This window comes from Ammodytes marinus (genome assembly GCF_949987685.1).
Source record: "Ammodytes marinus genome assembly, chromosome: 10".
In the NCBI taxonomy this organism is placed as follows: domain Eukaryota; kingdom Metazoa; phylum Chordata; class Actinopteri; order Uranoscopiformes; family Ammodytidae; genus Ammodytes; species Ammodytes marinus.
In genome coordinates, this window is record NC_137214.1 from 25,682,154 (window position 1) to 25,754,242 (window position 72,089).

Consider the following 72,089-nt stretch of genomic DNA (forward strand, 5'->3'; position numbering starts at 1 on the left):
AAAAATAGCACATCTATTATTGCTGCAGCCGAATATGCTGATAAATCAGTTGTGTTCTTGCTTTTGAGACAAACTTCACAATTCCTGTCAACGGAAAAAGACAAAAAATCCACTTAATGGATAAATAATATGATATAATAAGAAACAACTATAGGATTCAATTATTACTAGCATAGCCAGTAAGCTCAAACAAGGAAGCACACACACACATAAACCTCACAGTGGACTGTAAACTCAGGATGTGGGGCTCAGTCTTGCTGACGTCTCTTGGACCAGATTATGTTTTGTAGTTCCAATGGCTCACTGCTTCTCTTCCTCTTCCCTTGGGGGGCAGCACTCATCCTAACCCCATTAATTACCACTCTTTAATTGTCATTGCCAAGTTAACCATGAACACAACCCTCTTCATTACCAAATCCACCACTAACACTAACTTAACCACTCTGAAATTAAAACCCCTTCCACCACCAGACACAGAGGGTTGTTCGGTTCCCTAGAGGACTCTCGCCTTAACTCCGTAAAGCCCCCCCGAGTTTAATCTTAATGAAATGAGCTGTGAGCTGTGATATCTCCCCCCTGGGTGAGCCAATCCAGGGCTTCATAGGGCAGGGGCCAGCCTCACCCTTCAGGTGCCATCAGTATCAGAGAGGCCTGAGGGCGGCCATCCAGCCTGAGACGCCAGGGTTGAGCCACTGTTTCCACCTCATTAACAGTCAGGTCACACCACGGCCGAGCTGGACTCTGGCCATTAGCCTGGCCGCGATTAATAGCTACTTAGCCAAGGCAATTGAACATAACGGGACAAGAAAGGAGGTGTTATGACTGCGGTGAATGAGTCTGTTATGTGGTCATTCCAGATATACTTTGTAATTATTTGTTGGGTGAGAGGCAAGCTACAGGGCAGATAAATATATCTCCATGTTCTCCGATGATGACTAATGCCACATCAGCATTCTCCACACGCCTTATTCCATTTATTATTTTTTTTTTCATTTAAGGCCCCACATATCTATCTATCCACGCTGAGTAGACATCTCAAAATCTCCAAACCAATTTGGCATTATCTCCATCACAGGCGACCCCTTAAGTTTGCATCAGTGGAGTGGGTTTGGCAAGCAATTACCCCGATGCAGGACATCGGTAATTTGACGAGAATCTGCTTTGACAAGTCTGGACGCAGCGGAGGAGGCGTCCCCACCGGAGTAGCAAGGGAGCGTGGGGTGGGGGAGCTGCAGAAAGCCGGCCTACAGCTCTACAGGAGAAAACATGAGAGGGATTAATGTAGCAGTGAGATAACAGAGAACGCCAGGGAGGACTTAAAAAAATTGCCCCGAGTCATAGATATATGCAAACATACAGCAGATATGTCAAAACATACATTGGAGATGCCAGCTGAGGTCTGCAAGGTCAGCTGCTCATATGAGATTCAGCTCATGTTCTACAACCACTGTCCTGCTGCCTGCCAATGTAAATCCACTGATGCAGAGAGCCTTTCACAGCATGCAAAGACAACTTATAGATAGCTTTACATATTATATCATTATGAGGGTGAATTGATTTAGAATCAGTGTTACATTGTTCTACTCCTGCTTTGGTCCCCGGCAGGCTTTAATGAAGGCCCTTCACACAGTGTAGCGTCTTCAAGAAAACAACATGGATTATATTTTGATTATCCAATTGTATTCATTCTTATTAACTGTATGGATGCATTTATAATCAAAGTTGATATGCTATTGTAAAATGTTTTGTTTATTTGGCCAACATTATGAATATGATATGAAACATCTCACATACCAACTTGAAAGACATTAGCCCCAGTATTTAGTGCTGATTATTGAACTCAGTTCAAGTAGCCCCACATTTCTACACACACGAGGAAATAGCAGGCACACATGTCAGACCATGTGTCATGTCATGCAATCCCCCCACACCCTGAATATCTAATGAACAACATTGAATACTTAAGGCTAATCTAGATTTAGGTAAAATTATACTAAAGATTTAATTTTTAAGAATCAATTAAGCCTGTAGAGTATGAAATTGAAAAAATAATTGTCCACCAGCAGCCAACACTTATATACAGTACAGTAGTTGGACCAGAAATCCAATGGCATTCAGTTTACAGTGATATAAAACAGCTCACGTTTGAACATTTTAGAAGTTGTGACTTTTACTGCATGACAAAAAAACAATTTAAACTGCAAGGTCAATGCCAAAAGATAAATCTAAACATTTTCAAACTGTCTACAGTGAGGGCTATGGATTCTAACATCATAACTGGGACGTTTTCTGACACGCTGCCATTAACTATTTAATATGTTTTTCAGTTTGAATGCAATACACCATTCAGCCTCCATTGTGTTATGGGGTTGATTCAGAAGTGGCTGATATTTAAAAACCTCTGCACATAAAACCGCACAAGTAGATCTCACTATGGGTAAGAGGCAAACTAGATGTTGTGTGATTTGAGTGAACTGACTAGGGTTGCAAAGGGGTGGAAAATGTGCGGTACATTTCCGGAAACATTCCACGGGAACTTTCGCTCTGGAATTTTGGGAATATTCAAAATTGGGAATTATAGAAATTGACTAAATGGCGGTCATTTAAATGATTTTTTTTTTCATATCCAAACATAAATCTCAACATATTAACATTATGTTTTGTCATAGGCAGACACCCATGCAAACTAATACAATACAATACATTACATTTGAACAGATTTGTTTGTAAGTAGCACTTTATCAAGTTTTGATTATTTAATGAACAATCAATAATTTCACTGAAAACAAAAAGATAAATGTGGAGTAAAATATGACTCATCTATCTCACCCCATCCATTCAATAATTTAAGTAAATACCCCCCCTCCCTCCATGTGATGGAGGAATGCACAGTGCATGTAGGGGGCGTGGCCTCAGTATCCCTGCAGTAAGCAGTGTGTGCAACCTGCCAACTGGTTGTTTTAAGTCAAGATTATGCTAAAATATATTTTCCAAAACTATATTTAAAATCACTGTTTAAGCCTCTGTAAACCTAGTCTAGTAAAAATCAATATATGATATCAAGTTGGGTTTCTCAATAGGCTTTAAAAAAATCTGATTTGAAATTAAATGTTCATAAATATTTTAATATTTAGTTGAAAAAACTGCTTTTTACTGTCTAGAACGTTTGCCAGGACTGAAATAACACAGTTAGAAAGATTTAGTGCATTTGGGTTGCTTTAAATTGAGTAAATTCCTGTTTATTCACGTTTATTCCCGTTAATTCCCAAAATTCCCGTTAATTCCCATACATTTCCGTTAATTCCCATGGAAAGTTTCCAACTTTGAAAATTCCCGGAATTTTGTAACCCTAGAACTGACCCTTTAAATGTAAATGTAATCATGATGGAAGTGTCCTTTAAAGGCATGACGGCAGCTTTACCTTCATCAGAGGTGAGGTCCATCAGAGCTGAATGGCTTTCTGTGAGCGGCTGCTGAGAGCTTTATGACTGAGCTGAGGAGCAGGCTCACCTGGGGAGGACAAGCTGAGGCAGAAATACATCAACCTAAACAACACAGTCCAGACAGAGACCATACGGACAATCAAGATACTTAACTCTATCAGCATGTATATCAGTGTAGATATTTATGGATTATATGATATATAACAGTACCTATAGATCATCATGAAGACTGCCAATTTGTATACAGTAAAAACTTGAAGATAAACTGACATTTTCTTTTCCCTGTCCCAGTCAAGTTGATAGCTGATATCTTTGAACATGGTGAAAATAAAGGCCAGGACACACCAGCCCGATAATCGCCGTCGTCAAAAAAAATGGAGTCGGCCGTTTCAGGAAGCTCCAGCTTCCCGTCGCTGCTAAAGAACACACCGAGACGACTGTTTATTTTCCGTACGCTCGCGGGACGTAATGTCTCCACAACAGCAGGCGGCGCTAATCTGTATTGTGGCCCGAAAAAATACGAAAGCCGGAAATGATTGGACATCTCTCTAGAGCAGGGGTGTCCAAACTTTTTTCACTGAGGGCCACATACAGAAAAATCTAAGAAGGGCCGGGCCACTTTGCAAAAATAACACATTTATCAAGACATGTAGCTGCTCTGATGTTTAGTTTCATAGTGTCTTCGTAAATTGTAATCCTTCTTCACGGCAACACTTTCCTTGCACATTAAACAGACACATTTTCCCTCTAGTTTATATGCCAATGATACACCCAGTGTTTTCTGCCTTTACATCCAATGTCCAGCAGGGTGAAAATAGTATCCAGCCGAGGTCCCGACCCTCCTAGGGGGGTCCGGGGGTATGCCCCCCCGGGAGATTTTTTAAAGTTTTTAAAGTGAAATGCATGAATCTGGTGCACTTTGAGAGGGAAATTAAGAGGCTAAGGCTGAAGAATTTTGTATGAAAAAAAATGGAGACACTGTCAGATGAATTAGAAGCTATTGGAGAAGGACACATAGATGTTCCATAATAATATTAATTTAAAATAAAATATTATGCAGGGTCCTCTGGGATGGGCTTGTTGCTCTTTTTCTTATATGGGACATATTTCTCTGTAATATGATGAGTGCATTTAAATTATTTAAAAATTAAAAGCGCCATATTACATTATACTTTTAAAATGTGCCACGGGCCAATCAATCAGTGTTTGACACCCCTGCACTAGTGGGTTAACTAAGAAATGCAAAAAAAAAAAAAAAAAAAAAAAAAAAAAAAATTTCAAAGGGCCATATTACATCATATTTTTAAAATCGGCCGCGGGCCAATAAAAAGCGGGCCGCAGTTGGCCCGCGGGCCGTAGTTTGGACACCCCTGCTCTAGAGCATAATAGAAATACGTATTTATATTTATGGACCATAAGAGCACAATTTTTAGCAGAGAGTGTCGTGCATGGTGTCGAGCAGTCAACAAGGGTTGATGCATGTGAGTACTCTCAAAACGAAACGAACAAACACATTAAAACGATGGCTAGCTGTTGTTAGCTGTTTGTGCTACCCGCCTCACTTCCGGGCTTCACTGATTCGCTAGCCCTCCACCAATCAAATTGCTCCAAATGAAAGACGGTCGGCCGCCGATTGAACATGTTCAATCGGCGGCCGACAGGCTCAAAACAAGCCCGACGACCTCTACGTCGGCCGACGTCACGGCACACACCAAACAGATTCGTCTTTTTTTTTGACGACGGCGATTATCGGGCTGGTGTGTCCTGGCCTTTAGTCAAATAGCTCACAAAACATCAACAGTGTTCACTGTTAACTCTCTGAAAAAAAAAAACCTAAGCAAAAAATGTACATCTTAAGTGCAAGAAAGGATCCAACTAAGTTCATATGCAGTCCCATAATGACACACCTCCGCCAACACAGTCCCATGTGTTGGGAGCTTAAAGTGCCTTTGTTTGGTCCTAACTGCTGCTATCTGCATCTGTCAGATGAATGAAGAGGAATATGAAGTAAAGCATTTTCTTTGAAATGTAGTGGGGGGAAAAGTCTGCCATAATGGAAATACCAAGGTAACTTGGCAGAACTTCTAAGATGTATACTGAGGTACATAATTGGAGCGGGTGCAGCTGACAGAGGAGCAAAAGTTGAGCTCTTTTTAGGAATTTAGGAATCCTGAATTGACAGTTTGGACAACATGAAGATATTTATTCTGAGATTCTTCCAAGTTGACATATACATTAAAGAATCCCCTCTGTCAACCTGCAGCTCAAATAAAGGCCTGAGGAAAAAAAAAAGGATCCCAGCTTGTTTTTATTTTTTGAGAGCTTCTCTTTTCCAACAAGCCTCACTGTTACAGCAGGTTATCAGGCACTCTGTTTCCGGCTAACTGTTTTTCTCTGCAGTTCAGTTCAGATGCTCAGACAGGTAGCGAGTTGGATTCCTGCTGATAGCGGGTGCTGCTGTCCTCTCCTCTCCGTTAAGTGCCTCCTCTTTTGCTCTTCCATTTTCATATTTCCACGCATGGCTGCCTTGACATTTAGTACAGAGGAATTGACTGTTTTCAGGGACTCTCGGGGGAACGCTGTATTACTTTGTCCTGTCAGAAAAAGATGTCATGAAAAGAAGGTGATGTCAGCTTCGCCGGGTTGTTTATTGAATTTACTGCGCCATTATTACGCCACTCAGCATGATTGTATTCATATTATACCCCATCCCACCAAGGTCGCTGGCACACTACTCGCCTAGTGACCTTGCACTTGGGTCCCCCGGGGGCCTGCTTTTACCAGAGAGACAGGGACCCTTCGGCTTTCAACTTTTGATGGACAGTCAAATAAAGCTTGAGGCTCAATGACACACCAATCAGCCTGTGTCAGAGCTGGAGGAGAGCATCGGTGGGCGGCTTTACTGCAGTGTTGGTGACAAGGTGAAAACAGTCACTTTAGACTGCCGACTCAACAAAGGCTGACTTATGCCCTCATGACGATGGCCCTCGCTGAGGTCACGGGCCCTAGAATGGCATCATTGAATCATTGATCAGCTGCGAGGACGACAACGGGTGTGTGTTGTTGTTGTTGTCTGACCACCAATCACAAGTGTGGGAAGCTCAGTCCTGCAGAGAGATGGAGGTCTCATCAGGGTAAGGTCAGGGTTCCTGTTTGACCCTGCAGCCGTGACACTTGTGTCAGTGTCATGATTATGAGTCTCAGCTAGTAGTCAAGCTTTTATGGTGGAAGAAACAAACTAGGGCAGTTACTTACTGTAACCTTGCAACTGAGTTTCCTCAGTTTTAAGCGCATAAACAGCACACACTGCCAGTGTACATAGAAGATTAGGTATTTTACATTGTTTGCTAACTAAAGGGGGATCAATATTTAATGACATGCAAAACAAAAATTGGTTTTATAATGGCATGATGAAAACATGGAACACAGCACATTGTGGTTCTAATGAGAGGATAGATGTAACTAATCCTGGTGCATGACATTTTAATGACATTGATGTGCATGTCTTTGTTCATTGCCACCAAAGGGATCAGGTCCCGCCAACGAGGTCAAACTTTAATAAATAAAAATAAACATAAACATCTCACAACTTGCGAGTTTCTCTCTGGAAGAAGTTATTGAGAATCTACAGAGTTGGGTTTGACGTTTCCATTGTATGGCACACAAGGACGTAAGCGTGGGCATGGGCGTAAAATTGCGTATGGACGGTGTGGACGTGTCCATAACAATATTCAAATATGCTGAAATTGTCCACACCAATATGAGAAGGATATGACAACGATGAGAAAGGGTTAATGCATTGCCTCTGTATAGTCCCGCCTTATGTATTTTGTGATAGGCTTTGCCTCCTGTTGGTTGTCGTGGTTTGTGTTTCGGTTAGCGGTGATTGGTTGCTTAATTTGAGAGCGGTAAAACAGCTTCTGCTGTCATTTCGGAATCTATCAGCTCAGCTGCTGCGCTATGAATGCGGCTGAAGTTTGACGTCAACTAAGGAAGAATGTCGGGGAAATAAAGGAAAGGAGAAAGCAGAACAAAAGCGCTGTGCAAATTTCGCACCATATATGCCTATTGATTCTGCTCTGCTATGTGCTGTAGTAAAGATAGGTCGCCTTGGAAACAATTAAGCCCCCGTAGACCGCGAGCATCTTGTCTTTTTTACTCGCGCAAATCACCATTCTCTGCAGCCGTCACCGGCTCTGTGTTGTTTCTCTCTCACCGGCTCGCCGAGGCTCGGGCTTCAGCTGCGCTCCAACTCCCCGGTTCACTCGTAAACTGAAATTCCGAGTTGGGGACAGCCCTACTGTGAAACATAAGCAGCCAAGGATGTATGAATACAATACATTTTTTAGGGCAAAACAATTGATAGCCGCTCAACTGTTGACTAAACGGTACATAGATACATGATAAAACTTGTTTGGTTAATAAACTAGTGAGCGGTTGGATGCTGGGTCTGGGGCGAGGGCGTTACGCCACATTGTGTGACGTTTCGCCAAAATGTGTCCCCACCAATATGAACCTCAAAGTTACGCCACTGAGCGTGGGGGTGACACAATACAATCAAGTCCTGTGTTCGGTCTTCTTCACAGCCCCAACCAAAACCAATAAGGAAATGACATCTGTATGTACTCTGAGAGGCAAAACACAAGCCATAAATGCCCAAAAAAGCTCTCCAGTTGTTAAGTTTGAGAAACAAAAACTCCTTCAAGATGCACTTTTTCAAATTGTGTTATTATTACAATTCGGGACTTTTTTGACCATTGCTGTCTCTTATGTGTCCATTACTTTAGAGAAATAAAATACTGAAATGCCAGAGTGCTCTTTGAGAAAAGAGAACCAATTACAAAACAACCACATTGGAGTGATATGTTTGCAGTGAACAATGTGCCTCTCCAGCTGATCCCAAAACATGAAAATTACCAAATTTGTAGATAAATTGTTTCCACCTTGCTGCAGATATATGAAGTATTCTCTCCAGCCCTAATGGTGTATTTTGTTTCCGCCAAACTGCTGTGATGAAATACAGTACTGCTCTGATGTAGCCTCAAAGGCTCTTGGCTGCATTCTCCCTCACCAACAGGCAAAGACATATCATCAAATGGCAGCTATAGGCTGCAGTTAGTTAAATGTTCCAATGTAATTACTGCTCAGTGGCAGCCCTCATCGGAAGCCCTGGATGCATTCAGGGTCAATGTGAAAAAAAAAACGATAGCTGATTTTCCCAGGATACTCTTGGTCTTCTGTCACATACAGAAGCTAATGGGTTTTATGGAAGAGGCCTCATGCACTGCAAAACAGCCACAACGCTTCAAAGAGTTCCCAATCTAATGCTATTATCCACAGTAAAGTGGTAAAATGCAATTATTGATGCCAACATGGCACCTCCATCCAAGTCCATTTGTGGGTTACATCTCACAGAGGATAACATCTATTTTTTGTAATTAGTATAATTAGCATGTATCCTTGGCAGGTTGCATTGGGTTGTGTTCAAAGTTGTGTTGGTAATGAAAACGGTTCATGTTTCATCAATCACACGGACTTAGAAAAAAATAAATAAAATGTCCTTCCAAGACTAGAGTATGTCAGTGAAAAACAAGCCCTTCACTGCCAGAAATCTACATTATAGCACACTTTAAAGCTATGTTATGCTCCAAATAATATACACTATAATAAAGCACACACTATTATGGTAGGTTCACTGTGCTGCGTTAAGTTTAGGTTAGTAGGTTTGTTATGTGGGAGTTTTGTAAATTAGAACAAGTGTTCATATTTGCATTTTGTTTTGTGTTTGAAAATATCGGCAGAGTGAGCCCTCTTGAATAGAGGATCTTCACGCGTAATCTCCGGTCTTTGCTCGGACATTCTTTGATCTCAGTTTATGCAGACACAGTGGCGGCTCCTGACAATAATCTCAGGGGGAGCGGGGGGGATTGTTGCCATGATGAGTAAAATGACCCAAAATGAACCTAAATCAGATAGCTAATATGACAATGTCATATTGCATTTAACAGTTTGTTTTTCCTGTTCATCTGGCATAACCACTCTGGCAACATTAGACAAGCATTGTACTGTTCAGTATTTTTGGACATAAAGTTAGTTAATTTCTTGAATAAAATTATTTTAGCTCTAAAATGATTTAATTATACGGCTGTGGCCATCACAGATAACTTGTCATCTACCAGTGTGCTCCTCAGATAGGCTTCCTTTAAAAGTTAAGAGACCTGCTCTACAATTAATCACAATAATCTGATTGACTTGACAGTTGTGTTCTGATTAAACAAAAATGGATGCTGGCATAGCATATGTGCAATCATCACATTGGTTTGCGTTACTACTGTCTACCTTTCTTTATATGTCCAAGCTGTCTACAGCACCGTTACTTGGTAGGCGGGTTTATTCCGCGGACGGACAGCAGCTGTCAGAGTAAACAAACATTCTATGGATCAGCTGTTGAACGGCGCAGGCTCGTCCATATGCAGATTGATGTTTAATGTTTGTTTTACCTTTTCTGAGAGATGATGCATAGGGGTGACACCCGAAGTTATCCATGCGGTGTCTGTGCTGCCATCAGGATGGATTAAAAGCCATTATATAGTCCATAATCATCATGCAGCGGCAGCAGGACAGAGCGTTAGCTCCTTAGCATCCTGCTGTTAGCCGTTCAAACGAGCCCCGTGAAAATCCGCGTTTATACGATCCATCTTGGTAGATACTTGCTTGATGGTTATATTTTGTCTGGAAAGGACCTAGTCCTTTTAATGACATGATCAAATAGCTTGCCAGCCTAGCCTGAGTTGATATTAGTTATGTTGGTCTTGACTCTTGAATATGACCGCTTTGGGCAGCAGACCGAACATGTGACTGCATCAGTCACTGTAATTGGTTCATTGTTTACTGTACGTATGACGACAACACGTTAGGGCGAGCATCCCAGGAACCCATAGAGATTGCATTGCGAAGCCTGCAGTTTAAAAAAATTAAGTTTTGCATTTAAGTCTAACCAGCCCGAAATCGCCCCAGAGTGACGGTACAGAGCACAGACGCTGATTGTACAATGATATTCAGACTTAGATGCAGGTAAAAACTGTATTGAAATAATAAATTGTGATTATAAATACAAAAAATATATATTTTTCATCATTATTATTATCCTTATTATATTTTTGTTTTTTGCTGGTATGGCTCAAGGAGGGCGTCGCCCTATCGCCCTCTATGGGCGAGCCGTCGCTGTGCAGACACAACAAGTAGGAAAAGCATAGAGATAAATGCTGCTGAGTATTTCTGTTAAATCGCCGTGCCTGGGAGACTATTTGTCTGTGAGTAGTGTGTGTGTTTAACTCTAGCTTGTTAATTTATAAATGTGAAGTTAGCTACTTAGGTTTGTTTGTTTAATTAACCATATGGCTTTGTTAGCTAGCTGCCTGCAACTATGTGTATTGCTAGCTAGCTCTCCTTCATTTTACATTTGTTAGCTAAGCTTTGTGTATTATTCATGTCATACTTACTGTCTATACTTACCATGTATTGTACTTAATGTCTGTATATTGATTTATGTTTTTATGTATGTTACAGTTTTACAAAATGATAAAGCAACCAGTGGAGATACACTGAAGTAAAAAGAAAAGCAAGCATTGGTTCTTCATTTCAATATTGGACTTTATCTGTGTTAGCTGGCTGTCAAGCCGTGCTCCAGGATACGCGCTGCCAGGGCAGTACATTCACTGTGAATTAGCATGCCCTCTGAGTCAACATTGATTGATGTTAGAGTTTACCTTTGTACTGTAATGCCATAAAACCCAAAATAGTGAGTCTTGCAATTGTTTGCACGAATAGTGTGTTGCTCAACAGAGAGTTGGGCTGCTAAGTGAAATAAAAGAATAAGATTCAAAAATACAAATGCAATAGTACCGCAAATCACCTGTGGCCAGAAGTGCTACAGGGAACTTTAACATGTGCTTCACTGCCGGTACGTTAAGTTCATGACTGATTTCATTTTTTATTTATTTTTTATATGTGACATGCCAGCACATAAATGTATAGTCTTTAAACCCCTTCTAATCTTTCCTGTTTCAAGAAAGTAAGAATTCAGGAGTCAATCTTCTGAATGGGTTGTTGCAAAGGACATTTAGTTGAATGGTTGAACGGAAGCTGTGATGTTTTTGTCTAATCTTTTATGTTCCCTGCAGGCGTAGAAGACATTAAAGTGCCTCTGTGCACGTTAACTCCTTCAGTTTCCTTCTAATATTTCAGAACTGTGGAGAAAATCGACTTTCTAATTCATGCTCTTACAATGCCACCAGTATGAATGAATGTTTCTTCATTAAACATGTTAAAGCCTTCTTTGTATACATTATCTGAACCAGCACTCAATACACCTCAGGTGTGCACTTAATTCTTCTCTCCTCAAAACTCACCAATAGCGTCATTAAAACTCCATTACGCATGATAAGAAGGGAGAACGCACTCTGAATTGCTAAGAGCCTAAATATATGGCCCACTTCTCTGAAGTGCTTCAGGCAAAATTACAAATGCTGATCCCAGCTCCTCACAAAGGAAAACAAATGAAGAAATGCAAATCACAGCATTGTATCAACACTTGATATAGAGTGGGACTCACATAACTCACATGTTTTTTGGGTTCATATTAGGTGTGGTGTTTTGTGGTTTTTATTTAATACAATACTAAATATATTAGGGTTGGACAAAAGCCAAAACTGGATTGGAAACCAGGCAACTGCTTCAGGGCAATAGAACTCCAGGGCCCTCACAGGCCGCAGGGTCACTGTCTGGCAATTAGTTTGTGGAATCCTCATTAATTCAATTAAATTGAAATTGAAATGGTAAGCACCTCTTGGGGCCCCATGTTGTGGAGGGATATGTCACGTATTTGAGTTATGTCACTGCTTGTTACAGAACCTGTGTTTTTGTGTTATATTTTACAATCCGAAAAAATTAAAGAACATATTCTACTAATTATCAGGTATTTGATGTTGATATTTGACTCTTAAATATCAGATAGACATGATTAACCACACAATGAACTCTTGGGGAAACTGTGCCTCTCACTTTCCGTCTTCCTCATATTGTCTGAACTCTCTCAAAATGGTAGGTTTCTCCCTCCCCTTGCCCCCCTCCCTTGGTCACCTTCCAGAATACTTCCAAAGGGCTGCCGAGCAGATCCTACATCAGATTAACTTCATATTTATTTTGGTAATATGAAACTTAACTGTAAAATGTAATTTCTCCCCATAAGTAAGATCTACAAGCTAGTAATACAACCAAGGATACTGAAATGTTACCAAAGTTGGACCCTTGAGAAGGAAGACACTTGTTTATTTATCGTCAATGGCGTTGTGCCTTGAACAAACAAGATGCTGAACTTACAGTACAGACACAAGAACAAAAATCAACATGGTGCATAATCTTAAGTATCCATGTGTTCGGTAAGATTGCTGCAGACTTGGTACCTGTGTCCCTAAATGTGAGAACTAGTTAGTTCCTGTGGCTCTGGGCAAAATTGAAACACTTGGGGGAATACGCTAAGTGCACTGTATCTGATGACATTTTGAAGGCGGCAGGACACACACAGTACACAATGCAGGGAGTGGATGCACAGATCATTTCAGTGTTGCCCTGGACCCCCTTTGCAAGGTTAATTCATAGTTGAGTACAGTAGGCTATACTGTTTGGTGAACCTCCCAGTTAACATGTGATGTGTATCATATATTCTGATAGATATTTTTACCATAACTTGAGTTGGGTACTGTGTGCCCATTGCCCAATAAATAACTGAATAAGAAACGCTCATGTGCATTACCCACGATGACTTATTTCTCTCAATGTTAAGAAATATACATACTACAAATGACAGACTATGCTTTTAGGGTTGTTGCTTCTTGTCCAAACTCATTTTCTATCTATAAAACCTTCCCGAGCTGCAGAGGAACCTGGCATGAAGTATTGTCCCGGAGAAAGTGAGCTTGCTCTTAGGTCAGTCGCGCCGCATGTAAGAGAAAAAGTTGAATCCGGGGACAAAATAGGATGCCCTTGATTTTCTTTCTTCCTGTAGATAATATATAAAAAAATTTAAAAAATGCCTCAACTGCTCCGAGTCCGCTCAGAAAACATGGCTTCCTGTATCGCCGGGCGTGACAGACATGACAGGCGGAGCAGTTAAGCCGACACTCAGCCCTCCTCTCTTGTCATGTCCAGAGCAGGGGGGAGGTCAGCCGTCCTCCTGACAGCCGCCAGGACAGACACCGCGAGCCGCTCAGCCTGACGAGTCACCTTCCATCCACCTCGCTAAACTAGCAACTTCATGACACAACTACCTGCCACCACCGCTCCCTCGCTAACTGACGGACACCGCTGAAGACGTCACCTTGGCGATCCGCAGACAGCCGCTGTCATGAGGAAGGGGGAGGGAGGGGAGGGGGACATGAAGGGAAATGGAGTCAATTAAAACTAATAGGAAACAAGTGTGCACTCAGGGTCAGGCAGGACAGTAAGTGTGTGTGCTGGTGTGTGTGTGTGTTATCTTTTGTGAGGACCAATTACAGTGTCAGAGCAGCATACACTTTGTCTGCACCTCACTTTTTGTTTGAGGCTTACCATTTTTTAGGTTCAGGTTTAGATTTAGAATACTATACTATACTATACTATACTATACTATACTATACTATACTATACTATACTATACTATACTATACTATACTATACTATACTATACTATACTATACTATATTACTTCACTGTTTTTAAGAAGGTATCCCGCATATTTTCCCTGATTCAAAGCTACATTAGCAACATTATTGCATGAACAACGGGGCCATCTCAGTGTATGTGAAAGTGTTGTTTATAGTGAATTGTCAACTCAAAGCCTGAAATATCAGAAAAACAGTATGAAAATGGAAACTGTTTTCATTCAAATAATTTCTCACACACTTAATACCAAGTTCTTACATACATGAACTAATAGTTACTAATAATCAGATGATTGTTGTTGTTATTGTTGTTATTCAGGCAGATTAACATGAGTGAAGTTTTGTTATGCAACTTTAGAGGTTACACAGGAGTAAAGGAGAAGGGGCTGGTTTTTGATGCAGGTCCATCTTTTATATATTGTATATATTGTTTTAATGTTTTGGTTGTTCTTTCACTGGCTTTCTGTTCAGCAAACTCCTTTGCATCTCCTTTGACTTTGGGACGTGATCTGTTTTCGGATTGTCCCTGGCGCATTTGAAGATGTATTTGAGATGTTAATCCTGATAGTGTGTTTTTGTCTTCTATCAAACTGGAACAGAATCTAAATCTGTTTTGCTCTCTACCTGCGCCTGGCGCTTTTTTGTTTTTATTGAACCCAGAGGGAGAATTGCTTTGTTAACAGCAGCGGCGAGGAGAAGTAGAGATCACAGAGCTAACATTTTGGGGGGAGTGGGGAGGGGGTTTTAATAAAGGTTATGAATACAAATACAATCATATTAAAGTGTGTATCTTTATGATAGTGATAACATATTAACATAACATTGTAGAACTGTGGAAGAAAATAAGTAATTATTGATTCTTACTCATAGGGCTGCTGGTTCGATGGTGTGAAACAGTGAACTCCAGTTAACTAGAATAATTAGAACACTCTTCAGTTCAGAAAAATACAAGAAAATTCCCCTAAATGATCCACCATGTTATTACAGCAGGTATAAATCAATAGTGCGATTATCGGAATGCAAGGTATGATTTGGTGTACATAGTAGGTACAATTTCAATGTAGCAAGTGTATAAGAACGACATGCTTTACATTTTTATGTTTTAGTTTAGCTCAACACATCTTAATAAATAAAAGCTACTTACCCCTCGCTGTCTGTGCCTCATCCAGACGTTTGATCTGGATAATCGTCCCCAAAGAGTTTCAACCTCTCCTCTTTTCTCCCCCATCTGTACTTTACATGCAAAGAGGTCTATCTTTATGGGGTCATCTCTATGTTCCCACAGCCCTATGTTCCTGTAAATAGCGATTAGGTTCAGGCATCACAGCTGAGTGGTTAGGGTAAGGGTACTGGGAGAGGTTAAAATAGGGGTAAGACCGATATACACACACAGACAGACATACTATTCTCTATTATATAGTTAGATTAGTTAGACAATGTGGGACCATATGTGGTACCATTGGGCTGCAGGTAGACACACTCCCCTCTTTATTTATATGCTTGCCTTTTCTAGTTGTGTGGATCATTCTTCGACCAGGTCTCCATAGTGGAAAGGAGTTTGTTTGGCCCTGGACCTACCTAGATTTTTACTTTTGTTAGGATACTCTGTACACACAACAATTATTTCCTGTCTGTCTGTCTGTCTGTCTGTCTGTCTGTCTGTCTGTCTGTCTGTCTGTCTGCCTGTCTGTCTATCTGTCTGTCTGTCAGTTTGGCAGAGGGACCCCTCCTCTGTTTCTCTTCCTGAAGTCTCTTCCATTGTTCACAGTTGAATTTTATTTTGGAAAGTTATTTTCCGTATCTGAATTGTTCGGGTCTAAGGGAAAGTGTTTGTTGTATGGAGGCTGTACAGATCGTTAAGCCCGCTGAGCCACATTGCTATCTTTGTTATAGGACAATATACAATGCACTTGGTTTGCCATGGTCCCACACAAAAGAGAGTAAGCTTATGGGTGATTAGTGCCCCTTACCTCATACCAGAGAAAAAGTACAGACTCTAATTTCTATCCCCACACCACTGGTTTCAACACGTTTCCACAACCATAACCATATGACCCTTCTTTTTTAATACAAGATGAGGTAACATAATGACACACCGTCCACACATGTTCACAGCTATTAGTGTGCTATCACTTGACGAAACAAGGTGCAATACATATATGAAATGAGGTGAAATGAAGCAGCAGCGGGATTAAGTAGCTACAGCTGCTCTCAAACCTTTTTTAGATTACCTGAATGGCAGTAGTATACTGTGACACTGCTTGACATTCACGGCGTCAGTCTCGGCACCATTGACTTCCATTCTATTGGGACTATTGCCTGGCCCCGCACGGCATTCACATGCACAAGAAGAAAACAAAGGGTGGAGAGACGGTAAGCCATCATATCTTTACAATGGCTTCCTCATTGAAAAGCACCTTGGGATAATGATGGAGGTGGCTCCTAAGTGGCTTGGTGGTCAAGAGGAAGCTGAGCTTATCACAGGCTACCATGGTAACCGGCGGCTGGCGAACATCAGATAGATGCAGATGTCTTGTCTGACTCCCTGCATTCGCCCGGCCTCGTTAGGAAACAATATGCTGCGGTTTTCCTTTGAGAGAGGGAAAGAACACCTATTGGAACATTGTGTCTGAGTTTATGATGGAGAAGAATAGTTCTGCTTCGACTCGAACCGAAGCAATTATTGGCAATTGCATCATCTATGAATTCATAAACTTTACTGGAATCCTTTTGTCCCGCTTCCGCAGCAGAGGGAATAGGGCTTCATTCTCGTCCTGTGTCATAAAAAAGACAAAAAAAAAACCAAGACTCATTCATGTTGTGGGTTTAACTATGTGTGGGGATGTTTCAGTGGGGCAACAAATAACCCAGTGTTCATTCGGCTTTCATTTCAATTTGTGAGCCCGGCTGGCATCATTTTAACCAGAGATGGCCCTCATCACCTGTATAGATGAAGGCTTCAATCCATTAGGGAAGATGAAGGGCCTCTGAAAACAGTGTCCCCTCACACACATCCACACACACACACACACACACACACACACACACACACACACATCCACATACATAGACACACACACACACACACACACACAACCACACAAACTCACAAAGCAATTGTTCACTAACTTTCTCCTGCTGGCCTCGTTTTGGAACTTTTTAAACTCTTGTTTTTGAATCGTTATGAACTGGACCAGTGATTGCATTGTTTGTTGATTTCTTATTTGTGGACTGTTTGACAGTTTTGGTTCATCTGTCCCCATTATTTTGTTTTTGTTTTGTCCAAAAGGATTGAATTGTGGAAGCCGACCAAGTTAAATAGCATGGAAACCGATGGCTGTATATATATTTTTTTTTTCTGTGAAAATGTATACATAGATGTGGGGGAAATTAAATGTGGTTCATGGCATTTACAACAAGTGGGTCCACAAGTGTGCATACAAATCATGATGGGATAACCAACAGACCAAACATGGGCTGCAGGTGGTTAGAGGTTAAAATGATTCAAAGGAAGGAATGAAAGACAATTTATGAAACATGATATTCTGGTACAATGTTAATCAAAACATGTTCATCATGTATGTAAAGCGGCTTGTGCCATATGACTACTATACAGAAAGTAATATTTAGTCTGATAATTAATCATTGAATCTATTTAACTGTATTAGCCCATGCCTGTATGTGTTGTTCTGAGATGTTGAATGTGTTTTTTGCTAGGTTTATATTGTCACTGTGTTTTCCACTTTACAACTTTAAACTGTATGATGTTGAATATGGGATTCTTCATAGAGACGAATTGTGCCGTTACAATGTTAATTCTTAAGTGTATAAAACTGTGGGATGGATGGAAGCTTTGGAAGCGGTAATGGAGGCCATTAGGCAGCGATCTGGAAGTGATTAACCCTCGACAATCAGACTGTCACACGAATGGCAGCTAGTGCTCGAAGGTATGAATTTTAAATCTGTACTGACCTGCCCTCGAAAGCACCGCTGTCGGCACCACTTTTTTCTGATCGCTTTCACCATGATATCATCACCTCCTGACAGGCTCTGATCTGAAAGCAGCCTGTGACTCTGTCTGTCATCTTAAAGAATGAAAAGGAAAAAGGTAAAAAAGCATCACTCTCAGTTCTCCTAATGGGCCTTGGTGACTGTGAACCTTTTGAGCTTAACGCAGCCTGAGAGCGGCAGGTACATATCTCTTTCAACCTTCTTTTTTTCCCTCTTGTTCCTTTTTTTTTCATTCTTGCCAGCAGACTAACCTGTGAGCTGATAATGGCTTCTCCCATCTAGGATTCATCTCTCGTTCTATAACTTTCCCCCTAAATGCAAATACATTCTGTCACATCTTTTTGACTCCCCCTCCTTCCTCCATCTCTCTCCGCTCCTCTTTTTCTTTTCTTTTTTCTTTCGTAGACGCATAGCAGAGGATTAGCAGCCATGCGTGACTGATGGGGAGAAGATACGCCATCAGAATAAGTTAGAAGACGAAGATCTCTCCTCCTCCTCTCTCCTCTTGATTTCCGTGTGCATGAAAGAGAGGGAGAGAGGTTTTCTCTGTCTCTCTCTCCCTCTCTCTGAAGTGTCATCCTCTCTGCTCGTCTTATGAATAAGTCTTATGTGAATAAGTGGCTGGTTGAAGTGGAAGGAAACTCTGTTGGGGTGAATCTAATCCGATGCATGTTTCTGTGACGCCACATCACCTGCACCACAGCCCGAGGCCCTCATTACTGTCACTATCTGACTCGTTCGGAGTGGTTGTGTGTCTGCATGTTGGTTTGTGTGTGTGTGGGGTTATATGCCAATATGTGGAAATGAAATGGTTATAAATTCCTCCAACACCTGTGCTGACAAAGTATGTTTCTATCAGAATGCCTGAATGTCACATCTTTTAAAGCAAATATCCATAAATGTGGCATTTGTGCATTTGTGACACATGCAGACAGCTGGGTCGGGTCACAGTGGTCTGTGTTCTATTGATGCAAGACCAAAGGTATAGGTAATAGGCTCTTATGCCTGGTTTTGGAGTTGAAAACTTGACTGATTAGGACTCAGTTTCGGGCTCAGTAAAGAGTGAATAGTAAAATTATGCAATTTGTTGGACAATATTAAGAAAAACTGTTGTAATGCTTGAATTTTTTTGAATCTATTTTATTAAGGCAAAACTGTTGATGGAACCCCTTAGACCACTCTGATTAAATAACCTGGTTTAAAATGCTTTGGAGATACATATCCAGACATGATATGCTGGACAGGAGTTGTGTGCAAATGTAATGGATTAGAAGTACGTTGTAAAATAATTTTAGATAGTGCCCGTTGGCTATACACACGGTGCAAATTAAGAAACAACATTGTTCTTGTTTTGCATAGTAGAACTACTGAGTCTTAAATTAGGCCAATAAGTAGGAAAAGAAAGATGCCTGCTGATGTGAAAACAATTAAATTATTCGGTGAATATAATGCAGTTACAACGGAGCAGGTTCAGCAAAAATGTCCTGTCATGATCCAGCCTCCATCTTTCCATCTGGTTTTTCAGACCCATCGTGAGGGTTGGGGTTGCTGCTAATGTAATGTACTTCACCCTCATTACCCGACATCTCCTTTGTCACCCAGGACACCCGCATTTCCTTGCCCTTTGTTTTGTTTCTTTAAGATTAGTTGCCTCTCAGTTGGAAGATGACGTTTCCTTCTCTTTCAGGCCTGAGCCAAACTGGAAAATGACATTTGATTTGGCCTTTCTCCAATCTCCGTGGGGAGGAGCCTAGCCCCCTCCGTTAGTGGAAGGCAGGCCTTATCGGTTATAGTCATTCTAGCCTGTAGTCAGACCAGACCCTCCCCACTTTCCGTCAGTTGCTGAAATATAGCCCTGCCTGTCTCTGCATCCCACAGACTGGCTGTCAATTCATAATTCAACTTATGAACCCCAGCCAGGATAAGGAGCCCCAAATACACATCTAAATGTGTTTTGTCCAGCTCCTTCCACTTCTCCCATTAAAACACGCCTCCCTTCTACATTAGGCATTTCCAGAATGATTTTCTGTATTGAATCTGGCATGACCAGCTCAAAAGCTGACTTGATGTCAGTCACACGAGTCACTGCCATCCTAGTGGGCCCTGGCACTGTCTTTATTATGTTTTCTGCAGACAGTTTTGCCTGACGCATATTTGGGGATGAAGACCACTGTATTTCACCATTGTTTGACATGAATGTCTTGCTTGGAGGAATAGGAATAGCAATTCCCTCATCTGGTTCAAAATCAGAATCATTAGAATCAGAATATAGACACATCCTCCTCTAATTCACTAGTATGATCAATGATGACTTCCAGAGCCTCCTGGACTGTCTTCCTTTTGCTTCTGCTGCTCATTTTGTAAAGGTCTGCCTGACAGAGTGTAATGTTGGTAGGACTCCCATGCAGAGAATGTTTTATATGTTTTGCCCCTCCCCTGTTGAGTGTCCACTGAATGTGGGTGGAGTGTTCCCGTCAGAACATAATGGTTCCCGTCAAAAGTCATAACACTTGCAACTGTGTGGGTGTGTGTGTGTGTGAGATTTGGGTGAAATATGTCTCACAGTTGTAAATAAAGAAATAGTCTGACATTTCTGACACCCGTTTACCTCCAGTTTTACTGCCGGGTCAAATTGACCCGAACACTATCTATGTGATATAAAGATGCAGGGGGTGGTTGCAAATATGTGAGATGAACTATTTCCATATTATATGTTGATTACACTAATTAAGGCAAGCAGAAGAAGTGTCATACTGAAACAACTATTTTTCCTAGATCTTCAAACTTCAAAACGGGTCAATTTGACCCGGAACATAACAGCAGGGTTAATCTGATTGGAGCAGCTAGTGTAGGGTGTGGAGGAGTGGTGTTGAGTGGAAGAAGAACCGAGTTGAAGAACAGTCAGGATGCTGCTTTCTGTATAAGCTACATATTTCAAATGGCACCAATGGGCACACCAGCCAGGAAGACGTTGCAGTAGTCAAGGTGCAAGATGCCAAGAACCTTGACCAAAACCTGTACCACCCTCTGGCTTAGGAATGGACATACTATATGGATTTCTTCCACCACTGTTAATCTACATATAAAGGTAACACGGCAGGGCCTCTGAACGAGACTCTTAACCATCCATTCAGGCTGACAGCATTTTTTCCTCTCAGAAGCTGGACCTTGGCCCACCATATTTAGAAAAAATATTGTATTAAAAAAATGCCACCTGGCTCATGACAGCAGCTTAAGTGTGCCAATTATTTAAAGGCCCTGCCAGTTTGGAGTGTGGATCAAAACCTTCACTGGCCGGGGTTTGGCGACCAAAGTGTTGACGGTGCCACCAATGCCGACCCGGGAGAAATCAGTGGCTGGAAGCGGCCCCTGTAATTATCGGCCACTCTGCCTCGCACTGATTGATGCCTCTTGATGAAGTAGTTCAGTGATTGAAGAGTAACAACGTTGTGGAAAAATCCATAAGAGGCCTTTAACTGCTACTAGAAGAAGAGCGCCGGGATTGGCTCTCCTCCATGCTGCTGGTTAATCAGACGGCAGTTTGGTCCCATCACACAGGAGCAGGCCGAAACCATCATCCTGGCTCATCTATCCATGATGTGAATTTATTCAACACTAATAATGCCGGAGTGCTGCTTACACTTTCATTATTCCCCGGCACAATGTAGGAAAGTGCAGTTTTATATAGAGGGACTAGGGGTGCTTTAACACAGAGCTCAGGGTTATAACATCTAAGAAACAGCAATGTAATCATATTTCTGTTGACTGACAGCAGCTCCCTTAGCTTCAGGAAAATATGAAGAAACAGAAGAAATGCACATTGATGGTAAACAGGGTTTTTCAGCAAACAACTGCATGTGCCATTTGCTTAACGCAAACACACTTACACATACATATAGTTTATACAGTAAATATATACAACATAATAGAGATACATTGGTTACCATTCATGAACGCTTTGGATCGTAGTCTAGACTCTGGTCTCTTTACAAAGGTCACTTGTTACTATCGAGCCAAACTTATAGAGGCATACACTTGATTTCAAGGTGGTCGCCCTTGAAACATAATGGAGACACAGCCACACTGGTGAGAAATGAGTTCAAAGTGTACAAAGAAAACTCTGAGCATTGAGCGATCTGCTTTGGTTTTAAACAATCTGAAATGACAATTTGGAGACTCCAAAAGAGTCCTGATGATGCTTCCTCAGTGGTTGAGGTGATGCAATGAGTTTCAGGGGGATACTTTGCTTTTTTTAGAGACCCCCGCATCCAAGTCACTGTCCCAATGTTTAGAAATGGCAAATAATTTATGAAAATAAATGAAAAAGCTCTGGATGACAAAAAAGAAGGAAGATCATTTAAGGGCATCTAGTTTTCTAATCCCCAGCCTCCTGAAGTTTGAGCCAAAGACCCACCCAGAAGATCACAGAGAATAGATGTGGATGTAGCTAGACCACCCACGGTATCCCAGAGCTACCCAGAGAACGGGGATGGATTACCAAAAGCGTTGCAGATCCATGTCTTAAGCTTTTGATAACAAGACAGGTATATATTGGTGTGAAATGCTAATCTCACCTACCACTTTGAGATATCCAAAACCCTGGCAATGTACTTACTGATCTGAATGGAACAGAGTTTTTCCTCAAACAACTCACTGTCGCCTTCTACAGAGATGTAGTTGTCTTTATCTGTGTGGCTTGAACAACAGTCCCCCAATACATATTCCACAATCTAAAGACCATCAAATTCAAAACTAATCTTACCACAATATATTTAAATTGCTGTGCTGTAGACTAAAGTGAGAGTACAACCCTTATTCGAATAAACTGACATGTCTTCCCCCAAAACAGAATCATGGCATGCTCCTGAAAAAGGTGGGGACATTTCTATCTCTAGCAAGCTACTCATTAATATGCCTGCTGTCCCATAAAAGCCTGCCAAAGTTACTCAGGCTCTAATGTGTATGTCTTGTTCACTTCACTTCTGTGAGCAACTGATCACAGTAATTCCGATGTGAACAATGTTGCTGTTTTAAAACTGGTGTGACCAGGCTCGTACAACTATTGCAGCTAAAGTAAAAGGTATGATGGTAACTGGAGATAAAACTTATTCGGCAAGTGATTTAAGTGAAAATGTTGTCCTGGTCAAGTGGAAATATGCATGTGACATCAAGAGTCATCAAAATCATTCTCTAGATACAATGCATATTGGCCAACAGTTGTAAAGATTACTTAAAGGTGAAGTAAGCGGTTTATTTATGTTATTAAATTGCTCTTTATTCATAGTGTTCACTTACATAATGTGCGCGTTTCATAAAGCCGATCTCTCAGTCAGCTGCTTTGCATGTAATCGGCAAATAAACTTATTGGAGGATCCCAAAATTTGAATCCAATCACAAGAGAGAACGCTACAAACCGACACCCGGCTCACTCATGGTCTCACTGCCGGTGCATGCCAGAGCAACAAATGGGTGAATGTTTATGTGCCTACAATGGCGGAGCAGGTAAAAATCCTTCCCAATGTCTGTTTTGATGGTTTTTATCATGTTTTATCACACTTATGGATCTGAGACGATGCTAGATAACTCGCTGCTTGAAGACCGCAGTGCATTAATGTGGTGACGTAGGGACGAGCGAGGGGACTGCTAACTGCAGTAACTGACAGGAAGTTAGCTAAAATAACCATTCCGCTTACAGCACCTTTAAGTGCCGGGTGGATTGACGGGTGCATCATCTGATTATCATCCCTGAACACTTATTCCTGTATATTTTTGTCATGCTATTGTTTGTCTATGTATTCTTCATTGACTCATGTAGCATGTGCATGCAACAGAACCAAACCTATTTCCTTTGATCCGATCCATCTGTACTTGGTTTACAGTTTGGAGTAACCCCTTTCTGCATTACAGTAGTTAGTTGTCTGCATTGACTAAAACGCTGCTTTAGAATTAGAATATTGAAGAAAATACCCAATAAATGGAAATTGCTTTGACATAAAGCAGCTCAGGTTGTGGAATAGAAAATCTTGCGACCCTCCTCCGTCAGATTACTATTTTGTGTGTTTTTTTTACCACTGTATTTCAGTAGAAGCTCTAGGAGTATTTCCGCGGCCTCCTGCCTATACTCTTTTCCTTGGCTTCCTTAATCTACATGGCAGCTGTGTTTCGGCTTTCACCCCTCCCTCTGCTCCCACCTCTCCTCTCGTTGTCATAATCACACGCAAGACTGCCATGACAGGTAGGTATTTGCAGGCGATTAGGGCTGTAATATTTTGGCATTAAGGTGAATTAATATAGCAATGAATATGGAAAATGCAGGTAATTACCAACTCCGAGGTGCTCCGAGACATTTTAGGGACGTGTCAGAGGATTTTCTCTTCCCTGCCTGTCGTCTTTACCCTCCTCTCAGACGCCACCATGTTTTTTTTTCTCCTCCCCTGCTGTTTTCTTCCTCTTCTCTGCTAATAGCTGAGTGACCCCAGAGCGTACTGAGGAGGAGCAATAGGACTGGTTGAAAGCATTGATTATCACGGAACAGTCCTTGATGGAGCTGTTTGGCTTGATGCGTGTAATTGTGGTGTAATTAAACACTGACACAGGGGCTTTAACGGAGGCCTGTCAGACTCTCTGACCTTCTCAGCAGCTCGGAGGTGAGCATCCCCATTTATTCCTGCTGCAGGGAGACAGAAAGGAGGTTTGTTCTCTCTGCTGGATACCAGTTCACAGCAGTGAGTCTTTTTGATGTAGACGAGTGTGGTTGTGCTCACGTCTAGTCTATGTGTCGAGCTAGATAACACATGAATAGATCATCTTTTCTCATGCAACCTTCTGAACGTATTGTAGCTGAAGTTTTGGCCCCAGCTGGATTACATCATTTGGTACTAGTACCTTCTTAAAACTCATACAATATAAAACAGCTTTCTCTTTTTAAGGTTTGGTTAGGTTTAGTCATAACCAAAGTCCAAAACTGCTGAGCGTAAAGGTTAGCCTATTCACAAACTAACGCTGGTTAAAGTGTGAGCTACCATTTAAAATAGATAATGCATATGGCACATATACTGTATAACGGCATGATTGGGATTTTTTTTCTCCCACTTTGTTCTAATTTTCCTTTACCCAACCATCATGTTCAGGATCATAGCTATCCCATCAGTGTTTTGTTGTTGTTGCATGTCCACTGTGGTTTGGCCCGGGCACTGTGTTCATCACCTGGCATTGAATTTGAATATGAGAATGTAAATTATTTTTTTCTCCTGATTGGTGTGTGCATGTGTGTGTGTGATACTGCAGTTCAGTGTGTTTCTCGGCATCAGAGCAAACACGTACACATCAGGAGGTAGGGAAGGTGCTCAACGCCTCGCTGTTGCTGCAGAATCATTTCCTCGTGCATTTACATGCAAATTTGCCCCTCTGCCGCCTCTCTGCAGCCACAATGGAGCTCAGCAAATCATTGTCTCATCACAGAGAGATGGATTTCATCCCCGGGCCTTGTGGATGTGGAAGGGAAACTCGGCTCAATTCATATGTCGAGCTCTGTGCGGCTGCCACTGTGCCAGACTACTCGTCCTCCATCATGGAGGAAGGCAAACAGCCCGGGCCCTTTAGCATTTGTGCAAATGTCAGAGGAAAGGACAGATCCCAGGAATTAACAGTAGCAGAGGTGCAGGAAGCTAAAACACATTCTCCAGATGAAATAGATGGCTTTTTCTTCCACAAAAAGAAATTAATCAGAAAAAGACCAAAATTAAACACAGACATGAAGATCACAATCAATCTTAAAACTTGATATATTTAGTTCGTTAACATTTCGACACCATGAGCACTAGGTAATTATTAACTTTCAAGGTGACTGATATTAATTTAAGTTAAAATACATCTGATATTTTTTGATAAAGGAACAACCCAATGTTCAGAATAATCAGTGAGCAGTATTCTTCACGGAGTAGTACAGCATTGAGGAACATTACAACATAGATATCAATGTCTATATGTTAAATACAACGTTTGAGTCAAAACATAGTTAGCCTAGCTTATGATAGAGACGGCAAAGCAAGAACGCCGTTTAAATCAAGGAAAGCAATGCCGGTAGCCTGGTGGTTAGGCTTAATGCTATTATCGATTGACAGGTTAAATTATCTATTTGTATGTTAGAAAAATGTGGGAGAAAAATGGATGTTTGTTAGTTTTTTGGTCAAATTATTTAAAACATATTTCTTTAATTTTTAATTTTGTTATAATACATTTCTTCAGAATATTTTTTCCAGTTTGACTGGGAACTTCTGTGCTTTAACCTTCGTATCAGCAGCTCTTTTATCACGGCTGTTATCAGTTTTGCCAGATTTATAGTTTGGACCAATCTCCTTTCCATAATTATTTTTTTCTTTGTTTGCGGTGGAACAGTAGGTCAGCAGAGATGTCACATTCTCAAATAAAGGGACTGAAAAACCTTGAGAGGGTTAAAATTAAACCTGAATGGAAGTTAGCCAGGTGCATTGTGGGGAGAAGCCAGCAGAATAAATTCCAGAAGTCCACAGCCAAGTTCTTGTCAAACTTTGAAACTGATAACTGCTGCTGTAAAAAAAAGAAAAAAAAGCAGCCCATTTCTCTCAGTCCCTTTTGATTTTTTTTCTGTACCAAATGATGAGTCTCTGGCGGTGTTGTTCAGAGAGCGGAGCCCCTCGCTAATCTTTGGGTGACTTCAATGTTATCTTCAGCTGGGCGGGTGGGGGCTATTCTCCAACCCAGGAGGAAAGTGTGTCCTGCGGGGAAAAAAAGGCTAATTTTGTATTCAGTCTGCTGCTCTATTCAGAGTGGAAATGCCTCCTCATCAGGCACACTGCCCAAAGAACATCAAATCATCATATATCAATTAGATTATGTTATCATCCCAATTGGATTTTTAGTTTGGTGAGTCTCCAAACCAAAAGAGGGTGAGAGTTTGACCCAGTGTGAAGCACAGTGAGAGCCACAAAGCAGATAGGATCTCATGACTGATGGCTTCTTGGAATTACTCTCACTCTGTCTCTGTCCGTCTCTTCTGGTTCTTTTGTCTCCGGCCTCACTGTTGACGTCTGACGGTCTGCAATTGCCCTTCTATCAGTCTCCCCCTCCATTTTACTTTTCCATTCAAGTATAAAATACAGCTATAAAAAGAACTCAAATGAGGCTCGGATAACTCAGACATCAAATAGCAACTGAATTGGGTTCATCGTTTTCAGAACAAAGAAATGGACTGTGGGAATATACTTTAAAATAAAATAGAATAGAACATGGCCACTTTGACAGATGTTTATAACTCCTGATAAATCTGATCTACATGTTCCAGAAGGGGCTTCAGTTGTAATATGTGACATTGTTTTTTTCAATTGGAATAAGCGGTAGAATATTCAAGTAATACAATCATTGACAGCTGGAGCCCTAATCTTAATTTAAATCCAAAAATGTGCACATTGCGATACTGTCATAATTTGAATGTGTATCGTTTGAAGGGTATTGCTCAGAGTCACTGTTAGAGGACAAACCAATGTTAAAAATAGGTTTCTGTTCAACCCCAGTAATTCCAAACAAAGTTGAACCGGTGGTGCGGAGATTTAAGATGGCATTCAGCCTCATTAAGAATAGTTTTCAAATCCCTTAATCAAAACCTCTCAGCCACGTGAACATACATATTAAGATTCAAAGTTTATTGTCGAGATTAAAAGCTTTACACAAAATCCACACAGCCTGCGTAGTGAAAACAGCACATTAGCAGAACAGCAGGAGCTCATCCCCCTGTGTCTACACAGGATGTGTTCAGGGCAGCCACAGTGAAAGCAATGGTGATTTTGACATTCAAATTCTGGTGGGCCACATCATTACCGCACAATACATTGCATGATACAATCCTCTGTGAAAGTAGTATGAAATGTAGTGTGTAGTGTGTAATACAGTACATGAGCAGTGACGTAAAATGCACCTTTAGTATTCAGAGTATTCACTCACTTACATAAACTATTAAGTAGAAAGTGCAGTAAGAAAAGGAATGCTTCGGGGGCAGGAGGAAAGGAAGTAGGAACCATAGGTGGACGGTGTCACCTCCCTTCCTATTAAAGTCTAACATGTTTACAAAAGCACAAAATAACACTGCCTGAAAACTACACAACTCCACCTGAAAAACTACAAACAGAAGAGTGAGAGCAAGAAGCTGGAGGCCAAAGAGAGGAAATATAAGAAAAGGAAGCGCTTCAAGCAGAAGATAGTGAAGGAGAAAAGGAAGGGGATAATATTTGGGACATGTTAGTTGGAACTAAGAGGAGAAATAGAGCACAAAACACAATACATATGAAAGGAAACAAAGGATGTAGAGATGAAAAATTGTTGAGGAAGAAGAGGAGGAAACAAACAAGAACATGGTGGCGAAGGAGGACAGAAGAGAAGATAGGGTGAAGAAAAATAATTACAGAGTGGGAGGTGTAAAGGAAAAACATGTGGGAGAAATGAAAGAAGGGAACACATAGAGGAGATGTGGGAGGTGAGCAAAAAATATATACTGTATATATTTTTTTTTCCCAAAAATATATACTGTACCTATATATATATTTTTTTTCATTCCAAACAGCAGTGACACACACACACGCACACACACGCACACACACACACACACACACACACACACACACACACACACACACACACACACACACACCAATATGTAGTAATATGCTTGGTTTTTCAAATTAAGAATAGGGTAAATGTGAGAGGGCAGGTGGAGCAGAAACAGAGAGCAGTAATGTAGTTTCAGGTGTAGCTGCATGCATGTTTGCCAGATTCCCGGGCACTAATCTTTGCAAAGTCATTCAGTGAAATGCAATAGAAACTGACCTGGGAAACCTCAGACCTGACAGGCTTCAGTTTGGTGTATTGTATGGTGTGTTGACCTCCTGAACTCCATGGCTAATATTCCTCTTAAATTTCACCCTAACCCCATTAGAAGCCCAGCGGAACAACAGTGCACTGACTGTAAGTGAAGTTTGTATCTCACTTGCGTGTTGTTATAACAACTCTCGTTCCAGATATTCTACAGTAATACAATGCACCATATTTACAAGGTCGACCTCTTGCATCAATCATTTCTTATAGTCCTAAATAACCCTACTGATTTGAAGGTTTTGACCCTGATTACTACTGCAGGTCCTATGATGGGGGGCCTTATTGCACTGTTCCCAGATCTGCCTTATGACCCTTACAGCTCTTAAACTGCTTGTTATTGCTTGAATTATTTTAGAAATCCCTCCTTAAAACTCATTATCATATGGCCTTATCCTGCTATTTAAGAATGCATATTTGTACTTGGACCATTATTATACAGTATGTTATTTTTCGCCATTTTTAAATATTTAATTGTTTCAGCCATCTGTTAATGTGTTTTTGTGGGGGGGCTAGATGATGATGGAGGAGGACACACTGCTATTATTAACCTGATAGATTTGATCAATTGAAGAATTAATCAATACAAGACGTTCAGAGCCAATTGATCTCTATGTTTTGTAATGAAACACCCTGATCAGATTCCAAACACACACAGGCACGCACACACACACACACACACACACACACAGGCACACACACACACAAACAGACACACACACACACACACACAGGCACACACAGAGGCACATATATTTAACTTGCTTTAGTGGAGTCTATATTATTGGTGACAGAGGTTGTCAACGTTTAGAGGATTCTCCTTAAATCAATCACATACTAGTTGTCAATTTGCAAAGATATTTACTTACTTTTATTACTTTATGGTCGAAGAAGAAAAACGGGCAAATCACATACTCAATTATTCAGTTAAAGTGTGGCTACTTCAGGAAACAGTACACACAAATTGGAAGTAAAATGCACTTTGTACCATTTTATATAGTTTCACAGTAAATATGAACTATCAAACCTTACATTTTTCAGATAAGGGTGGTTCATCTCCTTATATTACTCCATCATGAAGTAACCTTGCAGGAACAATAAATAAACAAACAAACAAAATAAATAGATGGATATTTGCACATATAAATATAACCAAACAACAAACAAAACAATTATAGCAGGTCTTACCAAAGGATCTGCTGCTCCTTATTTTAGGCAGCTGAAGCATTTGGTGGAGCTTTTGCTTCTTGGATGCTTAACATTATTTATGGAAGCCCATTACTGCCATTGTTTATGGAAAAAATAAGATTCTTGTCAGTCATTGTTACACAAACTTTCTTAAAATAATGACTATAGGTATGTTAAACTAATTACCTATATAAAATAAAACATTTGTAACTCAACATAATGACTTTGTAACTTGTAGAACGTGGTATCAGAACAAAGCGACAATGTTAGTGTTGTACATACCCGGTAAAAAGCAGAATAAGTAGATGTTGTTGAATTGAGGCATTTCCATCACCCTTTTCTGATGTAATATGTCAACATGTGCATAAAAGCAGGGTGCTGTATATTCCCTGCGACTGCGAGTCCTAATGCATAAGGGCAAACCAGGGCAATGTAGCACTTCTCGTCTGTCTTCTCTCTGTCTCTGTAGTATCAACACCCTTCTTCCCTGAACCTTCCATCAGCAGCAGCAGCAGCAGTGGCAGCAGTTGAAATTGTCTAAACTGTTCCTGTGGGGAAGGAGAGGCTGCAGTAAAGCAAGAAGGCCATAAAACCTGGGAAAAGACATTTCTGTAATTCACTGGAACATTATGATTCCCAGCTGAGTCTGAGGATGTTCCGTTAACTGCTGTACTGTCTCCACTGTTTGATTTGCTCCCGTTCATTTATTCTGCTTGTCTTTAAATGAGCATCTTTGAGCGTGGAAATACTTCATTCTCTCTAGTAATGCAAATATATTTAACCAACAGGGACCATTTCTGAAACTCTGGTAAACTTGGTTCATCAATGGCACCAGGATTCTTCTTCTCCTGATGCTAAGGAGGAGCTTGACCAATATGTGTGTGTGTGTGTGTGTGTGTGTGTGTGTGTGTGTGTGTGTGTGTGTGTGTGTGTGTGTCATTTAAACTTAAAAGTCAAATACGATTCAATTTAATTAAAAAGTACATAGAGCATAATATGAAATACATATGAAATGTTCTCAGGTTTCAGGGTAAGTGTCTAGATTGTTAAATGTATGTCCAGCTGCTTCTCACAGGACTTTTTCTTTCCACCAGGTGTGTGCAGTTTTATATAACATAATTGATTAATTTCCATCTGATGTTGAGCAGGATTTTCTTTAAATGTCTTTCTCATTTTGGGGTGTAACACGTTTTTCTTTATCCAGTGAATACCTTCCTCAGACTAATGGGCTTGAGAGAATCCAGTGATGACAGTGGGACCTAGCTGAACTCAGGGCCTCAGATGGATTTCACCTTCAGCATCTCACACATGTTTAGTAAGACTCTCCACCATCACACTCAGGGGCACTCATCAGCAGTTACAACTGTTCACACATATTCGACCTCACCTCACTGTTACTGATTAGAGGCGACGCCATTTCATATCCCGTCTAAAGAGCTGCTGGGGTGACTGGAGAATCGTGGAGCGAAGTTTCCACCTGTAAGTTTCTTAAGCAAAGTAGCGATCTAACGGAAAGTAGGGATGTATTTTAGTCCCGTTTACATTGTGTTGTTTCTTTTTGAACTGAATCCATTGTTGAGGCTCATTTCTTGCGACTGTGAATTTTTCTTTTCTTGGTACTGTATATAGCAACAGATACAAAAACAACCTTTGCTTTGTGTGTGTGTGTGTGTGTGTGTGAGCATACACATTGAAAAGCAGTCGGCCTACTCTTCTTTCTTCTCCCCAGCGGCGGCAAAATGTCCTTGTCGAGCTGAGGACAGACTTGCTGTTCGGCTCCTCAATAAATCTTCAGGTACGACGGAGCTCAATTAGCCACCACAACGGCAACGGCGCGCTCTGAAATGTCATCGTCTTTTGTTGCTGCCAGACAATTACGGTTAAATATCTTTTATTGTTGTTTGCGTGTGCGAGAGCCAATTTCCATTTAGGATTGTCAAGGCAAAAGTGCAGACATTGTCATTAAAAAAAGAGGGCTGAAGTAATTAGCAGTCCATTGCTCACTAATCAACACAACAAGAAAGGCTGGAGTGTTTATAGAAAGCACTGGGTTGACGTGGGCACCGGCGCAAAGTTTAAATGGCTCCAGCTCTCCTGCTGCTGCTGAATGTCTGTGCTCCCATTGATTTCCTTTGTTTTCCATCCTAAAATCTGAAGTTCAGCAGGAGGAGCAGTAAACAAGAAGTGTCCCAATTAATACAAAATGGCATTAAGTATTCAGTATATTCACTGTTCCTATGTTCACAGTGCCATATTGTTGCAGTTAGTGTCTGGCTGTGTGCAGCTTCTCCACTGTGAAAGTGTCCATCAACAAATCTAAGAAATGAATTCCCCATTAGTCTGCACACAGCTATTTTAAGCGCCCTTAAAGCAGTATCCCTACAACTTCTGCAAAATAAATTTGACTGTTCAGCTGCAAGATGTTCCACTTTTGTCAGCAGCTTTTCTCTAACTGTGCCTGTCTGCTGTTTGCCAATAACTTGGCAGAGTACATGGGCTTTTATCAGAGCTAGTTAGATAACAATACTCACAATGAACCAGACAGGATAGCAGTGCCACAACAAAGAACCAAAAGATGCGTAAAAAGCTCTGTCGAGCTGAGAGTTATCTGGGGGTTCAAAAGTGAAATATTTCAGACATTGTTACTATATCTAGAAAATTCCGAGGGACATTTTGAATTCCTGTTGCAAACCGTTAGCCAGTTATGGCAAATTAGCAGCAATGCCCTGGACTTGCAAAGACGTGTTTGCACAATCGCGACCATGTTTATTGATAGATGTTGCTGAAATTGCAAACACGTGTATGTCAGTCCCCTTGGGCTAAATACCACATTTGGTGATGATAGTCGAATGACTCTATTTTTCGCTTCATGCAAATGAGATCAAATCCATCATGACGGACATCTATGGTCTAAGAGGCTTTTTTGTAGAACATATGTTGTTAGAAATGTCAGGCTTTTTGAAAAGAAGAATACAACTGTCTGTCATACTCACACAACAGATCACTAACCATGTACTGTAACTCTCGCGATTTATAAAAACTGAGAATTCAGACAATTTCGGGAAGGCCTATTGCTCAGACCCTTTGACAGAGCAGCATGCAGAGACAGGTACCTGAACTCAGTCCACATGAATACACAAACACCATAAAGACATATTTTTAGGACATTTTGATGAATATAGATGTGCGACACCTTCTGTCGCTTGCCGGCTTGTCCATTTGTCTCCATTAGAGAGTGCGGGGGAAATTAAGCTGTGCATCTGTTGCAGGTCATGTCTGGATCTGTCATCCACATGCAGCATCACGGCTCATCTCAGCACAGAGGGAAGTATGGCCGGTTCATCAACACAGAACTACAACAGCAATGAAATCAATTCAAATCCTCAAATAAAAAAATAAAGTAAAATATACCACTGCTGTTTGGTTGTTTTGTGTCAAGTTTGTTTTAATCCATATGGTATCGATAGAGAGGTGTCAATTCTGTGTTTCTGTATCCATTATGTCAATGAAAGTAGTATCAATACAAAACTCTGAGTGTGCAAGTGAGTTTTTCCTCCCACATCCCCACCTGACTGTAATGGATTGGCTGTTTGTCTCAACTTTTCCCTCTAGTAATTACTCTTATGCAATGTGCACCTCTGATTAATTATCACAATATCAAATGGTGCCATTGATCAACCTTGAATGAATATTTCCTTTGCTTACAAACATGTTTCTGCATTGTTCCAATTTTTCCAATCTTGATACGTTTTCAATTTAGTTTCATATACACATATACCAAGATAAGTTACCATAAACTTTCCCTATAATTGAAAAGAAAAGGAGGAAAAAACATGACCAAAAATAAACGGCAGCCCTTTTCATATAAATATATCAATGTCACTTCTCCAAAAAAATATGGTCCCTTATGAATGTTTGTTTGGTTTATACATCTCCTCATGTTCATGTGGCACTCACTTCCAGATGGATTACAGCTCATCTTGGTGCCCGTTCAATACTTTTGCCATCAATAAGCTTCCATATGGATTTGGCAGATAGCTGTGGATGGATAGAGAGAGAGTGAGACTGCTAGGAACTCTGGGAAATGTGTCTGCCTGTCAGATTGGGGAGAAAGAGAGAGAGAGAGAGAGAGAGAGAGAGAGAGAGAGAGATGTTGTTCTGCTTCAGCGACGGGCAAATGCCACCGAGCTGCTCTGCTTCCCCGCTCATAAATACTTTCAAGGACCGCGGCTTTACAACAAGTCAATAGCTTCTGTTAGCAACACACCCTCCCGCACACATGCACACAAACACACACAGACACACACACGCACACACTGGCAAAGAAATACACCCAGACAACCAGCAGTGTGCACATCATATACACAAATAAAAAAAAACAACACACATCAGCAAAATACGCAGATGCATGCTGTCAAAATATAAATCAACAATCTTAGCACTACATAAACACAAGTGCCAGGCCAGCAGAAAGGGCCTGCCTGGATAAATGCGGAGGCTGAGGCTGACGGAGCGGGAGGTAAATCTGTCTGGAAGGAGGGAAGGGAGGCAGGCTGGAGGGAAGATTAAAACACGGATCTTCATTTAAGAGAGCTCCGTTTCCTCATGGTGACGACACAGAGAGAGAGAGAGACATAGAGAGAAGGACAGAGAGAGAGAGAGTGTTGCTCTCTGAAACTTTTCTTTCATGACTTCCTCAAACATCCCTTCTGCAGAGGAGATGCCATTGACTTAGAATACAACAGTAGTTTAAACTGGTGCAACTATCTAAACTTCAAGCTGACGCAATAAACCTACAAAAAGTTTAAACAGAGATAAAAACGGAATATTTTTTACAATATCTATTAGTTCTCAGGATGGCAGAGTTTGCTTGTCCTCACGGTGCCTGTGAAGGTTTTTATTTCCTTCCAAAGTCCATCAACATTTATCTTAGTTTAATTGTTGACTCTAAAATGGCCCGTGGGTGTGAATGTCAGTGTACATCGTTCTGTCTCTATAATTGACTCGCCAATGTCAACTGGGATTGGCTCCAGCCCCCCCTCCCCCCTTGAGACCCCACTGTGAATACACGCCGACTGAATAACATTTAAGACACATTCTAGTTAATAATAGAAGGGTCACCGGTGATGACACTCCATATACTCAGAAGATGAACATTTTGGAGACCCCTGACCTTTCATATATCACCTTCATTGGGTCAAGAAACCCTTTAGGAATACGACTTAGATCCATCAGTCCAGAGTTATGTTCAAGGTTGTTTTACACACGTGAATACATTTTAAGCTGTCAAATTTACAAAAGAAAGTCCAAGTCACAAATTAGCCTTGCAATATGTACATTGGTTATAGACAAATCTACTGTACACACACATCTATATTTATACACATATAAATGCAGATGAAAATGTAGTATCGTAAATAATACAACAATACAGATTGAAGATGATATACAGTAAGGGAAGGAAAAAAGCAAAACAAAAAAGACAGAACATAAAGAAGGAAAGAATAGAGGAGAACAGATAAGAAATAAGTACGAAGGGTGGAAGTACCTTTTCTATCTCTTTATTTTGTTCCCTCTGGCTTTTACCTATCTCCCGATGTATAGGTCGGTTTGTTTACTCTTCTCCATGTGTGCTTTATTGTACTTATTTATAGCTTTGTCTGGCATTTCCATCTTATTGACAGTGTAGGCAGACAGGAAATATGGAGAGACAGAGAGGGAGAGAGATAAAGGTATGACATGAAACAAAAGGTCCCCGACTATAATCAACTCTCACCCGCTGGGCCATCACGACGTCTCAAGTATCAGCTGTTAACAGGCAGAGCTGGAGCAGAGTTGGTCTTCTGATAACCACTTCACTTCTGTAGATCCAGGTCCTGATTGATGGAGAAAAGCTGCGTTCTCACTCACTGAGCTTTGAGGCATTTTCTTATCAAACCTTTGTGTCTCTCCACCGCTCACTCACAGGTAGCACGCACGCTCCTCAGAGGACAATTACAATATCTCTACTGTATCTTTTGATCTGATGATTTTTTTTGTTAAGGCTGAAGTTCAATCTACAACTTCAGTGAGTTATAGTTGTTGAAAGGTGAACATGATTTGAACTTATATTGGATTCAAAAGTCTGTGGATTTGGGCACCATGGTGGTTTACCGGTAGAGTGAATACCATTAAGGCTAAGTACTTAATACAGCGGACCCAGGTTGGACTCTGGCCCGACCCGTTTTCTGCATGTCATCCCCTACTTTCTCCACACATTTCATCATCTGCTTAAGCTTAACCAATAATACACCAAGATATCTTGAAAAAAAAGGATGTGGATTTGATGAGCAACATCTAAATGTTATTGAACCCCAACCCCTTGTCTTGCAGGGGGGGGGAAAGGTTTGATCGTGGGTTTTGTTGTTGTGTACATGTTGATGTAATCATTGATGTCTGTCTTGAAAGAAAACATAAGAGATCTAATTTAAAAGTGTTTTTTTAGTTTTTTCTTATTGGGATTACATTTGCCACTTGATGGCAGTGGAAGCAGCAGTATCAGTCTAAATTCCATCCCCTCTTCAGTGTCCTCACCAGAAGCCGACGTGTGTCCGTGGAGGGACAAAAAAACTGCCGCTGGTATGATTCCCCTCAGCCTGGTTGATCGCCTCCAACACAGCGTGGCCTCCATATTCATTGTATTTACAGCATGGCCTGTCCCAGTGGTATGGATGGTGGTGGTGGTGTGTGTGTGTGTGCCTGTGTGTGTGCCTGTGTGGAGGATATAGTTTGAAGGATTTGAAGACAAAGAGAAAAAAAGAAACACCACTGCCTGCCACTGGATTCTGGGCGGCTGTTATTTTTAGCCAAAGCAGCCGTAATTACCCGGGCAACGTCTAACAAAATTGTTCAGGCTCGGCTGGGCAATTAGGCCAGACGGAGTAGCTAATGGAGAGAGAATTACACAGACCTTTCCCCCATTAGCCCCCATTTACAGCAGGAAATTTAAGAGGGAGTGTATGGACAGGCCGTGACTTCCAAACAAGATTACTGCTCTGAAACCACTCTTCCCCCACCCCCTTATTCCCCCATCAATCCATCCATCCATCCATCCATCCATCCATCCATCCATCCATCCATCCATCCATTCATCCATCCATCCATCCATCCATCCATCTATCCATCCATCCATCCATCCATCCATTCATCCATCCACCCATCCATCCATCCATCCATCCATCCCTCCCTCTCATCCTGATCTGCACACACTATTCATACAAAATATGAGGGAAATCTAACCAAAGTACAAATACAACCAGCTGCAACAGCATTCATTTCAAAGAGAGTCGGGTAAATAGTTTACACTGTCATTGTAAAAGTGTGTGTACCCAAATAGTAATTAAGCCAGAACACACATTTCTGTCACTTAAGGACTCCTCCTTCTTCTGGTACACACTTGTGCATACACGTTTACCTGCCTCACATAGATGGAGCACAGGTGTTGTAAAAGCCTTCCACTGTAGCCCCACCAGGGATTAGTAGCCAATCACAGCATCAGGACAGAACAACACCATGTGAGGCCACACACACTGTTTTATGAAGTCATCCTGAGTCCTCTCATAGAGCAAAAAAAAAACAGATTCAGAAAATAGGAGGGAACATATACAGTAGGTGGCATTTTATCTGACATAAGTTCAATGTAATAAGCATTGTACAGACTGTCTTGTGCATTTCCATCCCCGTTTTGTAGATAACTAGTATCTATAACGATCAAATGTGGTCGTGTAAGAGGTGCAATATGTTAATTTGTAAGTAATACATTTTCCACCTCTGTGTGTATGTTGTGTTACAGCACTGCCCTGTGTGTGTGTGTGTGTGTGTGTGTGTGTGTGTGTGTGTGTGTGTGAGAGTGTGTTACGGGGGACTGGGTCATTAGCTCCAGGCTGATACCTGTGGATCTACAGTGCTGCTGCATTAATTATGCGAAACAGTAACACAATTGAAAATGGAGGCGAAGTGTGAAAGAGGCTGCTTCTCCACAGGTGGAGAGGATGGATATGAAAACTGGCATGTGTAATCTACAGACACACACATGCACACACTTTGCTTCAACCCTCCCTCCCTCTTCTCTCAGTTGTAGAACTTCACAGCTGAGGCTTAACAAAATATCAAAGGCACAAAAGAAAGTATTAACAAGGCAAAAGTTCTTGATCTCTTTTATATGATGAAAACAGGGGGGGAAAGCAAAGCAGCAGAGGATATTTCCATTCCAACATTAATTCCAGCGCTGGTGAATTTCCAATGTCGGCAGCCATTAAGGCCTGTCAAATCAAATATGACACCGGGGAAAGGAGAAAGAAATATTCAAATCATCTTTGAAATCTTTTTTTTTTGTCAGAGCTGCTTCTCTGAGAGCTGTTGCCCTCGCCTCTGACAGCTCTGACAATTAATTTATGTCTTACAGCTTATTCCATAAAGCACTTATAACCCCCCAGGATGTGCACAAGCACAGAAACACAGGCGGGAATGGGACGTGCACAGACGCAACATTTCTGCAAAACGCTGCTGGAGAGGGTGAAGCACTTTACCCCCAAGTGTCAATCATAAAAAAAGACGTCTCAAGTATGAATACAGCAGATATACTGCCAAGAGCACGTGATGTCTCTTTTGAATCAAAGGTTCACTTTAATCATCCGTGTAAATAAACAACAGTGCAACCATTATTATCAGCAAACCAGGAAGTAAATTCCCTTACAATAAAATATGAAATACAGTATATTCCATGATAAAACATTCATGTTCCTGTACAAATTCCTGCAGTCAAATTGTTTTCCAGACATACAAGTTATGCAAGTCATCTCACAAATAACATAATAATCCTCAACTACACGTATGTGTGCTACTTAACGCTGTAGCTCTATTGTGCTGTCCTTAATTAGTTAATCAGTGAATCCTAAAACAGGATTCTCAGCATGGAATCAATCCAATTTCAGAAACATTATTTATTAATTCATTTGGACTGGAATAGTTGGATCTGAAAATGATAGCAAATGACATTTCCGAAATATAAAGTCAGGACAATTAGACATGAAACAAAATGTACCCACAGTAGATATTAGGAAAAAATATCAAGTCTTAAACTCAACAGGTCAACTTAAAAAGACCAACTCGTAATTTCAATGAGATCATTTAAACCACCATTTTGTGAATAGGATATTTATGCTAAAACTAATTATCCAAATTTGATATGAGGGGTGATTAAATTGATCAAAATTAGGTTTACACTTTGTGTCTTTGCATTCACAGAGTGCTGTCCTCTTGAGACAGGGGTTTCATTTGGGTTGTTTTTTGAGCTTCATTAACCGGTGCCAGATTATAGTCCTGGATGGGACATGGGGTGGAGGGAGACGTGAGCGCTTTGCCTCCGACCTGCCGAGGTGCACGCAATTAAGGAGCAGGAAGAGGGAGTCTGTCAAGAGTGCCAACGCAAAAGCTCAAGGCACCTAACCCACTTAGACGCTTTCAGCTCTTTTATAAAGAAACTTCTGTAAACTGTCAAAATGATAATAGCCCGGGCCGCCGCTGGTAATTGCAATTAGAGGAAGTAAAGTAGGATAGAGCTGCAGACACACACACACACACCCTAACACACATGCACATACACATATGCACACAGACACACACACACACACACACACACACACACACACACACACACACACACACACACACACATCCCTACTGAAAAACCATAACCTAGTTCTTTTTGTCTTTCTTTCCTAGACTTATTACAACATACGCCTGTACCATGACTGTAAAAACAATTGTGGAAAAGTAAAATATACTCAAATTAAATTTAAAAGGAAGTACTTTTAGTATTATAACACAGAGAGAGCTAAGATTGACATAAACAGACGGGAAAAGACAAACTGTAATATTGATTGACAGAAAAGAACATTGGACAAGGGGCAACGTGTGTCCCAGTGTATGGAGGAAAATACAAGAGATAACAACTGTAGATGTTGGGTGTTAATTTTTTTATTGCAAAAAGTCATATTGTCATTCATTTTTCTATCATTGAAGTCCAGCTTAATTTGGGACTCTCACGACAGCTCAGCTGGAAGATCCGACTGAATACTCTCTCGTCACATTATTGAGTGCTGTCGACTTCAACAGGTAAATGTAGCAGCAGTCAAATATGGCACATTCATATCCATACTCATCCGTGTCTGATAGATGACAACCATCATCTGCTGGGAATGAACAATGGAACCGGGTGTGGAAAAGGAAGGAACCATTGCGTTTGATGTCTTATCTGCTGCTTGGCCGATGCAGTTTTGACTGGATATTGATCAGCAGATCAGCGTAGGCATTCTCAGGTGTAATCTTCCTTCCCTTGCCGTCACACACATGGTAGCCATGTTGTCTCTGTCATCTCTCGCTTGAATAATCAATTTCAAATCAGACTTTGTCCTTTGAAGCTCGGTGCCAAACACACTTTGATGAACTGCCTCATCACATGACAGGAAGTCATGTGGACGGATGCGCTGGTTGTTGAAGTGACCGGATCCGCCCCAGAGTCTGTTCGGATTTTTTTGTTTCATAAATTCAATGAGGCTTTTATTGCTTGATTCAAAATGCAGCATTAAAGGCCACAAAGACAATAAATGAAGATAGAGTTTTATTTGCATGTCTTCCTGCAGGGCTAAATTTAAAGGATCAGTGAATCAAATCATTAAAATAAAAACCCCTCTCTGCCAAGCGTGAAAGAAGGAGTTAATTAGTCAGATTTAGTGGTTTTTCGGCGATTTTGGTTTCCCATAGACGGTGGAACCGGAGCTTTTCTTCCGCACTGAAGGATCCATGGCTTGTTCGTGCATGGATTAACAGCAAAGGAAAGGCAAATCAAATTAAATTAATTATTAATATTCAATATGCATAATTGACAAGCTATCGCTTGGAGTGCTGTTCAAAAACTTGCAACAAGGTAACAAAGTAAACAAGCAGAGGGATGAAATTCAGCCGACAGGGACTCCCCACAGCCTTTGCGAGGAGAAAACAAGTCTGATGTACCTAGCAGCTCCATATTTTAATTTTTATTGAATGTATTATCTCTGCTTGTCGTTTTAAGCAAAGGCTCATCTGTGCTTATGAATATTTAAAGCTGAAGTAGGGACCTGTTGACAGGCTCCTGTTTAGAGGGCTCAGTCAGAGAATTATCAACTGCATATGAATAAACTGTTACACAACGGAGGTGCTGAGTATCCAGGTGTTTCATTTAGGGAATTTACACATCAGGGCCATTGTTTTTTAGCTATACCAAACTTCAACAGTCATTTCATGATTGCACCAACTGAAGATATTATAGTATATATCATATATAATAGTTTGTATTAATAAAGTCAGAACTAAAACAATTTTTTTATATTTGGCCCTAATCCTCTTCCGTGCAAACCAGAGCCTGAACAGCAGAGTCTATATTGGTCTTATCAGAGGGGTCAGCTGGGTGTGAAAGTAGGCCCCTTTCAACCAGTGGGATCTGAAACAATGTATTGGAATTGAAGCAATACAAGTGCCATAGCTGTTCTACATACTGTAACTGTCTGTACAGTCTGGCTTACTTATGTAAACAACATGGATAATGTCCATAGGGAGGGTCTCAATTCTGGGTGATGTCATAATTTGTATAATTTTGCCAAATGTAAAGCTATTATTGTTGCTGAATAGATTGGCTATCCTTGTTTTAGGGTTGTGGTTTTAATGTGTGTGTTGTCTGCCAATCGCACAGTCAAATAGTCGCAACATTTGGTTATGAAATAAGGTACATTCAAGATTCGGCCAATCGGATTAGCCCATGTACACTCTTAGTCGGGAACATCCCTAAATGGAACATACCAGATAAGTATTTTCACACACTCCCCACACATAATTCGTATCACTATCTTATCAGTAAGTGTGATATCCTGCAGACATACAGTTGCTTCCTTGTTTGTCTGTGTATATGGGATAATGTTGCTGTTGCAGCCGGCGAGTGGTGGCAGCCTGTCCACCTGCTGTGCTCCACCTCATGCCTTGTGCAGGGTCTTCCTCTTCCTCCTCACAGTTTCCTCTGGACTCCATTAGCTCTGCTGTCCGTCAGCAGGCTGGGATTTGAGATTAGATGGCTGCGTTGCAACCCTCAGAGGTCACTGGTGCTCTCCTTTCTCCAACGCTTTATTGGACCGACTGCTGCTTCCCACATATAGACCAAGGACTTAGTCCAACAAAGAGACTTCAGATACACATCTTCTGGGTTCTTCAAGTGTCCACGTCTAGTCTTTTACTTCAATAGGACCTGTTCCCTTTGTAGTCCGAGCAAATTAAGAGTAACCAAGCTACTACTCTGTTCACTCCAGCAGTAAAACGTGTTCCTTCTGGAAGAATTTCCAACTACGATGAATACTTTCCAATCAGTTCAGATAAAGACATGAGATAAGTATTGAAAAAAGGTAAATATTCCAACCTGCAGCTGGATATTTAAAATATCATCCCATTTCATTAATGTCATCTTAAAAAAAATATATAATAACAATAATGTGCATTTTGTATGCTAGCAGTGGCAGCACACATGTCTATGCCGATAATGCAGTGAGTCTGTGAAATACTTCTCAAATACTATTTGAATTCATTAATTGTTGCTAATTAAAATCACACTTATACTAACATAATTCATACCCTAATTAAACGTTTGATTTGATCTGATTGCAAAGCACACTTGATGTGTGTCTAGCAGCTATTTGTCAAGCCACAGGCCAACATTGTTCAAACAGCCTGACCTTATCTACACTGGCTTTGTGAGGAAAGCACCACAAACAGTCACTATACTGTGTGTGGAAAACAGAAAGAAGTTCTTAAAGCCAAAATAGAGGCTTCAAGTCATAGTAACACAGGTAATGCATGTACCAGTATATGCTCTATGTGAAGTGTATGCTCTTATGTAAATCAAAAATGATTCCATAAGACATGAAAATACATTAACGGCTGAAAAGTGTGACTGAGACGTGTCTTAAAACTCAATTATGCAGTTTACTGAAGTCTATCTTTCTCATTATTTCTTTCCCACCTTCACATTGTGAGGAATCATTTCCTTAATATGGTACTTATTCTGCAAAGGCACTTCCATTTTTTACTTATTAAAGTAAAGGTGCCACAACTGGCTTACTGCTTAGTTTATATCCCAGACTAATTATAGAAAGGCGCATTACTTGAATTCTGCTTTGTACTTCCACTGGTGTGACACAGTCCTGGCAAAACGCTGTCAGGAGTTTGTGACACCAGTAATAGTACAAAGCCACATTCAGAGTCATGTGCCATTTTATAATAAGTCTAGAATAAACCAAACAGTACTGACAACTACTGACAGTGCTTTGCCAGTGCTTTCCCTTAAAAGGGAGGGGGTCATTGAGACATTTCAGCTAATCTAGTGGTTAAGTTATATGAATACATTCCCGAAAAACCTTCAAACCGCTGCAAGTCATAGTCGCAGCTTTGTAAAGATTACATTAAATGGCGTATTATGCAGTTTAAGAAGGTATTTTATATGATATACGTGATGTGTGAGTGCACTGATTTCCCCCAAAAGCTTCTCATCTGACTCATGTGGCTGCAGGAATCACAGAGGAAGTCTTTTTCTGTCGTTGGTTTTTGACTGTACAGCGGAGCCACCTGTCACCGCCGCTACCTGCCGCACACCGCTCCCTAGTGAGGCGCCTTCACTCTGATGCAGCGAGGATCTAGGAGCAGCCACACCGCTGGTTAAGTTTGCAGGTAAACATTTGGCATGGATCCCCTTTGAAGTGTCAGGAGATAAAAAGGGAAGCATCGTGTTTGTATGTGTTCGTTGTGTGCTGAGAAGAGGCAAGAGGAGGAGGAAACCGGGTACAGCTGGGTTGGGCTTTTAAAAAAAGGATGAGAATGAAGCAGGTACACTGAAAAAATAAATCCCCTTTTATCTGTTTACAGGTTTACAAGCAAAACTAGCAGATTGTCTTCACCACGAAAAACATTGGGAAAAAGATGTAATCTGAGATCTCTGAAGAAAAAGGTTCCAAGGCATATACAGTATATCCTGAATCCTCTTTAGCTTATAGTGCCATTTGCTTTGGTTCATGCAGTCTTCTGTGTTTGGTTTAGCTTTTCACTTTTGACAGCATCCATAGTCGCAAAGACACCAACAGAATAGCAACACCTTAAGGGATAATAGCCTTCTTTTTCAACAAATGCCCACCAACAATAGATCCTAATACGTATTGTGTGTGTACATCAGTGAGCCCATGTGTTGCACTGGGTGACATGTCCCTTCCTCCCCATGAACAAACACTGTAGTATAGACTCAATCCCACATACACCATCCTGCTGCTCCCAAGATTTACTAAAAGCACCAGTTGAGGATTAATCCGCTGCTGAAAATGGTCCCAGATGAACGCGCTTTTTCCTCCATTCCAAATCATGTGCCATTTTTTTTGTTGCTAAAACCTTTAGCAAATAGATATTTTTGACTAGTTGACTTGCTATTATCTACTCTGGATTTGAAGGTAACATACTTTATTGTGTGCAGTGGGGAGCCTTTGTGTCTGCATCTTAATTCACCTTCCTTGATCACATCTCGCTGTCTCTGAGATATTTCTGCAGAAAGAGGAAGTGACAACAACGTCAAAGGCCCCCTACCGCCCCCAGAGAAAAAGGGGCAAATCCCCACCCCATAACAAACCTTCCCACCTGAAATCACAGAGGGTTTGCATTCCAGTTGCTGGATCGTTAGCCGGGGGTATTAGGCATCTTGCCTTGGACTTGCATCATCGCCTTCCGTCTCAAAGTTTTTGACGCGTCTCTCTCTTACTCTCTCTCTCTCTCTCTTTCTCTCTCTCGGGCATGCAGATTATTCCCCTCAGCTTCCCTGCACTTTCCTTTGTTAGAAAACAAGGTGGGAGATTGAGGAAATGAACACCAGAGCCCATTTCTATTGAAATGCAAGGTGACCCTGGTGAAGACGCAATCATACATGATGCCATCGCAAAGCTCCTTGACCCAAAAGGATACAAACAGAGATAATTGCCTGTGAATTATCCACAAGTTATTTCCCTCAAGTGTCTGTGTTGGTAAAATAAAAACAACATAGGGGAGAACGGGGTAATCTGAGCCACTTTTTACATTTGCTCCCCTCTAAGTGAGCTAAAATGATTTGTCACTCAAATGTACACATTTCCCATTAATTCAGGATGTTTCCTATAAATGGGCATTAGCAGCATTTTTTCAAGACAAAGGGCAGTGAAAATATGATTGTTTTAAAAAAAGTTGTCATGTGGCTCACTTTACCCCAGCTGTGGGGTAAACTGAGACAGACCAGAAAAATCAAGGGGGTAAACTGATCTACTTACTTTTTCCACTCTGAAACTACCATAACAACACATATTGTAACAGTGAGAATCCTGAAAGCTAGCCACACATTCCAGAACTAATGTCGGACTAGTAAAAGAATGATGGGGTTTGGTCAATTAAGCAAAGCAAATTTTCCTAACACTTGAAAGTAACTCTGAACAAAATCAAATACAACCTATTGAACAAAACATTCAATAGGTTTTAATAAGATTCAAATGAAAGATAGAACCAGTTAGATTAGAACACAGTCTGGGGGTCAGAACACAGGACCCTTAGAGCCAGCTAGTGTCTGGGGGTCAAAGCATATAGGAAAACCAGAACCAGCGAGAACAGCCTGGGACTCAGAACACAGGAGAAGACCCAACTGGATTATAACATACAGTAACTACCAGTTTAGTAATGGAACAGGCCAAATACAAGGCCACTTCACACTTAATACACTTGGCATTGTCACAGAAAAACTGAACTGTGCTGAACTGATCTTAAAAGCTGAAGCAATTAGATTAAAATTGACTGTGTATTGGACTGCAGATTCTTAAAAAAAAAAAAAAAAAAAAAATGTATGTGTATGTGTGTGTATATATGTGTATATGTATGTGTATATATATATATATATATATATATATATATATATATATATATATATATATATATATGTATGTGTGTATATGTGTATATGTTGTGCCTACAGCAGTGCTTAAAAGTACAATAGAAACCTATGAGGAAAAGTGAGGCCTACCTCGCCTTTTCAAAGCCTGATAAGGAACTCTTGAGGCCTACATGGGTACAATAAAGCCTGGATTTGAGTTTTCTGGAGGCAAAACCCCCAGAACAAGGGGTCATAAAACTAAGGGACCCAGCCCTAGTTTCATCACACCTGATAAGGTGTTGTACCCCCATTGGCTGAGATCTTCCAGTCAACCATGTGACCATGCTATGATAAAACCAGCAAGCACCCCAAAATCACCGCCTTTTAGCAGTGGAGCCATCCACAAAGCGGGTGTTTGCAAACTTAAACTGAGCTCACAGACTGCTTGCCTGCAGTCTTTACCTTCCCGGATCCGAAGGAAGTTTCACCAAGGAAACTTCATCCTACCGCGGCTGCTGAAACTCAGCTGCGCTTTCCTCCCTACCAGCCGGAGAAGAAGCCCAGTGTCTCTGAACGCAACAGACAGTAAACTGCCTCGCCGCCTCTGCAAAAGACGCACGCCACTACCAGAGCAAGCCAGCTGACCGCACGGGCCCCGTCTTTCCCCCAAGAAGCAAGATCGCTCCTCCACCGGCATAACAAGCAGGACCCTCCTCTAAACCTGCCGTGTGGACCACAGGATCCTAAACTACCCATCGCTTCTCATCACTGTCGGAGACGGTTCACAGTAGGCATTTGTCTGGGCTATAAATTAGGCTATAGATATCTATTTAGGTATACATTAACTTAAGGTTAAGGTACCGACTGACGAGTCGTTTTTCCCTTTTAAATGTGATTCTGACAGCATTATTTTCATAATAATTGCCTAACTGCTCACTGTGGTTTTTCCTCCCGCTTTCCGGGAGATATTTTGATTGTTGTGATTGTCGCTACGTGCCAGAACAGCTGTTCCCCTCTGATAACTCCGAAGCAGTCATCAGTTTTGTGAGACCACTCACAGATTGAATGACTGTAGGCTATAATTCAAGGTGAACAACTAACTGTGCACTTTCTGTGGCGAGCTTTTACTTGATCTCCTCTTTCTTTCTCTCTCTTTATTCAAACTCTGTACATCCGCACACCAACACATATTCTTACATTTGCGTCGCGATTGTTAAGCATATGAGCGTTGACTTCGGTGGTTTCCAAAGTTAAATTGAGTGGGTCGCATCGGTGACCCCCTTCACGTGACGAAAACGTCACAAGCTGTCCGCCATTTTTGGCTTTGGACGGTGTCCACCCCCCCCCCTTTCTTTTTGACACGCACACACACACACACACAGTGGTACATACGCATGTACTATAGCCTGTGGGTTTGATTCTAAACTCTTCTTATTATTGCTTGTGCTATGTCTGCTTTCTTAAATTAGATTAGTTCATGGTTATTGACTTATGTGTATCGTTTTAATCAACTTACCTAAGTAAATAAACCCTTACATTTTGATTTTAAGAAGCAGTGTCTGTGATATTTGTGTCTTGTATTTCACTAATGGCTGGTAAATAAGGTCTATGCTCGAATATTCACTCCTTCATTATCTTAAATGTACATTGTAACCAACTTTGACATTCTCAAGATAAATCCCTTTAACATTATGAGACTGTTTTTCTGATTTGATTCAAAGTTCCCTTTTTCAAAGGGTGGTGCTCCGTAGGTATTAATAAGTAATTTGATTAGCTTGACTAATTAAATTGATCATTAATTAACAATTTTTCTTAATATTATAATTTCCTTGAAATTAATAATATTCTTGACTTTGACCAAATCTACCCCTTATGAATTCCCAACATATATATATATATATATATATATATATATATATACAGTATATATATATATATATAGCTATATATATAAAATAAAAAGTTTTTTGTTTGTTTTATTTTTATTTTCTGTAACAGTAATCTGTGTATCTGAATCCGAATTTGATGAAAATGGGGGCGGGACCTGATAAGCCTTTGGCTTCTTCCGTCTCCCTTCGGACAACACAAAGTATGATGTATGAATATTTGCAAGAGACAATTGTGTATTGTGTGGAATTGTCCGAAAGAATAATAATAAATAACATCAGCCTGTCATACTCTACAACTGGGCCTACTCTACATTCCAGCCCTGAAGGTTACAGGGAAAGATGAGAAGGTGCTCTTTCCGTGTGGTTGCCCCAGGTCGTCTTCCTGATGTATTTCCTTGGCATGATGGCTTTTCTACAATGTGTATGACATTCCAATAAAACATATGTTGTGTAATATTACATTAAAATATGTTTAAGACTAAACTTAACTTGTACACAGCATTTGGCTCACTTTCCTCCACCACCACAATTTGAGAAAAAAACTACCTCTCTTAGCATTTCAGGCTAATCTTTAGCTAATATCATCACATGGTTTGTATATGTTGGTAGTTCATCAACACATATGATAGAAGTTTTTCTACGTGAATACATTTGCTTTGGCACAACAGTTGATTAAGTTGACAGCAAGAAAATGTACTTTTACATGCAAAATACCTATTTTGGTGAAAAAACATGCTTACCACAGCACCATGAGGTCCTCTCTTTCAGGGCCATGGGGAAATGAGAGGGGCTTGAAAACATATATCTCACATGACCAAAAATGTTTTCCGTTGCCTAGATACAGGGGGTGGCTCACATTACCAGATGCCTCAGATTCCCCCATTCTCCCCTACAGTAATTGAGTGCAGGATGATGTACAATAAAGCAGCTGTACATCGGCTCAGAGCAGCTGTCAAGGTTAGACTGTGGGCAACTTAATGAACTGGCGCTCTTATTACGTGAACACATATGGATTTGTCACATTCCACGCAAGCGATGTTGCTCCCTGTTGCCACACTACACAAACTAACTAATGACCTGACATTCTGCCTCAAGCTGACAGCTAACCACCAGCTGCCACCATTTTGTTGTAATAAGGACCTACAGTAAATGGCCCTAGACTAGACACCGATTTTTCCCTGACCAACACAGCATTGAACGTCTGACACAGGGAATCCAAGGCACGACCAGACAAGAGCTCTCACCAACACATACAGACTAAAGATGAAGACATTGTTCATAGCAGGATGTTCTACCCATAGCCAAAGTGAAAAACAAATAGCTTGTTTTCTTGCTACAGTTTTTACTACAACAACCAACACACAAGCATGTTGTCCCAGTGAATAGGACAATCCCTCCCTTTGCCTAGGACAGTGGTATTCATCCTGGGAGTCAAGAAAACCCACAAGTGGTCAGATGATCAATCTGAGGGATTGCAAAACGTTAAACAGGCGGGGAAAGTATATAAAACCTATTCCTACTCCACAGTTGTGTTTAATTTTGCTGGCCTTGGCTCTAATCTTTGGCCTTGTGTTCTTGTTATTTGAATAATTCTACAACCTCGGTATGTTTAATGCATTCGGTCACAAGTCACAATCAGAGAACAGAACAGAGAATAACAGAGTGTGTGCAGCTACAATGAACAGTGGCTTGTTGAATCATTGACATTCTTAGCAACCTTTTTTTGAAACAATATTTCCTTAATTTCTGACATAATCTGACAGTCAAGATTCACATTGAGCTGCACGTAATCACTTTACAGTAAAAACAGTGGCCAGAGATGTGCCACATTCATCTTATAATAATGTTTGAAAGAAAGGTTGAAACAAGTAAGTATAGGTGATAAGTGGTACCTAGTGTGCATAGCTATGGTTGCTAAGCTCTGATTGGAGAGGGTGAAGTTAAACTAACTGTCAATTCCACTCCTTATGCGAAGAGGAGAATGTGTGAAGATTTAAAGGAATCTTGCTCGATTAAGAACAATGACACTTTCATTGACTGAGCCTGTCACTCAGCTGTGGCTCCTTCTGCTTGCTCTCAACACATCATCAATCCAGCTTCAGGTCACCCTTTTTATATTATGTCAGACATTAAACATATGCAGCCATTTTTTTTTTTTTTTTTTACACATACAAGCCATATTTTAAAAAGTCCTTTGTGTCGCAGGCATAACTTTGCCAGGTTCATACACAACATGTTGACTCTGATAGGCACAATCTGCTGTGTGAATTGATGCCACTGAACAAACGGGACCCAAAGCATAGTCAGTGTGTATTGTGCTGTATATGTTAGAGCATCACTGTAAAGTCTGATTCTTGATCATGTTCTGTAGTGGGAGAATAAAGCGGCTGTGAGCTTTGTGCAGCAGGGTGAGATAAAGGCTTCCTTTGTTACGGTGACAGTCGTGACTCCGTGGCTGCAGCGCTGCTTTGGGTGGTGCGCCTGCTGGGAAAAAAAGCTCTGACTTCTCTTTAATATTTTTCTAAAGAAATCACTCAAAGCTCCCAGTGGCTTTGGCATATTTTTCGAGCGTTCAGGGCACAGAGCACCAAAGGTTAAATATATTTCAGCTTCTTTCTAAATGAAGAGTGTTCATGGAAAGTGTTTCCAGCAGTCACTCAGCGACAGCAGTGGCTGTAACCGGTGTTGCCCTCAGCATCGTCTTGAAGGAGTCAGCTGACAGACGGGACCTTCTGCGCACACACGACATTGCTTTGATTGACAGGTGGCCGACATAGAAGGCGTCCAGGCGGATTTTTACCTGCAACCTCTGTCACCTCCTGTCAGTCAGAATAGAAGCTAGTTACTCAGAATATCACTGTTATATTAAGGTGTCTGAATGTGTTGCAGCAGAGCAGCATACACATTAACTGTAATGCTATCGTTCCACACTACCATGTTCTGCATACAGTAAATGTTGCCAACAATAGTCAAACTTGGTTAATAATGCGTCTAAGTGTGTCATGGAATGTATGTGGGTAAAACGTGCATTTCTAAATTGTGAGAGTTTTCTGTTGAGCCCTTCAAACGCAGTTCAGTAATATTATTTTTTTTCATGAGCCTCTAACACAATTCAATTCAACAATGATGGAATTTGGGTGGTGGCCAAGGACTGTGCTGTAAACATCCTTAAACTTGACCACATCAAACCAAAACATCACAAGGAACCAAATGTGATTAGAGGGAATTACATGCAAACAGGGCCTTAGGAAAGTACAATGTCTTGTAGGAGAAGTGGGGAAGAGATGCCATAGAGCCACCTTCACGTAATAATGGGTTGATGGCAGTTAAAACAAAGCATATAGGCTATACTGTATATTAACTTTTCATCTTGTTTTTCTTAACTTCCAGTCTATAAAGTCAGCACATTGAGTCAACAGAATTTACAGATGCCTCATATAAATTATCATAAATACAATAATAAAAGGAGGTTCTGAGGATTGATGCAGATAGCTACAGCGTTATGGCTGAATCATAACAACTTTATGGTCCTTGACAGATAAAGCCTCCCTCTTCTTACCTCTCTCACTCTCTCTGTGTCAACAATGTGAGAGTAAGTTGGCGCCTCAGATGTGTAAGGACTCCTGGATGTTGCATGACACCCTTTACTGATACATATTCTTCATACATGATATCTATGATCACATCCAAGTTGCATAAACTAGTTATGCTATTTAGGTCCATCCTTTGGTCTTTTTTCATCCTGGGATAATTTCTCCCCATTAAATATGTTTCTGAATCAGTGATTTGTGGAATTAGGCTATATAAATAAAATCGGTTTGAGAATGAATGAATATCTGAATTGTACACTCTTGGATTTAAATGAATACATATTGTATTAAGAACCGTTTTGATTGGCCATCAGGTCATGTACTGGTACTTTCACATATTGTTTGATGTTGCATGTTGTGAAATAACAGGTCATTTTAAGATGGAAGTTGTTGTCAGGATTCAACAATGACTACTTACTTATTGCTGTAAGCTTATGTGTGAATGGTTCATAGTTGTATTTAAGTGTATGTAGGAATGCCATTTGTATTATAAGGGAATATGAAACTGTTCACAGGGAATCGGAAATTCAATGGGTGTGGCAGCAGCTCAACAGGTTTAAGAGTTAATGTCATAGATTGATTGATTGATTAAACATGACACATTCATGTAAATGTAAAATGTGAAATAATGTTATACAATGGTAGAACAGAATAATATAATGAAGCTGTTCTTCAAAACAGTGTTTGAGGTAGTTGTTTGTATCAGTTCTTTGTTTCCAGCAATCACACTGACTTCAAATTAACACAGTGATGAGTAATTAATATGCAGCAACACACATACAAAGCACCTTTAATATTTCACTAGACATTTGTGCAGGGATGAAAGGATGTACTCGTCCATTACTTTTTGGGGGCTGGGAGACAATTTGTTGTTTTATCCCACCGTTTCACTGTCCTGTCGGTAAAATCAGCTCACAGCTATAAGTTCAGGAAAAATAATGAAGGGAGACAAAGATACAAAAAGAAAGAGTGAACAAAGAAAGTTCAGAGTAACCTGAGTCGGCAAGATGGATCACAGACAATACAACCAAACCAAAGCAAACACCAAAAACACCCATGTATGTCAAACTGTTGTTTTCCAGTGCTGTAGGATCAACACTAGGACGTATGATGTTAATTCCACTGTTAGTCTTTGAAAAGTTTTCGCAAGTTGTTTGAGAAAAAGCCCCACGTAAACACATTCAAGCAACTTTGAACTTCTAAATTGTTCTAAGCAACATGGCCGCGGGACATTTTCAGCATTTGAAAGCGGCACAAGCCTCAGCTTAGAAAGAGAAAGAAAACAGCACAGATGTTAAATTCATGTTGTTTTACTTTGAAAGGGGAACAGCATCAAAGGCGCGAGAGCAGAGCATCCCACAGCAGAAAGAAAGTTAATGTAGAAGAATGTCTCTTTAAGCGCTTCCGTTTATTATAATTCAGAGTCGGGGCACTTTGCATATACAGCGTGAGCAGCCTGAGCCAGAAAACATTTCCATAAAGTGCTTCTGGTTTGGGTTTTGCTGAGGTGACAGATGGACGCAGAGAGAGACAGGAGAGTGTTCAAGGGACAGTTTTTGTTATGATGTCCTGGCTGCTCCAAAAGTCATGTTGAAATAAGAAAATACTTTAACCTTTTCCACCACTTTATTAACATGATATGACACCTTTTGTTAAACAAAAATACCCCAATATGAGCACATGTCTTCAGTAGTGCAGGAATGCAATACAATGTATGGGACTGATACTCACTGTTGCTGTTATTAGATGAAAACAATCAATGCCTAAAATGTCAATTTTGTATACATTTTCAGAGAACTCAATATGTTATAAATGAATACTGAAGGTGCAGAATGATGCCAATATACAAAGAATAATGTAAGTAAATCATTATTCTCAATATTAAACTTTCTTTTGGGTACATTGTCTAGACTCATATTTTAATATTTAATAATTAATATTGTTATTTTTGTTCAGTGGCCCACTGCATGTGCATCAGTCTCTCTTTCCCTGGACTTGCTACATTTTCTCATAATAATAATAATTAATAATAATAATAATTGCTTGGATTTATATAGCGCCTTTCATGATACTCAAAGCGCTTTACAGGGTTCCAGACAATTCGTTCACACACAGTCATACCGGTGGTGGTAAACTACCATAGTAGCCACAGCTGCCCTGGGGCAGACTGACAGAAGCGAGGCTGCCATTCAGCGCCATCGGCCCCTCCGACCACCACCTCAAACATACAGCAGTCATACACATTCACACGAGGCAAGGTGGGTGAAGTGTCTTGCCCAGGGACACAACGACCATGACACAAGTGGCCGGGCTGGGATCGAACCGCCAACCCTAGGATCATTGGCCAACCAGCTTAACCACCTGAGCCACAGTCTCATGAGTTGACATACTTTTAGAAGGCCTCACACAATTTAATTTATTTTTCTAGGTTTTGGGAAAGTTTTACAAATATCAAACACAAATGATGGTTTAGATACGATAACTTCAACATCTATCTATAAAGATAAATAAACGTGTACAAAGTATAAGCAGGGCTTACTATGACTGACACACTTGCCGCCACATTATATAGATCGGATCCAGGGTCGTCATGCTACATACAAAGTCCTGGAAGGCTTTCAGATGGAAGGCAAACATCTGTCGGACATTTCCACTCAGTGCTGCCACTAGCTCTTTAAAAATGCAGTTCTCTAAATATTCATCCCAGAATAAATTGTATGAATGCCTGAGTGACTGAAATGTCTAGGATCTGCCATAGTCATCCAGGTTTGTGATATGTAGGATGACTAAACCCATGGCTTCTAGCAATAGCTCAATTATCATAAAGTAGCTTGTTGGGTGCAACACTTTCATATTGTATGGTGTGCTAAACACTGAAGGTGGGGGGTTGCTGTTGGCGCTGTCTGCCATTTGCATTTGTACTTTTTAAGAAATGATACACTGTGTTAACAGATGTGTGATTGTAATTGAATATAAGTTATTATCCAAATGACACAGGTCATTTGGAAACGTATCTCCTTTTGCATTGCAAGCAGCAGCACTCTGTATTGTTTATGTGAACTCAAATGGAGAAAATAAAAACAGGTCAGGGTCATATCTTAATATTGTTGGTTTTATGCGTTGCTGTGTTTCCACATGGCTGCTTGACTGCTGCAAGAGAATTACTGCTCCCGCTTCTCTACAGAACCTCAGCCCACACCATGCATCCATTTAGACGTTTATGCCACAACCCGCTTTAATATTGATAGCGGTTGGGGGGGGAAGCATATAAAAACAAAAGCTGCATTATTCCAGAGAAAAATTCACAACATGAAATATTTAGTGTTGTTTAATTTGAAAGGAATGCTGAAAGAAAAGAAAACATGGAACATAAATGCACACACATGCTTTTTGTTCTTTTCGCATGATTCCCCAGGGGTCTCCTGCCAAGCAAGTCTTCTTGGAGCATTCTCCTTTCAGTCTGTAGCACATGGGCTGTCTGTGATAAAGGGATGTTGGAGAGCGGAGGAAAAAGGGGGGGGGGGGAAGGCTTTTAAAGTTGTATTTGGCGTCCCAGCGCTCCCCAGTCAGCGGCCAGCAGACTTCTTATGAGATTAGACGTTTTTTAGGCAGCCACTCAGTCGACTTCTCCGTCTCCTCCGTCTCTGCTCGGGTTAAGTTGGGTTGCGCCAAGAAACACTGCTTGGTTCCCGAGCGCCCAGGCCTTCTCCACTATCTGCCGCCACTGCTCTGAAGGCCGGCCAACATGGTCTCAGAGGTAGCTGGACTGGTAACTGAAGAAGAGGGTCCATAGGGATATATCTGCTGCTTTCAAAAGACCTAAAGAAACGCAAACATGCAGCGATTCTGCATCATTATGTAACTGGTTTATACAAGGTTTTCTTAAAAGCAAAATCTCAGGGAGTATTTAAGTGACCATAACATTTTTATTTTTATTTTTAGCAATATTAAAACTACAATTTTTTTCATTTTATTTTAGTAGGCCTATGGGGAAAAATATGCTCACGCAAACCCATACCCAACTGTACAGCTTTGCTCACCTCTTCAGAGCTATGCTTTAGCAATTTTTAGATGGCATTTTATTTTCTTATTTTGTTCTGTTTTTGTTGACACCCACTACTCTCTTCACGGTTTTAAGCTGCACAAAAACTAACACATCTGCATACACATTTACCATATCGTCAGTGTTTCATTGATCACTTGTTTGCATCCATCAAAGTGCCCAAAAACGTTAATAAATCAGTACCTAACAGCCTAAATTCCTGCTCTATGTAGGCTCCGTTGATCATTGCTCCCCCCACAGTATTAATGTTTGAGACAGAGACCCAGTGATAATGTATAATTTACCAGTAATGGAACTAAACATGTTAAGTTGTCCCGAGAGGAAAGATCTGGGATTCATTAAAATGTGTTTCATCCTCTGTTCAGTAATAATGCAATAGGGAAATTGCATGGCCACCACATTAGTTTTGGATATTTTTGTTTGCACAATAATTAATTTTGACTTGATTGTGCTATTAAAGAGTTCAGGGAATCAACAACGTGATCATCAGTTTTTTTCGATTGCTAAACCACAGTAGGCACAACTGGAGCGACATGTGCAAAACTCTAACCACAGTATGCAGAGCAGCGGTTCATTCGGACCAAACTGTAGCTCGTTTTTCATTGCTTAAACACAATTTTCAAAACTACACACCTATCTCATGGCTTAACCACAGCCTGCACAACACTGTGGATTTCCAGCACTTTTTTCAAATGCTAACACACTGCTGCCACAACTGTAAACCACACATTCAAAACAGAATGAATGCCTAGTGCATTTCAAACACTGTGGATTACAATTTTAACTGAAACACTAAGATGTCTTGTTTTAGACTTGTTAGTGAACATATATACAGTATAAAGGGAAAGCTCAAAAATATATTTTTTGGGGAAATGGACCAATGAAGACAGGTTGTTGGAGGGAGAAGAGTGGCAGTGAGAGTGTGGATGTGTGGAGGAAGACCTAGAAGACATAGAGCTGTAATGTCTGATGAAATACAGTAAGGGCTAAACTGATAGACCCTGTTGTGGGTGGTCTCTCATTTAGGCCTTTCACACCAAAATGAACCAAGAGTCAGTTCCAGGCTGGTGTTGGGGTCAGTTCAAAACTGGTTACAGCCTTATCCCAGTTATGAACCGGTTGGTTTCACATCGACCGGAGACAGCCATGGAGCCGGCAAGAGAGCAACGTCATGACGTCACTGTAAACGTGTGTGTACGTCACCCGACGCCGCTGCTCTTGTGGCTAACGCTAAAGCTACCGCTAGCTTTAAGCACAACAACAGCGGCGAATACGTCTTATTTTTACACTTGTTGGCTCTCGCTTTGCTTTCTTAAGCAAACAGGACCCATACAGCGTATTCTCGCCGGTCAATTTGATCGCTACGTTCGGTAATTATGTTATGTTTACGTCTCGTAGTAGCGGTGTTTTTAAATATGGCGGGCATGAGGTTTGAGTTGCTCTGGTTGGTCAGGATAATCCCTCCCCCAACCATTCGCGCAAGCAGTCCTTATCAAACCCTGCTCAATCCTGGGGTATGAGTTCCCCCGGTTTTTACGGCCCGGAGCAGGCTCTCTGGCGGTGTGAAACCAAAACACTGGCTCTAACTCCGAACAAGCCCAGAACTAGCTCCGATTTTGCGGCGGTGTGAAAGGCCTAATTGAGAGAGGCAGGGTTGAGAGTGCAACCTAATCTACAAAAATCTAAAGTTGCATCTGTAATACGAATTGTCCAGGAAACAAACAGCTTAGAGTTGCATCCTTACAGTAAATGACAACATTACAGGAATTGATTTCTGTATTACAATTATAGAATGTTTACACAGATAAATACTACATTTGGAAATGTTTTCAATAAAATATACAAAATGTGTATCTATTGAAGAAAACTTCTGATTTTAATTTCTTTTTGTTTTCCTAAAAATCTGGCATGATTTACAATAAACAATTTCATGTGAAATAATTTCACCCTTTCATCAAAGAAAATATTACGTAATTTGTGTGAAATAACTCAAATTATTCAAACTGTAAAGATTAAAAGTTTGTAATTTGTGTATTGGGGTTTGACGCTAGTGTTTGTACTCTGAGCAGGTTCTGAGTGACAGTGTGTGTTATCTGAATGAGGCTGGTTCATAGTGTTTGCTGCACTGAACCTGTTTTGCAGGTGAAGTGAACTGTTCAGCTCCAGTGACTGTTGGTAGTGCAGACTGTAGTTAGAGTTTTGCACATTGAGCTACAGTTGTGCCCACTGTGGGTTAGCAATCGAAAAAAACTGTAATAAGGTAGCAGAGCTGCTTTTATCGTCAGGCACTGTTGCCAATATGGGGAACAGCATTAAGAAAAAAAAACCTTGTTGAGAAAGTCTTTTGGCAGAAAGTAAAGCTCATTTGGATTATTAGTTACCTCTGGTGTAAAGTAATCTTATTCTAAACAGAGAACCGTGCAGGGAGCCTTCAGCTAGTCCATTAGCACGGCACTTAGGGGAAACAGGGGAAGAATTATGTAACACTGTACACGGCAACAACAACAAAAAAGTCCAACTACAGCAACTTGCGTGGATTTGAATAATACAGTTTTATTATAGAGGCAGGAAAACAGCACCAGCATGGATCTAAATTCATCTTAATTTACTCTACTTTCAAAATCCTGCCATTTTGGAAGAGTAATGATCTGCATTATGGGAATATTGCAATTAAGATAACGTTTTTCTTAGAAGCCCCTGTAATAGTTATCACTGACTTGGGTGTAGAACACAAAGCTTAGCACTACCTAGACCAGAAAGTTAATGTCATTCAAAATATGATTTTTTTTTAAAAATGTCCTTGAAATTTAGCATCAGTTATCGATTTGATCTTAATTTTTTTTACATAATGGTTTTTACTTAATGAAATCTTCAATCCAAGAACATTTAGTCAAACAACAATTCATTAAGACAATGAAAATGAGCCAAACAATGAGACAATGCTTCATCATCATTTTGTGGTTCTAAAGCTATCCAATGCAGAACTTCGCCTTGACTTAGTCATGTTTATGTTTGACATCTTCGGCAAATCATAGGGAGCTATGCCTGTTCCCCTCAAAATAGTTAAACGTATTGCCTCTTGCTGGTAGGATGTCACATGACTGCCCATACATTCTATGTTGCTGCGACATAGTGAAATGAAGTGCATTGCTTCAGGACTCACACTAAGCAACACAACGTCTATTAGATCGATACAAATTTCACGTGATCGTCAAAATTCTTAACGATCAATGACCAGTCACGGATTAATCATGCCCATCCCTAATTGAAAAAAAAACTCATTAACTGTGTGCTTGTTGTAGCCGCTTTGCTTATTTCAAACGCACAGCTACGGCGCTCTGTTCTCCATCCCGCCTCCCTCCCGACCTCTCTCATTGACCGGCCTTGCCTTGAAGCCTCACCAATTAAATACCGGTGACTTCCCCCTCCTAGGTTAATTATCTCGTTACCCGCTTGTTGGGGAAGATTGTTTGATGAAATATGAGTGTAATAAAAATACATGGCCAAAGGCGATATTAAAATGAAGCCCGGAGCTCTGAGAGATCAGATCAGCTCCTTGACGCTTGTCAGATTCATCATTCACATCACGAGGTAAATGTTCGCGCTGATCCAGGCGGGCAGGAACACAAATACAAGAGATGGAGCTCTTAGAGACAGACACAGATTGGGACTGGAGGGGACCACTCATTCATCCCGAAAATGTTATTTCTATGCAAATGAAAGGGGCAAGGAATTAGAGACAGCAAAGTGGATATGGTCCCATCGGTTGCCATGGGGATGGAAATCTTATATCATCAGAGTCAAGTGGGGCATAAAGCACATGAGTTGAGAGCCAAGAGCGCAGGCTGAGAGGGAGGAGGAAGTAGTTGGGTTGCTCTTAAGAGGTAATAATACAATATAATAAAAGCACAAAAAAAAAATAAGTATAGGTAATATACTATTTTTGTTTTGCATGTTCTCACGCCAAGGGTGAAAATTGAAACTGGCACATTCACAAACACATTTGTATTACAAAAAAAACACATGAAATAAAAATGCACGTTTTACTTTTACTTCTTGTTTGATTCCCCCTCAAAAAGAAACAAAAACAAATCAAGAACCTTCAGACAGTCAAATTACATTCCATAACATATATGTATATGTAAAATATATAATCAAGGCCATAGATAAAGGCTTTGATGAGCCCATGGTGACCTCTCTCTAGTGTAACTACCTACTGATAACATTCCTGCTCTCCACATGTTGAAAGCTTGATCTTGTGATATTTATCTTAGGAAGAAACCCTCACACAAACTTTAAATGTTTTGGGCATCGTAATCCAAGTACTTAATACAACTTCCTCATGCACTTGTAACTAATGACATGTTTATGTTAGTTTTGCTTTTACATGGGGACAACCCAAAATGTTAAGGTGAATGAGTCGTCTTCTCAAATCATGTTTACCCAAGTATTTACATTGAACTTCATTCATACCAGGTATCATTGAACTATCTTTATTCAACTCTATGTCGTCTGTATTCCAAATCATTCCACCACAGACACAATTCAGAATTTTTAATTTTAGAAGTAAAAGTCAGAACTTAAACCCATTCTTCCACTGTGTATTTTCCCCTTGCGTGTTGTGTACAGTATCTCACAAAAGTGAGTACACCCCTCATATTTCTTCAAATATTTCATTGTATCTTGTCATGGGACAACACTGAATAAATGACACTTTGATACAATATAAAGTAGTCAATGTACAGCTTGTATAACTGTACATTTACTGTCCCCACAAAATAACTTGAAAAAGAGCCAGTAATGTCTAAACTGCTGGCAACAAAAGTGAGTACACCCCTAAGTGAAAATGTCCAAATTGGGCCCAAAGAGTCAATATTTTTTGAGGCCACCATTATTTTCCAGCACTGCCTTAACCCTCTTGGGCATGGTGTTCACCAGAGCTTCACAGGTTGCCACTGGTATCGTCTTCCACTCATTCATGATGACATCGCAGAGCTGGTGGATATTAGAGACCTTGTGCTCCTCCAGCTTCCGTTTGAGGATGCCCCAAAGATGCTCAATAGGGTTTAGGTCTGGAGACATGCTTGGCCAGTCCATCACCTTTACCCTCAGCTTCTGTAGCAAGGTAGTGGTCGTCTTGGCGGTGTGTTTGGGGTCGTTATCATGTTGCAATACTTTCCTGCAGCCCAGTTTACGAAGGTTGAGTGCACATGCTCAGCATCATATCCAGAGGTTGGCTTTGGAAAATAGACCTATGAATACTGCCAGCATTGCTGCAGGGCTTGAAGGGGTGGGGGGGTCAGCCTGCCAGTGCTCAGACCATATGCCACACACTGCATCATACTGGTCTGCATGGCTGTCGTCCCAGAAGGAAGCTCCTTCTAAAGATGATGCACAATAAAGCCCACAAACAGTTTGCTGAAGACAAGCAGACTAAGGACATGGATCACTGTAACCATGTCCTATGGTCTTATGAGACCAAGATAAACTTATTTGGTTCAGATGGTGTCAAGTGTGTGGGGCGGCAACCAGGTGGGGAGAACAAAGACAAGTGTTTCTTGCCTAGAGTCAAGCATGGTGGTGGGAGTGTCATGGTATGGGACTGCATGAGTGATGCCAGCACTGGGAAGCTACAGTTCATTGAATGTCAACATGTACTTTGCCATACTGAAGCAGAGCATGATCCCCTCCCTTCGTAAACTGGGCTGCAGGGCAGTACTGCAACAGGATAACGACCCCAAACACACCTCCAAGATGATTACTGCTTTGCTACAGAAGCTGAGGGTAAAGGTAATGGACTGGCCAAGCATGTCTCCAGACCTAAACCCTATTGAGCATCTTTGGGGCATCCTCAAACGGGAGATGGAGGAGCGTAAGAGCTCTAACATCCACCAGCTCTGTGATGTCATCATGAATGGGTGAAAAAGGATTCCAGAGGCAACCTGTGAAGCTCTGGTGAACTCCATGCCCAAGAGGGTTAAGGCAGTGCTGGAAAATAATGGTGGCAACACAAAATATTGACACTTTGGGCCCAATTTGAACCTTTTCACTTAGGGGTGTACTCACTTTTGTTGCCAGCAGTTTAGACATTTATGGCCGTGTGTCGAGTTATTTTGAGGGGACAGTAAATTTACACTCATACAAGCTGTACACTGACAACTTAACATTGTAGCAAAGTGTCATTTCTTCAGTGCTGTCCCATGAAAAGATATTATGAAATATGTGAAGACATGTGATGGGTGTATTAACTTTTGTGAGATACTGTAACCTTGCGTAAGAGAAAAAATATTTTCACTTCTCACCTCTTCAACCGCATCATCATCATCATCATCATCATCATCATCATCATCATCATCATCATCATCCGGTGACATCAGCACATTTGCCAAGTATCTCTTCGAAACCGTTTGAACGCAGCTATTAAAATCATGAAACATTAACGGTGCTGAGAGCAATTACGTCTCTCCATAGCCAGAGGGCTTTGTTCATTTGTTATGCATCTGTTGCTCTCTTGCCCCCCACCACACACACACCCTCCCCACGTCCGGCTTTCAAACGGCGGGGCAGGTTAGAGAGCGAGTGTTGCCGGCTGAGATCATCCCACCATTAAGAGAATTAAATCCAGCTAAGAGGACCTCTCAGAGAGAACATAAATTATCCATTATCTCCCCTTCTTGGTGGCCCTCCTCCATCGCTCTTCTCCAGCAGCGGCAGAAGCTGATTTTTTTACTGCCGTGCTCTGGTTTCACCCTCAGAACTCAGCTGCTGGAGACTCTCAAAGCCCCGCCGGATACAACAAAATAAGATCCTGTTGAATGAGCTCTTCTTTTAATGTTTTGTTTGTGACACACAACGTACAAACGAGCATCAACACGCACACATCATGCTGTGACTTGCCTGGGACGATGATGGCGCAGCTGTGGGAAGTGATGCGCTGACAGATTGTGCCGCTGTTTATGTCTTACTTTTTATGGCTTTTGAACTGTGGGTTCTCTTAATGTTTTATATAAGAGCAGGATTTATCAGTGTGAAGTGGCTTGGAATGTAGAGAGCATGGTAACGCTCTGAAGCCCACATACTATAGCCCAGAAGATTATGTTTTTTGTAATGCATTTTCTTCTATCTATCTATCTATCTATCTATCTATCTATCTATCTATCTATCTATCTATCTATCTATCTATCTATCTATCTATCTATCTATCTATCTATCTATCTATCTATCTATCTATCTATCTATCTATCTATCTATCTACACAGTGTGGTTGGTTGCCAGAATATCATTATTGTCATAACACTGCTGATGCTTTCATGTAAACTGTAAACAGAATGTATAACCATTTGTGAGAGTTTGGCCAGAAAACATGTCACATGAATAAGGCTGTGCATACACATGGCTCTCTTTTGCAACCTCAGTTATTGTGCACAAGTATATGATCTCAACTCGAACAGCGACCCACACATAGAAACAGACACAACTCCCTCACTCCCCATTATAACTTCCTGAGCTCACTTGTAGTTCAGCACCATGGACAGCGTCTTTCGAGTGCAATTACGTGCATTACGTTTTTATCATTGAGCTCATGGCTATTTATAGTGCCTGTATAATCATTCATTTATCACATGTAAACCATCAGCTGCAGGGATATCAGTCATTATTATCATCAATAAAAAGCAGGTCATTCATGATTTACTTCACTCAGCACTCAGATGAAAAAATAAAAAAAATAACAAATTGCTTCAGAGTGAAGAATACAATTAAAAGAGCAAAAGGTTATACAATGTTGTTTCCAAAATGTAATTCATAAAAGTAAACTGAGTAATTACTATAAACAAAATTGTTTTGTAAGTGAAATAAGCTAGACTAGCAAGGCCAAGGAACATAATATTTTGTCATTTTATTCAATCCCACACATATTTCCATTCAAACTTTGCCTGCTTTTGAAAGCACAACAGTAGCATAGTCACAATATTAGTAAATGCCAAAGGTAAAGTTGTATCACTTCTGGAACAGAACCTGGAATTTTCGGTTTCTCAGAGGGTTAAACATGTACCTTAGTGCTAATAACACCTATAGTCTGTTATGAAAAAAATTATTTAACTATTAGGCGCCACTGCATTATACTTCTACTCATTAACACATTTAATTATCTACTGCTAAACCATACTTATGCATTATGTACAGCAACTTGTGTGTACATTATATATGTGCTATAATGTAGTTTAGCATGAACTAAGCATTAACTAACCCAATGTAGCCGTATTGTAAACCATGCATTTTTCAAGCATTTAGTGAAGAACATACACTAGCTTCAGAGCAGCTAACAGTTTGCTTGGATGTTCAGCTATCGCATACTGTATGTGGATTGTTCAGATGTCCATATACTTTTCATCATGCAGTGTATAAAGATACAGTATGTAACACAAACTATATGTTAACACTGTCCTGCTTGGTGCAAATCAGTCAAACTACTGTACAATAACAGGGTGACGCTCTAGAGGTTTCAGGCCTGCTGAGGCAGCAAGTGGGAGACAGGAGTTGTATTTTGTTCCTTTTTTTTCTACCAGGAAGTGATAATTGATTCATTACCTCTCTTTCCCCCCTCTCAGCTCTGACGCCATCAGCCCTCCTCCCTCCCCTCCCCTCACTCCCCACTGCAGGCCTGTACAAGCTCTAATATGATATGAGAGCAGATGAAGCAACCAGTGCTGCTGCTGCTGCTGCATATGGAGTTAGAGCCAGACTGTTTAAGGCGATTATGTTGGAAGTGATTTTCTTTCCCTCTTCTTCATGATTCTCTCTCTCCCTCTCTCTGTCTCTCTCTCTATCTCTCCCGTCCCTCCCCGGCTTTCAGCGGGGTTCTCATAACCTCGGTCGCCAGGCTGCAAAGCTACGCAGCCTGGCAGTCGGCGTGGGGAAGAGATGAGGGGGTTACAGGAAACACGAAGGGGGCACAATGCTGATGATTAAGGATCAGCTGATTAGGCACTTGCTGTGTAATCTTAAAAATATAAAAGGATATGAAATCACTTGCTGTACAGCCGTGGAAGTGATTTTGCCTCACAATGGGGGCTACCTTCCGTTAATCAGCTTTGTGCCACAGAAAAAAAGCCACTGAATATATTTGGCCCTTTGTACTGTGGTGATAATGTGAGACGAGGCGAAGCTCCAGATCCTTTGAACGCACCGCGCCCCTTACGCTCTCTCTCTCTCTCTCTCTCTCTCTCTCTCTCTCTCTCTCTCTCTCTCTCTCCTCTTCAGTTATCGGCTTCCTCAACAATATCTCAATTTTTTTTCTTTCCATTTTCTGCAGCGGAGTAAAGTCCTGCCTTTTTTAATTTGTCCAGGAGTTATTTGACTGCGAGGTGTACTCGAGAATTGATCGCGTCGAATCAAGACTATTGACTCCCCCAGTGCCATAACACATTCATTCTACGTCCCACTGCTGACTCCATCCTTCCCCTGCCAGGCAGCAGACACTGACTGACACCTCGGTGGCGGCGGTGAGGAGGGGGGGAGGGGCTGAGGTCAGGGCAGCTCCTGTCCATGTGGTTCCAATGGATGGGTCATAGTGGCGTCTTTTCTCTCTGATGTGAGCTACAGCAGCAGAAATCAAAGCACTGACAATTAATGAACTGTTTGGGCAGTACAGATGATCTACGTTACAGCAGACCTGGCCCGGGACCCAGGACCATTTTGTTGCTGTCACGCCAATAGCCTTAGTCCCGACTGCAAATATTGTGTCATATATGAATTATGTTGGCCTGGAATTAAAGTAGTAGACACATAGTGGGGGGAAAAGGAAGCTTGCTTTTGGTGCATAACTTTATAGCCTACATCAAGTGTTTTGGGGGTCATGATTTTCAGGTCAGTTAATAAATAAAAGCATAGAGAAGACAGATTACAAGATGTGTCAAACCCCCCAGTTTGTGTCAATCATACCAAACACGGCAGGTGTGAAAGTGCAGGGATGCTAGTGTACATTATTAAATCAGAGTAAATAATGAAAAAAATAAAAAGCTGTGAGGAGTGAGATGACACAGATGGTGCCATTGCAGATATAATAAACTCTCCCAGCACGCTTCTGCTAACTTTATCGCAGAGCTGCAACAAGCACTGATATACAGTACCTCACCGTTCTGACACACAACCTCTACTGGCTCCTTAAGATTCACAAATGGTAGCCTATGTCCAAGCTTAATTTAGATAGATTCCTTTTTATTGATTTAGTAAAGTTAACACAGTTAATTTTAGCAAGGATACATTTTGAAGAAACGTTGGTCTTTTTTATCATACTCCCAGGCAACAGATGTACCTGGAACAGCACCAAGCCTGAGGAGGAGTTTACCTGTAAGGGTTAACTCAAGTCTCTAACCCTGTTTGTAACCTTGACTATGCTTATAGGTAAGCTACTATTAACTATAGCTAACTAGCAACTTTTAAAATGAAAAAAGATCAACTCAAACTCTTTTGGACGCTGATACAACTGTTTACAATGAGGTTACACATATTGCAGATATGAAATCATCCAAAGTCAAAAGTCAATGTTAGTTTACATGGAAAACCCCAAAGAACAAGCTTTCTCTTACAGCTTTACACAAATATATTCCTTTTTTTCAGTTACTGTTGAAGACATTTTCCCCACTATCATTAAAAACGGATTTTGTCTCAGGAGAAATAAGTAGTTTTGGGTTGTTTTGCCTGCAGCGTGGGCATACAGCAGATTGAGTTGGTAGTACTAATGAGAAAATTATAATCCATGTATTTTTCTCTCCCCTTGTTTTCTGTGTTACCCTCTCCAGCTGCTCGGTGCAAGTTTTAGTGTCTGTGTTCACTAAAGTTCTTCGGTCCGGCTGAAGTAGCGCAGCTATCCTGGGCTGCTGTTGGAACACGTCTTTCTGCTTGCTCATTACCACATTGGCACACAAGAAGCCCTTGGGCCTCTGGGTAATGAAGGACCCCACGGACTTGTGGGTAATTGGGCAAGCGAGTGAAGTACAGGTGAACACTGGCTTGTCTAAGAGTTCTGGTTGGCCAATCAGCTGGCGCCTCCGCTTTAGCCAAGTGAACAGCGGGTGGGGGCCTCTAGGGACCGCAAAGTGTGCGAGAACACAGTAAGAAAGTTTCTGAAAGCAGTGATGCTGAACTGCTGCAAATAAAAAAAAGTAACCATACCTGTCCTGTTTACCGCTGCTTTTCTCTTTTTTATATACAAACGCCCTTGTGCTCCACTCCCATAACAATAGGAAACAGGGAAGTCTTGCAGATGGTGGTTGTGTGAGAGAACAAGACTGACAGCACAACACTCTTCTGCTGCTGCTGCTGCTTTGGTCACAAGCCAGATTCCGATGTTGTTGTGGAAAGCCATAGCTGGCTAGCACTGCAGTTTGTTTAGCCTCAGGGAAACAGAGAGGGGTGAAACCAACCAAGAGCGCTCGGGGACTGAATACTCAATTAAAGCAAACTTGTCTAAAGAAATTGCTGCAGAGATCCCAACCACTGACAAACGGGCCTCCCCACAGTGACAGCTTAATCATAGTTGTGCAGAAAACTGTCCAACACTTTTTTGTTGGTTCCGACACAGATTTGGAGGGAGAGAGAGAGAGAGAGAGAGAGAGAGAGAGAAGGGGAGAGAGAGGGAGAGAGAGAGAGAGAGAGAAAACTGTGGCGTGCTGGGAGTTTGTTGTGATTTGTCATCCTGCTTCTGCTGGTGTTTGGAGCTCGCTCTAATGACCACGCGAGCCCTGTGACAGCGGCCCCCGTTTGAGCCGGGCCTGGGGATCCATCATTCTCTTCTTTGTGGCTCATTGGCTCGCTGCCCCGTCCCGGACAAACTCCCCCGCCGACATCACTGTCGCCGAAAGGAGCAAATAAACGTGACAGCAGGTTTACGGGGATGCCAGCTCGCACGGGACCAGAGAGAGAGAGAGAGAGATAGAGAGAGAGACAGTAACAGACAGCACGGAGCCCCGGGTGTAGTTTGTTCTGACACGACACCTGCAGCTGCAGTACAGTGATGGTTTGATGTCCCCGTTAAATGCCCCTCCACCTCCGTCACACTGATCCACTGAGGATCTGAAGGGCTTCTGCAGCTGCTCGGGTTAAGGGCAGGCAAGTCGGCAGCGAGTCAAGTCTGTTTACACGTATAATGCACAATCACAGGCAAATCTTACAGCGACCAAAAACAGATATTATTTAGTTTCTATTACATAACAATACAGTTGATAAGATCAGTTTATGACTGATATTTGGGTTAAAGGACATATATCATGCTAATTTTCAGGTTCAAAATTGTAATCTGATTGTTAGATTCAGAGGTATTTGGGGGTGCTTACCACAAGTGGAGGTTGTGCTAAGTTAGGTTGGTAATGGAGGGAGGGGGTTTCTCCACTTATGACATCATATGGGGGAAGAATGTAGACGGGGTGTTCAAAACATATGTTTTCAGAAAGGTGGACATGGAGGAAAAAAGAAAATGTTGTTTTTCTTCATACTTTGGGAGTCTGGAGACAGTTTAAAATAAACATGAGAAACTGGATTTGCATAATAGGTGCCCTTTAATGCATAAGTAGACATACTTTCAGATGTTTAGCTTATGGATAACATATGTGTTTACACATTTTACATATTGCATCTGTATTACCTATAGCAGGGGTATTCAACTAAAATTCAAATAGGTCCAGTTAGAGAAAATGTCCTCAAGCAAAGGTCCGGAACATCATAATGTCTAACTTGCGTTATGATTCAGTGTGATATAGTGAAGTAGCCTAGTAGTTGTATCAACGTCTGCATGTAATTAACAACTGACTGTCAGATCAATATAGAAAGAACAATTCAAAAACATTTCAACAATATTTATTCTCACTTTTAAATAATTATAGATATATAATACTGAAGATATATGTATTTAAGTGACTCAACTGAAACTAATCTCTTCATAGAGAAGGGCTGCATTTAAAAATAAAATGGTGAAAATAAATATAATAATAATCTTAAAATAAAAGAAAATTAAATAATTTTGAGAAATATTTTCAATGTATAATTTCTAAACTTCACTATACCTACTATGTTTGTTTAACATAGTAATCTCCCACTTTGTCTAATACTGGATTTTTATTTTGCAATTTTGAAAAGCTCTGAAAAAGTGACATGTCAGAAACTAAACCCCTGTAGGGAGGTCTGGGGGTTTCCCCCCCAGTAATTTTTTTTTGTGTTTTTAGAATGTAATCGGAGCATTCTGGTGCATTCTGGGGAAAATAATAAAAGAAAAGGTCAACATTTAATATAGTTAAGTCTTATATAGAATAATTAACAAAACAACTTAACTTGCTAGCAGCCAGATAACTGGACTGAGGGACGGATGACCACTAGCTTTCGCTAATGTTAGTGGGGGCTACTGCCAAATATCTTGCTAAAAAATTAACCTGTATTGATAAATTCTGCCATTACTAAGAATATGTAAAACTTAAAATGTAGATAATTGAAACTACATACAAAAAAAATTTAAAAATAATGTTTTTCCTGTTGCTGTTGTGGGCAGTGATGCAGTGCTGCTGGCGATTGGTGATTATGTCAATCTTATGTCTGTGTCATTCACACATAGGTCTACATCAGGGTAATAGAGAGTCCACATGATTGCACCTTGATCGGTTTTCACCAGTCTTACAAAAGGGGAAAAAACCATAGATAGTAAATAATAGGAAAAAACTCAGCTGTTGATCGCTCGTTAACTCGCTCGCGACACACGGAGCCGGTGAGCGAGCGTGCAGAGAAAGCTGTCTCTCACTCTCCTCCCGCTGTCTTTCTCACTCTAATCTGACTTATTTCGCTGAAATTCTCGTAATTCTTGCACTTCTCTCTGTCATCTCTCGCATGATAGCTCACTGTCTCTTTGTCTGTGAGCCAGCCTGAGCCGGGAATGCACAGATTCGATTGGCTGCCTGAGTAGCAGGAGGCGGGATGGCTTAACTCGAAAGCATTTCCTGATTCGCTAAACCAGTACCGTAAAGTCTAGAAAAGCTGCGCCGGTCAAAATAGAAGCGCCCCGTCAAAATTTTAAATACTTAAATAATTGATTGACTACAGGTCCGGGTCCGTATAGGACGGCGTCTGGGTCCGGACCCGGACCGCGGTCCGCCTGTTAGTGACCCCCGACCTATAGCATACTATATGTATACTGTAGATACACAGATTTATAAAATATAACAGACAACAAATATGATCAAGTGGATTCTGCAGTATAGATACCACCAGTATATTCCAGTGAAAGGTATATTACATCAGTCACATTCCAACAGTCAGTATTTCTTTATGCTCATGCTACATTGTCTGGCCTTCAGATAATGGAGAGTGGTTTTTATAAGGCTTCAAGATGGAAGTTTTATGTCAGCCTCAAGCAAGTTCCAGTCCTTGAGAACAGAAAAACAAGAAGGCTTTTTACCTTCCGACGCGCAGGCTTCAGGGACGGTTTGAGGATACATTTATCATACATACAGTTGCAGCACAAACAGTGATATAACACATATATAGCTTCAGAGTGTGACATCAATTAAAAACTCACACTTATTGCAATTAAACCGTTTTGTCGTCCCTCCTCTATCGGCGTTTGGGAGCGAGTAAGCTTCTTCAGCACCACCTCCTTAGAAACCTGTTGAAATGGCGTTGTTATTTTGAATTTGTAGCTTGTACCTGAGAACAAGATTATGATAATTACACCAGCTGTTTGAAGTGATATAAAAGCGTCATTTTCGGAAAAAAAAGGGAAAGTTGAGACAGAAGTGGCTCTGTGTAGAGCATTGGCACATAAGACTAATAAAGACTGTCTACAGCGATTTCTTCCCATGGTACTGCACAGAGCAGTGCTTTGAGCTCAACGCTAATGTCAGCATGCAAACCGCAATGAAAAGGCTAACATGATTATTATATCAGATAAACAGTCAGCAATCTTAACCATATTATCTTAACATGTTACCATGCTATCTTTCAGTACTAACCCCTAAATACAAAGTACAACTGAAGCATATTTAGCAGAAATTATAATACAAAAAATTTAAAGTAACACATTTGGACGTGCAGGAGTGCTTGAAGACAAGGGAAATGGTGACACACATGACTGTAAATCATTGATCATCTTGATGGGGACATGAATATCTGAAGTAAATGTCATGGAATCAATCCTAAACATGTTGATACATGTCACTCAATACTTAATAATTGTTCTTTTTAGGGATGAAACAAAAGATTATCTTATTTTGTTTAATTTGTATATAACCTTACATTCACTGCTGTTCCTGAATATATCGATCCATTCTTCATACAGATTCATATGAATTGGCAAATTAGTACTTATCTGCTCTGTTTCCCCCAATACAGAGTTAGTAAATCAAACTAAATAAAAGTTGATGTATAATCCCCAGGGTTCCCCTTTGGGAATTGTTAGCTGTGTTGTGATCAATTTGGTTAGCTACTATACGACTGATAGCCTACATATTTGCCATGCGAAATAGCACCCCTGCGCCTTTCCTCTAAATAATTGTTTAAGTGTATACATTTGTTTACTATGTTAACAGAGGTAATGTGTGTGGCTGAAGCAACTCTCAAGAAAACACTGCTGAAACCCTGGATTCATATGGGAAAACTTCAATCAAAAAGTTGCTTTGAAATGGTTTTGAATAGAGGGCATTGGCATTTGTGTTTGTGTTTTGATGCTTTCCTCTTTTTTCATCTCTTTCTTCTGTTTGTATTGCTTCTATGGGAGATAATTATTCTACTATTTCAGCCATGATCTCTGTCCAGAAAAATAGATTTGATAGCAAAAGACCATTGTGGAAGAATAAAGGCCAAACGGATTGGGATTAGACTTTTACCATTTGAGAAAGAAGTGAAGGATTGTGGGAGAGTAAAGTGTGATTATGATGAGGTAATTCCTGAGAAAGCAAAATGATAAGTTACCACATAAATGGAGAAAGGGATGGAGGGGCTATCAATGCAGTTAAATATGGACAATGAGGAGGACCCAGAAAGCTGTGCCACATCCAGATATGCATGAGGCATAAATCAATATTTATTGCACATAAAGGAGCAATTTTTCCCCCATGAATGATTAAACTTCCCAAAGAAGGCTGCAGTCAGGCCATATTATCGCGTTCTTATTCAAACTGATAAATAAGGAATTACCAGAGCAGCGGTGTGGATGTGAATGCAGCGTCATACCTGAGCCGATGTTTACAAACGGCAGGTTATTATTATCGTCATATCGCATTTCCCCAATTGTAGTTTGGCTCTGAATATTTCATGTTCCAGCAAAGTGTGTGGGCTA